The following is a 72,089-nucleotide window of genomic DNA, read 5'->3' on the forward strand; positions in this document are numbered from 1 at the left end:
AGGAGGGAGGCAGACAGGAGAGGGTAGGAGGAGAGGCAGGCAGACAGGAGAGGGCAGGCAGACAGGAGAGGGCAGGCAGACAGGAGGGCAGGTAGACAGGAGAGGGCAGGTAGACAGGAGAGGGTAGGCAGACAGGAGAGGGTAGGTAGACAGGAGAGGGTAGGTAGACAGGAGAGGGTAGGTAGACAGGAGAGGGCAGGCAGACAGGAGAGGGCAGGTAGACAGGAGAGGGCAGGCAGACAGGAGAGGGCAGGCAGACAGGAGAGGGCAGGCAGACAGGAGAGGGTAGGTAGACAGGAGAGGGTAGGCAGAGGAGAGGGCAGGCAGACAGAGGGCAGGCAGACAGGAGAGGCAGGTAGACAGGCAGAGAGGGCAGGCAGACAGGAGAGGGCAGGCAGACAGGAGAGGGCAGGCAGACAGGAGAGGGTAGGCAGACAGGAGAGGGTAGGCAGACAGGAGAGGGTAGGTAGACAGGAGAGGGTAGGTAGACAGGAGAGGGAGGTAGGGTAGGCAGACAGGAGAGGGTAGGAGACAGGAGAGGGTAGGTAGACAGGAGAGGGTAGGTAGACAGGAGAGGGTAGGCAGACAGGCAGACAGGAGGGCAGACAGGAGAGGGTAGGTAGACAGGAGAGGGAGGGTAGGTAGACAGGAGAGGGTAGGCAGACAGGAGAGGGTAGGTAGACAGGCAGGCAGACAGGAGAGGGTAGGCAGACAGGAGAGGGTAGGCAGACAGGAGAGGGCAGGCAGACAGGAGAGGGCAGGTAGACAGGAGAGGGCAGGCAGACAGGGAGGGTAGGTAGACAGGAGAGGGCAGGTAGACAGGAGAGGGCAGGCAGACAGGAGAGGGTAGGTAGACAGGAGAGGGAGGCAGACAGGAGAGGCAGGCAGACAGGAGAGGGCAGGCAGACAGGAGAGGGTAGGCAGACAGGAGAGGGTAGGTAGACAGGAGAGGGTAGGTAGACAGGAGAGGGTAGGCAGACAGGAGAGGGTAGGCAGACAGGAGACAGGAGACAGGAGAGGTAGGCAGACAGAGGGTAGGCAGGAGAGGGTAGGCAGACAGGAGAGAGGGCAGACAGGAGAGGGTAGGACAGGAGAGGGCAGGTAGACAGGAGAGGGTAGGTAGACAGGAGAGGGCAGGCAGACAGGAGACAGGCAGGCAGGAGGGTAGGCAGACAGGAGACAGGAGAGGGTAGGTAGACAGGAGAGGGTAGGCAGACAGGAGAGGGACAGACAGGAGAGGGTAGGTAGACAGGAGGGAGGTAGTAGGAGAGGCAGGCAGACAGGAGGGCAGGCAGACAGGAGAGGCAGGAGACAGGAGAGGGGTAGGCAGACAGGGTAGGCAGACAGGAGAGGGTAGGCAGACAGGAGAGGGTAGGCAGACAGGAGAGGCAGGCAGACAGGAGACAGGAGAGGGCAGGCAGACAGGAGAGGGCAGGTAGAGGGCAGGCAGAGGGAGGGCAGGCAGACAGGAGGGCAGGCAGACAGGAGAGGGCAGGCAGACAGGAGAGGGCAGGCAGACAGGAGAGGGCAGGCAGACAGGAGAGGCAGGCAGACAGGAGAGGGTAGGTAGACAGGAGAGGGCAGGCAGACAGGAGAGGGCAGGCAGACAGGAGAGGGTGGCAGACAGGAGAGGGCAGGCAGACAGGAGAGGGCAGGTAGACAGGAGAGGGTAGGTAGACAGGAGAGGGTAGGCAGACAGGAGAGGGCAGGCAGACAGGAGAGGCAGGCAGACAGGAGAGGCAGGTAGACAGGAGAGGGCAGGCAGACAGGAGAGGGTAGGCAGACAGGAGAGAGGCAGGTAGACAGGTAGGTAGACAGGCAGACAGGAGAGGGCAGGCAGAGGATAGGGCAGGCAGACGAGGAGAGGCAGGCAGACAGGAGGGTAGGCAGACAGGAGAGGGCAGGCAGATCAGGAGAGGGCAGGCAGACAGGAGAGGGCAGGCAGACAGGAGAGGGCAGGCAGACAGAGAGGGCAGGCAGGGAGACAGACAGGAGAGGGCAGGTAGACAGGAGAGGCAGCAGACAGAGAGGGCAGGCAGACAGGAGGGCAGGACAGGTGAGGCAGGCAGACAGGAGAGGGTAGGCAGACAGGAGAGGGTAGGCAGACAGGAGGTAGGCAGACAGGAGAGGCAGGCAGACAGGAGAGGGCAGGTAGACAGGAGAGGGCAGGCAGGTAGGTAGACAGGAGAGGGTAGGTAGACAGGAGAGGGCAGGCAGAAGGAGAGGGCAGGCAGGAGGGCAGGCAGACAGGAGAGGGCAGGCAGACAGGAGACAGGGAGACAGGGGGCAGGCAGATCAGGAGATGGCAGGCAGACAGGAGAGGCAGGCAGACAGGAGAGGGTAGGTAGAGGCAGGAGAGGGCAGGAGAGGAGTAGGGCAGGCAGACAGGAGAGGGTAGGTAGACAGGAGGGTAGGCAGTAGAGACAGGAGGGTAGGCAGACAGGAGAGGGCAGGTAGACAGGAGAGGGTAGGTAGACAGGAGAGGTAGGCAGACAGGAGAGGGTAGGCAGACAGGAGAGGGTAGGTAGACAGGAGAGGGTAGGGTGACAGGAGAGGGTAGGGGACAGGAGAGACAGACAGGAGAGGAGGCAGATCAGGAGCAGGGACAGGAGGGGCAGGCAGACAGGAGAGGCAGGTAGACAGGAGAGGGTAGGTAGACAGGAGAGGGTAGGAAAGACAGGAGAGGGCAGGCAGACAGGAGAGGGTAGGCAGACAGGAGAGGGTAGGAGACAGGAGACCCCTGTAGGTAGGTAGAGGCAGGCAGACAGGAGGGCAGGGCAGGCAGACAGGAGACAGGCAGACAGAGGGTAGGCAGACAGGAGAGGTAGGCAGACAGGACAGACAGAGAGGAGGGTAGGTAGACAGGAGAGGGTAGGTAGACAGGAGAGGGTAGGTAGACAGGAGAGGGTAGGTAGACAGGAGAGGGTAGGTAGACAGGAGAGGGTAGGTAGACAGGAGAGGGTAGGGTGACAGTGGTTTAGATCTCGCTCTCATACGTGTGCATGTGAGTCTTCAGTGAGAGGATTTCAGGGTAACTCCGGCTAGTCCGACGGTAGAAGTCCAGGCCCGTGAGGATCTCCACGTCTCGGACCCGGGCCGTGTGCAGCTTCATCAGATCCTCCACCCACTTAGACTCGTCCTCAGAGCTCTAGGGGGACGAAGACAACGTCAGATACCTGCACATTTCATGATGCTCTGAAATCTCTCTCAATTCAAGGGACTTTATTGTCCTGGGGAACATGTTTACACTGACAAAGCAAGTGAAACAGACAAACGCCAAATAATCAAAGGAACAGTAAACATTACTCACAAGTTTCAAAGGAATAGACACATTTCAAATGTCATATTATGTCTATATACAGTGTAACAATGTGCAAATAGTTAAAAGTACAAAAGGGGAAATAAATCAACATAAATATGGGTTGTATTTACAATGGTGTTTATTCGTCACTGGTTGCCTCTTGTCTCTTTCTGTCTCTCTCACAATTTCTCTCCCTGTTGAGGCAATAGCACCCTGTTCCCTACACAATACACTCCCTTTGATCAGAGGCCTATGTAGCAGTCCTATGTAGCAGTCCCTGTAGCAGTCCTATGTAGCAGTCCTATGAGCAGCCCTATGTAGCAGTCCTATGTAGCAGCCTATGTAGCAGTCCACGTAGCAGTCCCATGTAGCAGTCCTATGTAGCAGTCCCTATGTAGCAGTCCTATGTAGCAGCCCTATGTAGCAGTCCCATGTAGCAGCCCTATGTAGCAGTCCTACGTAGCAGTCCTATGTAGCAGTCCTATGTAGCAGTCCTATGTAGCAGCCCCTATGTAGCAGTCCCTATGTAGCAGTCCTATGTAGCAGTCCTATGTAGCAGTCCCTATGTAGCAGTCCCTATGTAGCAGCCCTATGTAGCAGCCCTATGTAGCAGTCCTATGTAGCAGCCCTATGTAGCAGTCCTATGTAGCAGTCCTATGTAGCAGCCCTATGTAGCAGCCCTATGTCATTTTGGACGTAGCCAGGACTCACACTGCAGCTCTCGTCGTTGTCTGAGCGGTGTGGTAGGATGAAGGCAGAGCTGCTAAGAGGTCCAGTACAGATGTCCTCAGCCTGGGTGAAGTCCAGACAACTGGTTATCACACAGTAGTAGTGGGTTGGAATGGGCCCTGAACCACTTCCATACCTGTAGACAAAATAGCCAGAGGACAGTCAGTAACTATGAGACAGGAAAGGGTCAGTCCCACAGACAGAGAACACACATGTAGCCAGAGGACAGTCTGTAACTATGAGACAGCACAGTCCCACAGACAGAGAACACACATGTAGCCAGAGGACAGTCTGTAACTATGAGACAGGAAAGGGTCAGTCCCACAGACAGAGAACACACATGTAGCCAGAGGACAGTCAGTAACTATGAGACAGGAGAGGGTCAGTCCCACAGACAGAGAACACACATGTAGCCAGAGGACAGTCAGTAACTATGAGACAGGAGAGGGTCTGTTCCACAGACAGAGAACACACATGTAGCCAGAGGACAGTCTGTAACTATGAGACAGCACAGTCCCACAGACAGAGAACACACATGTAGCCAGAGGACAGTCTGTAACTATGAGACAGCACAGTCCCACAGACCGAGAACACACATGTAGCCAGAGGACAGTCTGTAACTATGAGACAGCACAGTCCCACAGACCGAGGACAGTCTGTAACTATGAGACAGCACAGTCCCACAGACAGAGGACAGTCTGTAACTATGAGACAGCACAGTTCCACAGACAGAGAACACACATGTAGCCAGAGGACAGTCTGTAACTATGAGACAGGAGAGGGTCTGTCCCACAGACAGAGAACACACATGTAGCCAGAGGACAGTCTGTAACTATGAGACAGCACAGTTCCACAGACAGAGAACACACATGTAGCCAGAGGACAGTCTGTAACTATGAGACAGCACAGTCCCACAGACAGAGAACACACATTCAATCACATGAAGGCTCTATGTGAGGTTCAGTGACATTATGACCATGATGATTGAATGGAACCAGAAGTACAGATATTTGTAATGACACATTTTAGCCACTAGGTGGCCCTACAACTACATTTTGCTGGATCATTTTTACCTTTATTTAACTAGGCAAGTCAGTTAAGAACAAATTCTTATTTTCAATGACGGCCTAGGAACAGTGGGTTAACTGCCTGTTCAGGGGCAGAACGACAACATGTACCTTGTCAGCTCGGGGGTTTGAACTTGCAACCTTCCGGTCCAACGGTCTAACCACTAGGCTACCCTGCCGCCCTGCCTCTACTTTGGCGAATGAGTAAAATACGAAATAGAATATTGACCTTGTGCAGGAAAGGAAAGAGAAACATTGACTGTTCTAAATCATTAAGATGCAAAACGAGGTTTGGGTCTGACTTCCCATTGAGAAGTACAGTACTATGTGTCTGACTTCCCATTGAGAAGTACAGTACTATGTGTCTGACTTCCCATTGAGAAGTACAGTACTATGGGTCTGACTTCCCATTGAGAAGTACAGTACTATGGGTCTGACTTCCCATTGAGAAGTACAGTACTATGTTGTATTGTGGCTGCTTCCCAAATTAAACCCTGTTCCTTTTAAAACCTCTTACGGGTCGGACCCTTTCTTTCAGTTTTCATCTAAAATGACATACCCAAATCTAACTGCCTGTAGCTCAGGACCTGAAGCAAGGATATGCATATTGTTGATACCATTTGAAAGGAAACACTTTGAAGTTTGTGGAAATGTTAAATGAATGTAGGAGAATATAACACATTAGATCTGGTAAAACAGAATACAAAGAAAAAAACATGCGTTTTGTTGTTCCGTCATCTTTGAAATGCAAGAGAAAGGCCACACCGTATTACTGCAGATTAGGCGCAATTTCGATTTTGGCCACTAGATGGCAGCAGTGTATGTGCAAAGTTTTAGACTGATTCAATGAACCATTGCATTACTGTTCAAAATGTTGTATCAAATCTGCTCAAATGTGCCTAATTGGTTTGCTACATTTTCAAGTATAAAACTGTGCACTCTCCTCAAACAATAGCATGGTATTCTTTCACTGTAATAGCTACTGTAAATTGGACAGTGCAGTTAGATTAACAAGAATTTAAGCTTTCTGCCAATAAAAAACATGTCTATGTCCTGGGAAATGTTCTTGTTACTTACAATTTCATGCTAATCAAATTAGCGCACGTTAGCTCAACTGGACATCAATCCCGTAGAGGTTAAAGTGCACTTCCATTGACCAGCACTGGTCAACAGTAATGCACTATAAAGGGAATTAGGGGCTCTGATCAAAAATAGTGCACTCTAATAGGGGCCTTTTTGGGACGTAGCCTGTATGTCAGTGAAGACCGAAAACCCTTACTGTTTAATTTTCTCTGCCGAGTCTCTCAGGCCATCGTAGTCGTAGTCAAATATGGGCCCACAGATCAAGTTGAGCCCATTTCTCTCCATGGCATACTTCTTCACAAGAGTCTTCTGGAAGTAGCTCCATATTCCTGAAGGTGAGACAGAGAGAATGAGTGAGTGAGTAGAGAGAGAGAGAGAGAGAGAGAGAGAGAGTAGAGAGAGAGAGCGAGAGAGAGAGAGAGAGCGAGAGCGAGCGAGAGAGGCAAACTGTTACAAGAGCATCAGGAAAACTTTACAACTCGGCAGCATCTACACCCCTGTATGTTTAGGGATGTGAGGACAGACCGGATCAGATCTACACCCCTGTATGTTTAGGGATGTGAGGACAGACCGGATCAGCTCTACACCCCTGTATGTTTAGGGTTGTGAGGACAGACCGGATCAGATCTACACCCCTGTATGTTTAGGGTTGTGAGGACAGACCGGATCAGATCTACACCCCTGTATGTTTAGGGTTGAGGTAAGACTGGATCAGATCTACACCCCTGTATGTTTAGGGATGTGAGGACAGACCGGATCAGATCTACACCCCTGTATGTTTAGGGTTGTGAGGACAGACCGGATCAGATCTACACCCCTGTATGTTTAGGGTTGTGAGGACAGACTGGATCAGATCTACACCCCTGTATGTTTAGGGTTGTGAGGACAGACTGGATCAGCTCTACACCCCTGTATGTTTAGGGTTGTGAGGACAGACTGGATCAGATCTACACCCCTGTATGTTTAGGGTTGTGAGGACAGACTGGATCAGAGCTACACCCCTGTATGTTTAGGGTTGTGAGGACACACTGGATCAGATCTACACCCCTGTATGTTTAGGGTTGTGAGGACAGACTGGATCAGCTCTACACCCCTGTATGTTTAGGGTTGTGAAGACAGACTGGAACAGATCTACACCCCTGTATGTTTAGGGTTGTGAGGACAGACTGGATCAGCTCTACACCCCTGTATGTTTAGGGTTGTGAGGACAGACTGGATCAGATCTACACCCCTGTATGTTTAGGGTTGTGAGGACAGACTGGATCAGATCTACACCCCTGTATGTTTAGGGCTGAGGTAAGACTGGATCAGATCTACACCCCTGTATGTTTAGGGTTGTGAGGACAGACTGGATCAGCTCTACACCCCTGTATGTTTAGGGTTGTGAGGACAGACTGGATCAGATCTACACCCCTGTATGTTTAGGGTTGTGAGGACAGACTGGATCAGATCTACACCCCTGTATGTTTAGGGCTGAGGTAAGACTGGATCAGATCTACACCCTGTATGTTTAGGGTTGTGAGGACAGACTGGATCAGATCTACACCCCTGTATGTTTAGGGCTGAGGTAAGACTGGATCAGATCTACACCCCTGTATGTTTAGGGTTGTGAGGACAGACTGGATCAGATCTACACCCCTGTATGTTTAGGGTTGTGAGGACAGACTGGATCAGACCTTTACACCCCTGTATGTTTAGGGTTGTGAAGACAGACCGGATCAGATCTACACCCCTGTATGTTTAGGGTTGTGAGGACAGACCGGATCAGATCTACACCCCTGTATGTTTAGGGTTGTGAGGACAGACCGGATCAGATCTACACCCCTGTATGTTTAGGGTTGAGGTAAGACTGGATCAGATCTACACCCCTGTATGTTTAGGGATGTGAGGACAGACCGGATCAGATCTACACCCCTGTATGTTTAGGGTTGTGAGGACAGACCGGATCAGATCTACACCCCTGTATGTTTAGGGTTGTGAGGACAGACTGGATCAGATCTACACCCCTGTATGTTTAGGGTTGTGAGGACAGACTGGATCAGCTCTACACCCCTGTATGTTTAGGGTTGTGAGGACAGACTGGATCAGATCTACACCCCTGTATGTTTAGGGTTGTGAGGACAGACTGGATCAGAGCTACACCCCTGTATGTTTAGGGTTGTGAGGACACACTGGATCAGATCTACACCCCTGTATGTTTAGGGTTGTGAGGACAGACTGGATCAGCTCTACACCCCTGTATGTTTAGGGTTGTGAAGACAGACTGGAACAGATCTACACCCCTGTATGTTTAGGGTTGTGAGGACAGACTGGATCAGCTCTACACCCCTGTATGTTTAGGGTTGTGAGGACAGACTGGATCAGATCTACACCCCTGTATGTTTAGGGTTGTGAGGACAGACTGGATCAGATCTACACCCCTGTATGTTTAGGGCTGAGGTAAGACTGGATCAGATCTACACCCCTGTATGTTTAGGGTTGTGAGGACAGACTGGATCAGCTCTACACCCCTGTATGTTTAGGGTTGTGAGGACAGACTGGATCAGATCTACACCCCTGTATGTTTAGGGTTGTGAGGACAGACTGGATCAGATCTACACCCCTGTATGTTTAGGGCTGAGGTAAGACTGGATCAGATCTACACCCCTGTATGTTTAGGGTTGTGAGGACAGACTGGATCAGATCTACACCCCTGTATGTTTAGGGCTGAGGTAAGACTGGATCAGATCTACACCCCTGTATGTTTAGGGTTGTGAGGACAGACTGGATCAGATCTACACCCCTGTATGTTTAGGGTTGTGAGGACAGACTGGATCAGACCTTTACCCCTGTATGTTTAGGGTTGTGAAGACAGACTGGATCAGCTCTACACCCCTGTATGTTTAGGGCTGAGGTAAGACTGGATCAGATCTACACCCCTGTATGTTTAGGGTTGTGAGGACAGACTGGATCAGATCTACACCCCTGTATGTTTAGGGTTGTGAGGACAGACTGGATCAGACCTTTACCCCTGTATGTTTAGGGTTGTGAAGACAGACTGGATCAGCTCTACACCCCTGTATGTTTAGGGCTGAGGTAAGACTGGATCAGATCTACACCCCTGTATGTTTAGGGATGTGAGGACAGACCGGATCAGATCTACACCCCTGTATGTTTAGGGTTGTGAGGACAGACCGGATCAGATCTACACCCCTGTATGTTTAGGGTTGTGAGGACAGACTGGATCAGATCTACACCCCTGTATGTTTAGGGTTGTGAGGACAGACTGGATCAGATCTACACCCCTGTATGTTTAGGGTTGTGAGGACAGACTGGATCAGATCTACACCCCTGTATGTTTAGGGTTGTGAGGACAGACTGGATCAGAGCTACACCCCTGTATGTTTAGGGTTGTGAGGACACACTGGATCAGATCTACACCCCTGTATGTTTAGGGTTGTGAGGACAGACTGGATCAGCTCTACACCCCTGTATGTTTAGGGTTGTGAGGACAGACTGGAACAGATCTACACCCCTGTATGTTTAGGGTTGTGAGGACAGACTGGATCAGATCTACACCCCTGTATGTTTAGGGTTGTGAGGACAGACTGGATCAGCTCTACACCCCTGTATGTTTAGGGTTGTGAGGACAGACTGGATCAGCTCTACACCCCTGTATGTTTAGGGTTGTGAGGACAGACTGGATCAGATCTACACCCCTGTATGTTTAGGGCTGAGGTAAGACTGGATCAGATCTACACCCCTGTATGTTTAGGGTTGTGAGGACAGACTGGATCAGATCTACACCCCTGTATGTTTAGGGTTGAGGTAAGACTGGATCAGATCTACACCCCTGTATGTTTAGGGTTGAGGTAAGACTGGATCAGATCTACACCCCTGTATGTTTAGGGTTGTGAGGACAGACTGGATCAGCTCTACACCCCTGTATGTTTAGGGTTGTCAGGACAGACTGGATCAGATCTACACCCCTGTATGTTTAGGGTTGTGAGGACAGACTGGATCAGATCTACACCCCTGTATGTTTAGGGCTGTGAGGACAGACTGGATCAGATCTACACCCCTGTATGTTTAGGGCTGTGAGGACAGACAGGATCAGATCTACACCCCTGTATGTTTAGGGTTGTGAGGACAGACTGGATCAGAGCTACACCCCTGTATGTTTAGGGTTGTGAGGACAGACTGGATCAGAGCTACACCCCTGTATGTTTAGGGTTGTGAGGACACACTGGATCAGATCTACACCCCTGTATGTTTAGGGTTGTGAGGACAGACTGGATCAGCTCTACACCCCTGTATGTTTAGGGTTGTGAGGACAGACTGGATCAGATCTACACCCCTGTATGTTTAGGGTTGTGAGGACAGACTGGATCAGCTCTACACCCCTGTATGTTTAGGGTTGTGAGGACAGACTGGATCAGCTCTACACCCCTGTATGTTTAGGGTTGTGAGGACAGACTGGATCAGATCTACACCCCTGTATGTTTAGGGCTGAGGTAAGACTGGATCAGATCTACACCCCTGTATGTTTAGGGTTGTGAGGACAGACTGGATCAGATCTACACCCCTGTATGTTTAGGGTTGAGGTAAGACTGGATCAGATCTACACCCCTGTATGTTTAGGGTTGAGGTAAGACTGGATCAGATCTACACCCCTGTATGTTTAGGGTTGTGAGGACAGACTGGATCAGCTCTACACCCCTGTATGTTTAGGATTGTCAGGACAGACTGGATCAGATCTACACCCCTGTATGTTTAGGGTTGTGAGGACAGACTGGATCAGATCTACACCCCTGTATGTTTAGGGTTGAGGTAAGACAGGATCAGATCTACACCCCTGTATGTTTAGGGCTGAGGTAAGACAGGATCAGATCTACACCCCTGTATGTTTAGGGCTGAGGTAAGACAGGATCAGATCTACACCCCTGTATGTTTAGGGTTGTGAGGACAGACTGGATCAGACCTTTACCCCTGTATGTTTAGGGTTGTGAAGACAGACTGGATCAGCTCTACACCCCTGTATGTTTAGGGCTGAGGTAAGACAGGATCAGATCTACACCCCTGTATGTTTAGGGTTGTGAGGACAGACTGGATCAGATCTACACCCCTGTATGTTTAGGGTTGTGAGGACAGACTGGATCAGATCTACACCCCTGTATGTTTAGGGCTGAGGTAAGACTGGATCAGCTCTACACCCCTGTATGTTTAGGGTTGTGAGGACAGACTGGATCAGATCTACACCCCTGTATGTTTAGGGTTGAGGTAAGACTGGATCAGCTCTACACCCCTGTATGTTTAGGGTTGTCAGGACAGACTGGATCAGCTCTACACCCCTGTATGTTTAGGGTTGTGAGGACAGACTGGATCAGATCTACGCCCCTGTATGTTTAGGGTTGTGAGGACAGACTGGATCAGATCTACGCCCCTGTATGTTTAGGGTTGTCAGGACAGACTGGATCAGCTCTACACCCCTGTATGTTTAGGGTTGTGAAGACAGACTGGATCAGCTCTACACCCCTGTATGTTTAGGGTTGAGGTAAGACAGGATCAGATCTACACCCCTGTATGTTTAGGGCTGAGGTAAGACAGAATCAGATCTACACCCCTGAATGTTTAGGGCTGAGGTAAGACAGGATCAGATCTACACCCCTGTATGTTTAGGGTTGTGAGGACAGACTGGATCAGCTCTACACCCCTGTATGTTTAGGGCTGAGGTAAGACAGGATCAGATCTACACCCCTGTATGTTTAGGGTTGTGAGGACAGACTGGATCAGACCTTTACCCCTGTATGTTTAGAGTTGTGAAGACAGACTGGATCAGCTCTACACCCCTGTATGTTTAGGGCTGAGGTAAGACAGGATCAGATCTACACCCCTGTATGTTTAGGGCTGAGGTAAGACTGGATCAGACCCCCTGTTGTGTATTTCCTGGAATGGCCAGATCAATAGAAGATGGTGATGACTGGTTGAGACCCAACAAACCTTTAAAGCTTTCAGTAATTCCCAACCAACCTTTAAAGCTTTCAGTAATTCCCAATAAACCTTTCAGTAATACCCAACCAACCTTTAAAGCTTTCAGTAATTCCCAATAAACCTTTCAGTAATTCCCAACAAACCTTTAAAGCTTTCAGTAATTCCCAATAAACCTTTCAGTAATTCCCAACCAACCTTTAAAGCTGTCAGTAATTCCCAACCAACCTTTAAAGCTTTCAGTAATACCCAACACGCAATGCTTCAACAAACATTCTTGGTCAGTTTTTTTGTCCAGCTTCTATGCTAAATTGCATGTTATATTTTATTATATTTACGGTAGGTTCAGATTATAGTTGGTTACCCATTACCTTATATTTGGTTCTGAAACTAAAGTGTAGTGCTAGTTGTTTCTGCCCATGTGATCTACCTAGTAAGAAAAACATAGCCCTAACCATGAGGAAGCCATGACATCTACGCAGTCAGGAAAACATCCTCTAACCATGACATCTACCCAGTCAGGAAAACATCCCCAGCCCTAACCATGAGGAAGCCATGACATCTACGCAGTCAGGAAAACATCCTCTAACCATGACATCTACCCAGTCAGGAAAACATCCTCTAACCATGACATCTACCCAGTCAGGGAAACATCCTCTAACCATGACATCTACCCAGTCAGGAAAACATCCTCTAACCATGACATCTACCCAGTCAGGGAAACATCCTCTAACCATGACATCTACCCAGTCAGGGAAACATCCTCTAACCATGACAACTACCCAGTCAGGAAAACATCCTCTAACCATGAAGAAACCATGACAACTACCCAGTCAGGAAAACATCCCCTAACCATGAGGAAACCATGACAACTACCCAGTCAGGAAAACATCCTCTAACCATGAGGAAACCATGACAACTACCCAGTCAGGAAAACATCCTCTAACCATGAGGAAGCCATGACATCTACCCAGTCAGGAAAACATCCTCTAACCATGAGGAAGCCATGACATCTACCCAGTCAGGGAAACATCCTCTAACCATGACATCTACCCAGTCAGGGAAACATCCCCTAACCATGAGGAAACCATGACAACTACCCAGTCAGGAAAACATCCTCTAACCATGAGGAAACCATGACAACTACCCAGTCAGGAAAACATCCTCTAACCATGAGGAAGCCATGACATCTACCCAGTCAGGAAAACATCCTCTAACCATGAGGAAACATACATGAACATCCTCTCCAACCCAGGCCTCTACCTCAGAGGGAAAGCTACATATTTGAAGTGTGTACATTATGGAGAGGAGGTGGGGTTGTGTGTACCTATATACATTTCTGGAGGGGGTTTTAATGGTGTGGACATTCCTCAAGTACACAGTCAGCACTTACACACAGTGGCACAGTTTAATATTGGAGGGTCATAGAACTGACCGCCCCGAAACTGTCGACCCACACGCTATACACACACACACTCACACACACACGCTATACACACACACACACACACACATTCACTCACTCACTCACTCACACACACACACGCTATACACACACACACACACACACTCTCTCAGTCTTCCTTTTAAGACCCTCTCGTTGTTGGGTCTGCAGGTCGTTAGTCAACGTAATGACTTCCTCAAACATTTAATGTAGACTAAGTGAAAACAGGACTAAACCAGGACACAGTTCCATCAATCCATCTTGTCAGTGTGGTTTCTGTTCACTGGTGATGACATTGTGACTGTGGCCTATGAATTACATTTGACATGCCATGTAGTTTTAGAAAATGTTTGACTTACTTTTGAATGCTGGGTACATGGGTACGGTGTTAGTGATGAGGACTGCATCAAATTTGCCGTCTTGGGTCGGAGCCAGCTCTAAAGATAAAACAATAAATGGTGGAAAATCTGTGTTTTATTTTATTTATTTAACCTTTATTTAACTAGGCAAGTCAGTTAAGAACAAATTCTTATTTTCAATGACGGCCTAGGAACAGTTGGTTAACTGCCTGTTCAGGGTTGTACCTTGTCAGCTCGGGGGTTTGAACTTGCAACCTTCCGGTTACTAGTCCAACGCTCTAACCACTAGGCTTCCGTGCCGCCCCAAAATGTTAATGTACAGTACAATTTAGATTGCTTCATGTCTTGTTACTGCGTTGTAAACTATAGTACAGTCGTGGCCAAAAGTTTTGAGAATGACACAAATATTAATTTCCACAAAGTTTTCTGCTTCAGTGTCTTTAGATGTTTTTGTCAGATGTTACTATGGATACTGAAGTATAATTACAAGCATTTCATAAGTGTCAAAGGCATTTATTGACAATTACATGAAGTTGATGCAAAGAGTCAATATTTGCAGTGTTGACCCTTCTTTTTCAAGACCTCAGCAACCCGCCCTGGCATGTTGTCAATTAACTTCTGGGCCACATCCTGACTGATGGCAGCCCATTCTTGCATAATCAATGCTTGGAGTTTGTCAGAATGTGTGGGTTTTTGTTTGTTCACCCTCCTCTTGAGGATTGACCACAAGTTCTCAATGGGATTAATGTCTGGGGAGTTTCCTGGCTATGAACCCAAAATATCGATGTTTTGTTCCCCGAGCCGCTTAGTTATCACTTTTGCCTTATGGCAAGGTGCTCCATCATGCTGGAAAAGGCATTGTTCACCACCAAACTGTTCCTGGATTGTTGGGAGAAGTTGCTCTCAGAGGATGTATTGGTACCATTCTTTATTCATGGCTGTGCTCTTAGGCAAAATTGTGAGTGAGCCCACTCCCTTGGCTGAGAAGCAATCCCACACATGAATGGTCTCAGGATGCTTTACTGTTGGCATGACACAGGACTGATGGTAGCGCTCACCTTGTCTTCTCCGGACAAGCTTTTCTCCAGATGCCCCAAACAATCGGAAAGGGGATTCATCAGAGAAAATGACTTTACCCCAGTCCTCAGCAGTCCAATCAATGTACCTTTTGCAGAATATCAGTCTGTCCCTGATGTTTTTCCTGGAGAGAAGTGGCTTCTTTGCTGCCCTTCTTGACACCAGTCCATCCTCCAAAAGTCTTCGCCTCACTGTGTGTGCAGATGCACTCACACCTGCCTGCTGCCATTCCTGAGCAAGCTCTGTACTACTGGTGCCCCGATCCCGCAGCTGAATCAACTTTAGGAGACGGTCCTGGCGCTTGCTGGACTTTCTTGGGCACCCTGAAGCCTTCTTCACAACAATTCAACCGCTCTCCTTGATGTTCTTGATGATCCAACAAATGGTTGATTTAGGTACAATCTTACTGGCAGCAATATCCTTGCCTGTGAAGCCCTTTTTGTGCAAAGCAATGATGACGGCACATGTTTCCTTGCAGGTAACCACGGCTGACAGAGGAAGAGCAATGATTCCAAGCACCACCCTCCTTCCAGTCTGTTATTCAAACTCAATCAGTATGACAGAGTGATCTCCAGCCTTGTCCTCGTCAACACTCACACCTGTGTTAACGAGAGAATAACTGACATGATGTCAGCTGGTCCTTTTGTGGCAGGGCTGAAATGCAGTGGAAATGTTTTTGGGGGGATTCAGTTCATTTGCATGGCAAAGAGGGACTTTGCAATTCATTACAATCCATCTGATCACTCTTCATAACATTCTGGACTATATGCAAATTGCCATCATACAAACTGAGGCAGCAGACTTGGTGAAAATGTATATTTGTGTCAATCTCAAACCTTTTGGCCACGACTGTACATGAACCGGTTGCATCAGCTGGGAGTTCCAAAGGTGGTCTTGAATGCTCGAATGTGGTGTTAGAACCAGGCGCACGTCAAGCTGGTGCAACCAGCCGCTGGTCAACCATAGGAGATCTGACAGGAGAGAACATGGAGGACGTACGTGGAGGGTAGAGGAAGGCGAAGGAGATCTGTTTGTCCGCTTTGTAGTTGGAGCAGGATTGGCTGAAGCCCGGAGGGATACGGATGTCAGGTCTGACACAGTTAGTCAGATGCTCTGGTAGAGGGGTTACTTCTACCTGGAAAACACAATCACAACATTAGACCACTGTAGACTGTAGTCACTGACAATACGCTAGATCAGGTCTCTCTAACCCTGTTCCTGAAGAGAAAGCCTCCTGTAGGTTTTAACTCCAACCCTGTTCCTGAAGAGAAAGCCTCCTGTAGGTTTTAACTACAACCCTGTTCCTAGAGAGATCACCTCCTGCTCTCCAGGAACAGGGTTGGAGTTAAAACCTACAGGAGGGTCCTCTTCAGGAACAGGGTTGGAGTGAAAACCTACAGGAGGGTCCTCTTCAGGAACAGGTTTGGAGTTAAAACCTACAGGAGGGTGTATATATCCAGGAACAGGGTTGAAGAGCCCTGCTCTAGAGACTATAAATTAGACAACTGTTCAAATGAGTAGACAACAACTGTTCAAATGAGTAGTCAACGACTGTTCAAATTAGTAGTCAACGACTGTTCAAATGAGTAGTCAACATAAAGTATTGACGAGGTATGTGCCAGTCCATGTTGAAATGAGTAGTCAACATATAGTATTGACGAGGTATGTGCCAGTCCATGTTGAAATGAGTAGTCAACATATAGTATTGACGAGGTATGTGCCAGTCCATGTTGAAATGAGTAGTCAACATATAGTATTGACGAGGTATGTGCCAGTCCATGTTGAAATGAGTAGTCAACATATAGTATTGACGAGGTATGTGCCAGTCCATGTTGAAATGAGTAGTCAACATATAGTATTGACGAGGTATGTGCCAGTCCATGTTGAAATGAGTAGTCAACATATAGTATTGACGAGGTATGTACCAGTCCATGTTGAAATGAGTAGTCAACATATAGTATTGACGAGGTATGTACCAGTCCATGTTGAAATGAGTAGTCAACATATAGTATTGACGAGGTATGTGCCAGTCCATGTTGAAATGAGTAGTCAACATATAGTATTGACGAGGTATGTGCCAGTCCATGTTGAAATGAGTAGTCAACATATAGTATTGACGAGGTATGTGCCAGTCCATGTTGAAATGAGTAGTCAACATATAGTATTGACGAGGTATGTGCCAGTCCATGTTGAAATGAGTAGTCAACATATAGTATTGACGAGGTATGTGCCAGTCCATGTTGAAATGAGTAGTCAACATATAGTATTGACGAGGTATGTGCCAGTCCATGTTGAAATGAGTAGTCAACATATAGTATTGACGAGGTATGTGCCAGTCCATGTTGAAATGAGTAGTCAACATATAGTATTGACGAGGTATGTACCAGTCCATGTTGAAATGAGTAGTCAACATATAGTATTGACGAGGTATGTGCCAGTCCATGTTGAAATGAGTAGTCAACATATAGTATTGACGAGGTATGTACCAGTCCATGTTGAAATGAGTAGTCAACATATAGTATTGACGAGGTATGTGCCAGTCCATGTTGAAATGAGTAGTCAACATATAGTATTGACGAGGTATGTACCAGTCCATGTTGAAATGAGTAGTCAACATATAGTATTGACGAGGTATGTACCAGTCCATGTTGAAATGAGTAGTCAACATATAGTATTGACGAGGTATGTGCCAGTCCATGTTGAAATGAGTAGTCAACATATAGTATTGACGAGGTATGTGCCAGTCCATGTTGAAATGAGTAGTCAACATATAGTATTGACGAGGTATGTACCAGTCCATGTTGAAATGAGTAGTCAACATATAGTATTGATGAGGTATGTGCCAGTCCATGTTGAAATGAGTAGTCAACATATAGTATTGACGAGGTATGTACCAGTCCATGTTGAAATGAGTAGTCAACATATAGTATTGACGAGGTATGTACCAGTCCATAGGTTTATCTTGAGAGGATTATTGAATGAGCTGTTTTCCCTTGTCAAACATCCATTATAATCACAGTAAATAGCATATAGCTGATATCAAAATAAACCAGGTAGGAAACTCGTAGGCTGTGTCCTGTTTGACATACCTGTTTGGAGACTGTGTAGGACGTCCACAGGGACATAGACAGTGATTCACTGTACCCACTGATATAGTCACTGTGGTGTAGAATGCTGTGTCCTGTTTGACATACCTGTTTGGAGACTGTGTAGGACGTCCACAGGGACATAGAGAGTGAGTCACTGTACCCACTGATATAGTCACTGTGGTGTAGAATGCTGTGTCCTGTTTGACATACCTGTTTGGAGACTGTGTAGGACGTCCACAGGGACATAGACAGTGATTCACTGTACCCACTGATATAGTCACTGTGGTGTAGAATGCTGTGTCCTGTTTGACATACCTGTTTGGAGACCGTGTAGGACGTCCACAGGGACATAGACAGTGATTCACTGTACCCACTGATATAGTCACTGTGGTGTAGAATGCTGTGTCCTGTTTGACATACCTGTTTGGAGACTGTGTAGGACGTCCACAGGGACATAGAGAGTGAGTCACTGTACCCACTGATATAGTCACTGTGGTGTAGAATGCTGTGTCCTGTTTGACATACCTGTTTGGAGACCGTGTAGGACGTCCACAGGGACATAGACAGTGATTCACTGTACCCACTGATATAGTCACTGTGGTGTAGAATGCTGTGTCCTGTTTGACATACCTGTTTGGAGACTGTGTAGGAAGTCCACAGGGACATAGACAGTGATTCACTGTACCCACTGATATAGTCACTGTGGTGTAGAATGCTGTGTCCTGTTTGACATACCTGTTTGGAGACCGTGTAGGACGTCCACAGGGACATAGACAGTGAGTCACTGTACCCACTGATATAGTCACTGTGGTGTAGAATGCTGTGTCCTGTTTGACATACCTGTTTGGAGACCGTGTAGGACGTCCACAGGGACATAGACAGTGATTCACTGTACCCACTGATATAGTCACTGTGGTGTAGAATGCTGTGTCCTGTTTGACATACCTGTTTGGAGACCGTGTAGGACGTCCACAGGGGCATAGACAGTGATTCACTGTACCCACTGATATAGTCACTGTGGTGTAGAATGCTGTATTTAGTACGGAACAGAACTGCAGGCCGACCATGAGGGAGGTTCTTGCTGTCTGGAAGAGAAGACCATCATCCTAAAAGCTGGTAACAAGACTCTGGAGAGGATATTCAATAGTGATATGAGAAATAGGACATAATACAACCCTTTACTGACATGTCTATGTAATAACATGTTAATAACAACATTGTTGGCCGCTGTAATTAGTGTTATTACACAGGTATTAGCATTACTACTACTCAGGCATAAGACCAACGATGTGGACCAGAGAGAGAGAGACGTACCATCGACAGCTTGCCTCAGTCTCTGATTAAGCTCTTCCACTTTGTTCTGTAAGAGACAGAGCCACAGTGACTCCAGGTTATAGCCTCTTACAACGGGGACTTTCAAAGATCTCTGCCCTCTATTTTTTGAACGCAACTGCAAAAAGATTGAAGGTGAAAATCTCTTGCAAAGACATCTATCATCTCTGCAGAAGCAAGAGGTCTAGACATCTATCATCTCTGCAGAAGCAAGAGGTCTAGACATCTATCATCTCTGCAGAAGCAAGAGGTCTAGACATCTATCATCTCTGCAGAAGCAAGAGGTCTAGACATCTATCATCTCTGCAGAAGCAAGAGGTCTAGACATCTATCATCTCTGCAGAAGCAAGAGGTCTAGACATCTATCATCTCTGCAGAAGCAAGAGGTCTAGACATCTATCATCTCTGCAGAAGCAAGAGGTCTAGACATCTATCATCTCTGCAGAAGCAAGAGGTCTAGACATCTATCATCTCTGCAGAAGTAAGAGGTCTTCACAGACAGAAACAAGAAGAAGAGGGAGTCATACAAAACAAAGCATGAGAACGTGTAACAGCAGCGATGGATTACAGAGACAACAGTCAGTGGCAGACACAGAAACCAGTTTAGACACGTAAAATACACAACATGTAGTAATGCCCAGTGCTACAGATATCAGTCAGGTCATAGGTCAAACACACACGCTATACAGATCAATGTAACAACATGTAGTAATGCCCAGTGCTACAGATATCAGTCAGGTCATAGGTCAAACACACACGCTATACAGATCAATGTAACAACATGTAGTAATGCCCAGTGCTACAGATATCAGTCAGGTCATAGGTCAAACACACACGCTATACAGATCAATGTAACAACATGTAGTAATGCCCAGTGCTACAGATATCAGTCAGGTCATAGGTCAAACACACACGCTATACAGATCAATATAATAACATGTAGTAATGCCCAGTGCTACAGATATCAGTCAGGTCATAGGTCAAACACACACGCTATACAGATCAATGTAACAACATGTAGTAATGCCCAGTGCTACAGATATCAGTCAGGTCATAGGTCAAACACACACGCTATACAGATATAATAATATAATATCAATATAATAACATGTAGTCTATTTCTTGAGATGCAGAAATCATTTCCGATTTACTTTATTGAAGCAAATATCAAGTTGATATAAAAACCTAAAGCTTCAATATCAGTCTGTCTACGGCTGTGAAAGCCATAAAAATACAATCTCATTCTAGTTCTGTGGTGGGAGCCATAGAGATACACACAGTTTCTATCTCTACAGTTTCTACAGTATCTATCTCTACAGTTTCTACAGTATCTATCTCTACAGTTTCTACAGTATATATCTCTACAGTTTCTACAGTATCTGTCTCTATAGTAAAACAGTATCAATCTCTATAGTAAAACAGTATCAATCTCTATAGTAAAACAGTATCTATCTCTACAGTTTCTACAGTATCTATCTCTACTGTTTCTATAGTATCTATCTCTATAGTGGTACAGTATCTATCTCTACAGTGATACAGTATCTATCTCTACAGTATCTATCTCTATAGTGATACAGTATCTATCTCTATAGTGATACAGTATCAATCTCTATAGAGATACAGTATCTATCTCTACAGTGATACAGTATCTATCTCTACAGTGATACAGTATCTATCTCGACAGTATCTATCTCTATAGTGCTACAGTATCTATCTCTACAGTATATATCTCTATAGTGATACAGTATCTATCTCTACCGTGATACAGTATCTATCTCTACAGTATATATCTCTATAGTGATACAGTATCTATCTCTACAGTATATATCTCTATAGTGATACAGTATCTATCTCTACCGTGATACAGTATCTATCTCTACAGTGATACAGTATCTATCTCTATAGTGATACAGTATCTATCTCTATAATGCTACAGTATCTATCTCTACAGTATATATCTCTATAGTGATACAGTATCTATCTCTACAGTGACACAGTATCTATCTCTATAGTGGTACAGTATCTATATCTATAGTGATACAGTATCTATCTCTATAGTGATACAGTATCTACCTCTACAGTCTATCTCTATAATGCTACAGTATCTATCTCTACAGTATATATCTCTATAATGATACAGTATCTATCTCTACAGTGACACAGTATCTATCTCTATAGTGATACAGTATCTATCTCTACAGTGCTACAGTATCTATCTCTATAGTGATACAGTATCTATCTCTACAGTATCTATTTCTATAGTGCTACAGTATCTATATCTATAGTGATACAGTATCTATCTCTACAGTATCTATTTCTATAGTGCTACAGTATCTATCTCTACAGTGATACAGTATCTATCTCTATAGTGATACAATGTCTATCTCTATAGTATCTATCTCTATAGTGCTACAGTATCTATCTCTATCTCTATAAGAGCTATGCTGTTCTGTAGCTGACCTTGTCATCACAGCTGCAGCCTAAGTCATCGGTCAGAGTAATGATGGGACCTGAGATGGTGGGTTTAGACACCTCCTCTGGCACGGTGGGCTTGTGGACCGGGCTCTTCAACAGGTGGTTCAGACTGCCATGTGTCCCGTTGTTAGGGGCAGGGTTCAGGCCAAGCAGGTCTATCCCATGAAAATGGACAATAAGGTATTCTAGTGTTACGATTACAGTAAAAGATCAAGTCAATGCAACACAACTTCACTGTCCATAACGTATGAGTATGGGCTGATGAGTGCTACTGTATGCCTCTCTCAAGTTAAAAACAATAATGAAGATGCCTTACCACACATGACATTGTAAAGTTCAATGTTTTCAAAAACTGGCACTTTGGTCTTGAATTTAAACATAGGTCCATATCCAAAGAAAATAGTCTAAAGAACAGGAACAGGATAAAGGTAATGATTAATCATTTATGGCAACGAGAACACTTAAATCAAGATGAGGATAAAACTAACATACCTGCATGCTGTTTATCTTGTTGTCATAACCGTGATCTCCTGCAAAACCACATTTCCCAGGGTGCCTCTTTCCTCCTTCTGGAGACTTCCTGTAACAGACAGCATGATATAAAACTTTTTTTTTTTTGTTCCAACATCAGACAATTCATGGTTTTAATAATATTAACTATCTACAATTCCTCACCGGGACGAAGACTTTATGCAGCCTAAATAAACATTCAAGGACATTGTGTCTGATTTTCATAACATTTGATTTGATTCAAAGCAGACCACACAGATACAGCCCTACATACACAGTAACACACTGACATCCTTATAGACCCAAGTGTAAAGGATTCCGTTTCTCCAAGGCCGACCCGACACCACCACATTTCCCTGTAAAGCCATGTAAAAGGAAAACAGGCACGTTTTTATATGAAGTTTGCATTAAACACTACAGTCAGTGGTGTCTGTGTAGGGAACAACCCACAAGCACGTAGAACCTGAAAAATCACCAACGGCAGGGAAAACGGACTAACAAATATTTCATTTAATTTGGGTAATTAATTTAAGAGACAGTTTTACTCTGCTAGCTGCAAAGCTGCTGGAGGGGTAAGAATTTCTCACTCAGAAAGCATTAAGTTCACAACTCATGGTGCCAGTGATTCAAACTAGTCTATATCTTAGCAGGCAGGAGGAGGGATCTCAAAGATCTCTTTCATGGAGCTCTGTGGCATGCCAACTCAAACAGGGTGTTTGTCCCCATGGAGCTCTGTGGCATGCCAACTCAAACAGGGTGACGTCCCCATGGTGCATATTCTGAACCAGCCCTCTCCTCTCTGTCCTTCAAACATTGATTTGTTTTCAGTTGTCGCCCGCGACAGACAGGCATTACCTCATGTGTTTACACAGTGACTGACAACTTTCCACTGGGTCTGACCAACACTGGGACTGATGATGGCCAACATACAGAGTCTGTCCAGGTTCATGTTAACAGACACTGCCTGCTCCAGGAACAGGGTACAATAGGACACACCCCCAATAGGACACCACCACCAATAGGACACCACCACCAATAGGACACCACCACCAATAGGACACCACCACCAATAGGACACCACCACCAATAGGACACCGCCACCAATAGGACACCGCCACCAATAGGACACCACCACCAATAGGACACCACCACCAATAGGACACCACCACCAATAGGACACCACCCCCAATAGGACACCAACCCCAATAGGACACACCCCCAATAAGACACCCCCACCAATAGGAAACACCCCCAATAGAACACACCCCCAATAGGACACCCTGCCAATAGGACACACCCCCAATAGGACACCCCACCAGTAAGACACCCCCGCCAATAAGACACCCCCACCAATAGGACCCACCCCCAATAGGACACCACCACCAATAGGACACACCCCCAATAGGGCACCCTGCCAATAGAACACACCCCCAATAAGACACCACCACCAATAGGACACCACCACCAATAGGACACCACCACCAATAGGACACCACCCCCAATAGGACACACCTCCAATAGGACACCACCACCAATAGGACACCACCCGTAGGACACACCCCCAATAGGACACCCCGCCAATAGGACACCACCCCCAATAGGACACCACCACCAATAGTACACCACCCCCAATAGTACACCACCCCCAATAGTACACCACCCCCAATAGTACACCACCCCAATAGTACACCACCCCAATAGGACACACCCCCAATAGGACACACACCCAATAGTACACCACCCCCAATAGGACACCACCACCAATAGTACACCACCCCCAATAGTACACCACCCCCAATAGGACACCACCACCAATAGTACACCACCCCCAATAGGACACCACCCCCAATAGTACACCACCCCCAATTGTACACCACCCCCAATAGGACACCACCACCAATAGGACACCACCACCAATAGGACACCACATGTATCAAATAAAATAAAATGTAGAGCACCACATGTAGGACACCCCACCAATAGGACACACTGTAGCAAAAAATCTGTGGTCTATGTCTGTTTCGAAATGAGAAACAGAGAGACAGAGAGAGAGAGAGACAGAGAGAGAGAGAGAGAAAGAGAGAGACAGAGAGGCAGAGAGAGAGAGAGAGGCAGAGAGAGAGAGAGAGGCAGACAGAGAGAGAGAGACAGAGAGAGAGAGAGAGAGAGAGGCAGAGAGACAGAGAGAGAGAGAGAGGCAGAGAGAGACAGAGAGGCAGAGAGAGAGAGAGGCAGAGAGACAGAGAGATAGAGAGAGGCAGAGAGAGAGAGACAGAGAGACAGAGAGGGTATAACCTTGCGATATGCCACTTCCTCTCCACTAACAGGTGGATGTCCTCTATTCTCCTGTTGTTGGCGTAGTGAAGGCGCTTTGGGGAGATGCTGCTTCAGATAGGGCTTGAAGTGCTGCTCTGTCTCTTTTACACTGAGGGGCAGAACAACACGATTCCAGGTGCTCTGTAGTACAACTTTATCACCACTATTTCATAAACTATAATTCTGGATTTTTCACCTCAACCTCTGACACCACAACACGGGTATGAATATTGGTCAGAACAATGAGAAGACAATGTGTATGGAAATACAACATGTATAATACTCACTGTAAGATTTGCAATAACAGATTTGGCATCATCTGAAAAAAGACAAACAGTGTTCTGATTGACTGTCGACTGTTAGGAAATGTGCCTCGTTCTACCGTACTACCGAGGACGCAGTCCATAACTGGATCAGTAGGGACACATCAACGTAGTCTGGGGACGAGGAGGCGTGCTCTTCTGAGCAGAAAGATACATGCTAAAGTAATGTTATTGTTTTGGTCTCGACTGACCTGGCCATGTGACCCAGTCAAGGATCAGGGTCACTGAGATACAGTACTCTGTCTTTCTCTACACACTTTCCAGTAACTGGAGGAATGGGTCTGCCTGTCTAAATGCAGCCTATGAGGACCACAATGGGTCTGCCTGTCTAAACGCAGCCTATGAGGACCACAATGGGTCTGCCTGTCTAAATGCAGCCTATGAGGACCACAATGGGTCTGCCTGTCTAAATGCAGCCTATGAGGACCACAATGGGTCTGCCTGTCTAAACGCAGCCTATGAGGACCACAATGGGTCTGCCTGTCTAAACGCAGCCTATGAGGACCACAATGGGTCTGCCTGTCTTAAATGCAGACTATGAGGACCACAATTGGTCTGCCTGTCTTAACGCAGCCTATGAGGACCACAATGGGTCTAACTGTCTAACGCAGCCTATGAGGACCACAATGTGTCTGCCTGTCTAAACACAGCCTATGAGGACCACAATGTGTCTGCCTGTGTAAACACAGCCTATGAGGACCACAATGGGTCTGCCTGTCTAAACAAAGCCTATGAGGACCACAATGGGTCTGCCTGTCTAAACGAAGCCTATGAGGACCACATTAGAAATAGGTCTCTGATTTTGTAGTTGGGGATTTGTAGTTGGTTAATCCTCAATGATTTTATTAGGGCATGTTCTTCAATACAGTATTGTGTTTTTAAATGGTCAATCAATCAATACATCAATACACCAATCAGACAAACAAACCAAACGCTCACATTTGGGGTTGTTGGGGTACCTGGAGCGGATCCTGCCCAGGGAGCCGGGGATCAGGATGATGTCATCAACAGTGGACGGCATGTATGAGCTGAGGAACTCTGTCCTGTCACAGTGAGCCTCCTCCATACCTGAGGAACACATGTTCAGAACAGCCTTTAGATCACTGCAGAATGAAGAAGAAGAAGAAGAAGGTGACTTGATTGTCCATAGTCAGAGAAATGGACATCGTCTAGAGCACGTGTCAAACTCATTCCATGGAGGGCCGAGTGTCTGAGGGTTTTCGCTCCTGCCTTGAACTTGATTGATGAATTGAGGTCACGAATTAGTAAAGAACTCCCCTCACCTGGTTGTCTAGGGCTTAAATGAAAGGAGAAAACTAAAACCCACAGACACTAGGACCTCCATGGAATGAGTTTGACAGCCCTGGTCTAGAGGTCTGTGGAGGACCGATTTATTCATCCCGCCCACACCCACTGGCTTTCTGTTCGACTCCCATCCGCTAACGCAAGAACTGGTCCCGAACCCAACCGCAATACTGCTTATTTTAGACGTATGTGACGACTCAGCTCACTTGCCAACCATGGTTGCAAAAATAACCTAAGAAATAAGTTAAATTACCAGAGATTCTCACGTGGACCATTATATTAGGCTATCGGTATTACTGGGACATATCAGCCAATAGGCTAGGCGTACTTTGAAGAGACCTGAGTTGGAGAGACTTTCACTTTCTCTAGAGCTACGTTTTCTTACCTCCCTTTTATGAGTGGGACGATTTTCAGACGGAGACTAATATGAGTGATCAATGTTTATTTATATATAGGCAATGTAGTGAACTATAGCCTAATCATATTTAGGAAGTACATTTTCTTGGAAAGATAACTGATATGTGATCCCCCAGCGTGTGTATTGACTAGGTAGAGTTGGTGTGTATTGACCAGGGTTGGTATGTATTGATCAGGGTTGGTATGTATTGACTAGGGTTGGTGTATATTGACTAGGTTGGTATGTATTGACCAGGGTTAGGGTTGGTATGTATTGACCAGGGTTGTTATGTATTGACCAGGGTTGGTATGTACTGACCATGGTTGGTATGTATTGACCAGGGTTGATATGTACTGACCATGGTTGGTATGTATTGACCAGGGTTGGTATGTATTGGCCATGGTTGGTATGTATTGACCAGGGTTAGGGTTGGTGTGTATTGACCAGGGTTGGTATGTATTGACCAGGGTTGGTATAAATTGAGGGTTAGGGTTGGTATGATTGACCCGGGTTAGGGTTGGTATGTATTGACCAGGGATGGTATGTATTGACCAGGGTTAGGAGTTGGTATGATTGACCAGGGTTAGGGTTGGTATGATTGACCAGGGTTAGGGTTGGTATGTATTGACCAGGGTTAGGGTTGGTATGTATTGACCAGGGGGTTGGTATGGTATGTATTGACCAGGGTTAGGGTTGGTATGTATTGACCAGGGTTAGGGTTGGTATGATTGACCAGGGTTAGGGTTGGTATGTATTGACCCGGGTTAGGGTTGGTATGTATTGACCAGGGATGGTATGTATTGACCAGGGTTAGGGTTGGTATGATTGACCAGGGTTAGGGTTGGTATGTATTGACCAGGGTTAGGGTTGGTATGTATTGACCAGGGTTAGGGTTGGTATGTATTGACCAGGGTGGGGTTGGTATGTTGACCAGGGTTGGTATGTATTGACCAGGGTTAGGGTTGGTATGTATTGACCAGGGTTTATGATTGACCAGGGTTAGGGTTGTATGTATTGACCAGGGTTAGGGTTGGTATGATTGACCAGGGTTAGGTTGGTATGTATTGACCAGGGTTAGGGTTGGTATGTTGACCAGGGATGGTATGTATTGACCAGGGTTAGGGTTGGTATGATTGACCAGGGTTAGGGTTGGTATGTATTGACCAGGGTTAGGGTTGGTATGTATTGACCAGGGTTAGGGTTGGTATGTATTGACCCAGGGTTTATGTATTGACCAGGGTTGGTATGTATTGACCAGGGTTAGGGTGGTATGTATTGACCAGGGTTAGGGTTGGTATGATTGACCAGGGTTAGGGTTGGTATGTATTGACACCGGTTGGTAGTATTGACCGGGTTCAGTATGTATTGACCAGGGTTAGGGTTGGTATGTATTGACCAGGGTTAGGGTTTATGTATTGACCAGGGTTGGTATGTATTGACCAGGGTTGGTGTGTATTTACCAGGGTTAGGGTTGGTATGTATTGACCAGGGTTGTTGGTATGTATTGACCAGGGTTAGGGTTGGTATGTATGACCAGGGTTAGGGTTGGTATGTATTGACCAGGGTTAGGGTTGGTATGTATTGACCAGGGTTAGGGTTGGTATGTATTGACAGGTCAGGGGTCAAAATACCGTGATCTCCCACCATGATGATGTTGACACATCGGTGGAGTTTCATCTGTTTCAGGCCGTCCATCAGCTGACCAATTATCTTATCAACAGGGTGTTACGGTACTGAGTCAATGTGGAGGCTATATACAGGGTGTTACGGTACTGAGTCAATGTGGAGGCTATATACAGGGTGTTACGGTACAGAGTCAATGTGGAGGCTATATACAGGGTATTACGGCACAGAGTCAATGTGGAGGCTATATACAGGGGTTACGGTACAGAGTCAATGTGGAGGCTATATACAGGGGTTATGGTACAGAGTCAATGTGGAGGCTATATACAGGGTGTTATGGTACAGAGTCAATGTGGAGGCTATATACAGGGTGTTATGGTACAGAGTCAATGTGGAGGCTATATACAGGGTGTTATGGTACAGAGTCAATGTGGAGGCTATATACAGGGTGTTATGTTACAGAGTCAATGTGGAGGCTATATACAGGGTGTTATGGTACAGAGTCAATGTGGAGGCTATATACAGGGTGTTACGGTACAGAGTCAATGTGGAGGCTATATACAGGGTGTTACGGTACTGAGTCAATGTGGAGGCTATATACAGGGTGTTACGGTACAGAGTCAATGAGGAGGCTATATACAGGGTGTTACGGTACTGAGTCAATGTGGAGGCTATATACAGGGTGTTACGGTACTGAGTCAATGAGGAGGCTATATACAGGGTGTTACGGTACTGAGTCAATGTGGAGGCTATATACAGGGTGTTACGGTACAGAGTCAATGTGGAGGCTATATACAGGGTGTTACAGTACCGAGTCAATGTGGAGGCTATATACAGTGTGTTACGGTACAGAGTCCATTTGGAGGCTATATACAGGGTATTACGGTACAGAGTCAACGTGGAGGCTATATACAGGGTATTACGGTACAGAGTCAATGTGGAGGCTATATACAGGGTATTACGGTACAGAGTCAACGTGGAGGCTATATACAGGGTATTATGGTACAGAGTCAACGTGGAGGCTATATACAGGGTGTTACGGTACAGAGTCAATGTGGAGGCTATATACAGGGTATTACGGTACAGAGTCAAAGTGGAGGCTATATACAGGGTATTATGGTACAGAGTCAATGCGGTGCCCACTGCTACTGTTTAATTATTTGTTACTTTTATTTCTCTATTTTTTACTTATTAACACTTATTTTTCTTAAAACTTCTTAATTAAGCATTGTTGGTTAAAGCCTTGGCGCATGTGACAAATACAATTTGACTTGAAGTACAAAATCTCTAGAAAATGGTTAATCAATTCCACACTGTACAAGTCATGCATGTACATGCCTGGGTTTGTTTGGGGCCTTGCTATGGCTGGACAGTTGAAACAGAAAGCCAGTGTTTATGCTACAGTGATGTAGATTGTTCTGTATGTAACTAGCTCCATCTGGCATGAGTGCTGCTGTCGTGAGTGCTGCTTAACACATACTCAGGTCCCGGTAGTCTGAACCACAACCGTCTCTCCCCTCAGACTCTGCCCCAGCCCCAGCCCCAGCCCCAGCCCCAGCCCCAGCCCCAGCCCCAGCCTCCAGCCTCCAGCCTCCAGCCTCCAGCTCACCTCAGTGCTCATGGGCCCCAGCTTGTGGCCAAACGTGTCCGGCTGCTCGGAGTGCATGGCGTAAACATACGGCCTGAAACAACACAGGTGGAAGGGAATCTTAGGTTGGCCATGTGTATCCTCTACCACCCCAGGTCTCAAATACAGGGTTAGGATATGGGAGCAAAGTTACTTACTCAAAGTCAGATGGAGATTGCTGCTAAACATAGAGAGGCCATCTTGGATGCATGTAGAGGATGGGGTTTCACTGCTGGTATATCATTGCAGATAGTAACAGCCTAAAGAAGAGGATAAAAGAAGCTGACTTTACCTCTCTCCGTCTGGCAGATGAAGCCATTGTAGCATGGTCAGGACTCTCCTCTCCAACGGGATGGACCTGGAAAGACACATCAGATGAGTTCATCATATGGAGGACAAAATGGAGTTCACAAAAAAATGTATGGGGTTCTGTGTATCAATGGCTTTACTGTGTCTGGGGTACTGTGTCTGGGAGGCTGTGTCTGGGGTACTGTGTCTGGGAGGCTGTGTCTGGGGTGCTATGTCTGGGGGGCTGTGTATCAATGTTTTACTGTGTATGAAAACACCACATTTGATCCTTTCTGTTTGCATCCAGGAAAGCTGCCAAATTAGAACCACTAAAGACATTATAACAGACCTATATAGTCCTGGGGTACACCAGATTAGAACCACTAAAGACATTATAACAGACCTATATAGTCCTGGGGTACACCAGATTAGAACCACTTAAGACATTATAACAGACCTATATAGTCCTGGGTTACACCAGATTAGAACCACTAAAGACATAACAGACCTATAAAGTCATGCACCAGATTAGAACCACTAAAGACATTATAACAGGCCTATATAGTCCTGGGGTACACCAGATTAGAACCACTAAAGACATAACAGACCTATAAAGTCAGACCAAATTAGAACCATAAAGACATTATAACAGGCCTATATAGTCCTGCACCAGATTAGAACCACTAAAGACATAACAGGCCTATATAAGAGTCCTGGGGTACACCAGATTAGAACCACTAAAGACATTATAACAGGCCTATATAGTCCTGGGGTACACCAGATTAGAACCACTAAAGACATTATAACAGACCTATATAGTCCTGGGGTACACCAGATTAGAACCACTAAAGACATAACATACCTATATAACCAGATTAGAACCACTAAAGACATAACAGGACCTATATAGTCCACCAGATTAGAACCACTAAAGACATAACAGACCTATATAGTCCTAAAGACATAACAGGGATACACCAGATTAGAACCACTAAAGACATTATAACAGACCTATATAGTCCTAGAATACACCAGATTAGAACCACTAAAGACATAACAGGCCTATATAGTCCTGGGTTACACCATATTAGAACCACTAAATACATAACAGGCCTATATAGTCCTGGGGTACACCAGATTAGAACCACTAAAGACATAACAGGCCTATATAGTCCTGGGGTACACCATATTAGAACCACTAAAGACATAACAGGCCTATATAGTCCTAGAATACACCAGATTAGAACCACTACAGACATTATAACAGACCTATATAGTCCTAGATTACACCAGATTAGAACCACTAAAGACATTATACCAGACCTATATAGTCCTAGGTTACACCAGATTTTTACCACTAAAGACATAACAGGCCTATATAGTCCTGGGGTACACCAGATTTGAACCACTAAAGACATTATACCAGACCTATATTGTCCTGGGTTACACCAGATTAGAACCACTAAATACCTTATAACAGACCTATATAGTCCTAGGTTACACCAGATTAGATCCACTAAATACACTAACAGATCTATATAGTCCTGGGGTACACCAGTTAGAACCACTAAAGACATATACAGATTAGAACCACTAAAGACATTATAACAGGCCTATATAGTCCTACACCAGATTAGGACATTATAACAGACCTATATACACCAGATTAGAACCACTAAAGACATTATAACAGGCCTATATAGTCCTAGGATACACCAGATTAGAACCACTAAAGACATTATAACAGGCCTATATAGTCCTGGGGTTACACCAGATTAGAACCACTAAAGACATTATAACAGACCTATATAGTCCTAGGATTTACACCAGATTAGAACCACTAAAGACAGTTATAACAGATTAGAACCACCTATAACAGGCCTATATAGTCCTGGGGTACACCAGATTAGAACCACTAAAGACATTATAACAGGCCTATATAGTCCTGGGTTACACCAGATTAGAACCACTAAAGACATTATAACAGACCTATATAGTCCTAGGTTACACCAGATTAGAACCACTAAAGACATTATAACAGACCTATAGAGTCCACAGATTAGAACCACTAAAGACATTATAACAGGCCTATATAGTCCTAGGGTTACACCAGATTAGAACCACTAAAGACATTATAACAGACCTATATAGTCCTAGGGTACACCAGATTAGAACCACTAAAGACATTATAACAGCCTATATAGTCCTAGGATACACCAGATTAGAACCACTAAAGACATTATAACAGGCCTATATAGTCCTAGGTTACACCAGATTAGAACCACTAAAGACATTATAACAGACCTATATAGTCCTAGGTTACACCAGATTAGATCCACTAAATACACAACAGATCTATATAGTCCTGGGGTACACCAGATTAGAACCACTAAAGACATAACAGGCCTATATAGTCCTGGGGTACAGATTAGAACCACTAAAGACATTATAACAGGCCTATATAGTCCTGGGGTACACCAGATTAGAACCACTAAAGACATTATAACAGACCTATATAGTCCTGGGGTACACCAGATTAGAACCACTAAAGACATTATAACAGACCTATATAGTCCTAGGTTACACCAGATTAGAACCACTAAAGACATAACAGGCCTATATAGTCCTGGGGTACACCAGATTAGAACCACTAAAGGCATTATAACAGCCTATATAGTCCTGGGTTACACCAGATTAGAACCACTGAAGACATTATAACAGACCTATATAGTCAAGGGGTACACCAGATTAGAACCACTAAAGACATTATAACAGACCTATATAGTCCTAGGTTACACCAGATTAGATCCACTAAATACACAACAGATCTATATAGTCCTGGGGTACACCAGATTAGAACCACTAAATACATTATAACAGGCCTATATAGTCCTAGAATACACCAGATTAGAACCACTAAAGACATAGTCCTGGGGTACACCAGATTAGAACCACTAAATACATAACAGGCCTATATAGTCCTGGGGTACACCAGATTAGAACCACTAAAGACATAACAGACCTATATAGTCCTAGAATACACCAGATTAGAACCACTAAAGACATAACAGCCCTATATAGTCCTAGAATACACCAGATTAGAACCACTAAAGACATAACAGGCCTATATAGTCCTAGAATACACCAGATTAGAACCACTAAAGACATAACAGGCCTATATAGTCCTGGGGTACACCAGATTAGAACCACTAAAGACATTATAACAGACCTATATAGTCAAGGGTACACCAGATTAGAACCACTAAAGACATAACACCTATATAGTACACCAGATTAGAACCACTAAAGACATAACAGGCCTATATAGTCCTAGGGTACACCAGATTAGAACCACTAAAGACATAACAGACCTATATAGTCCTGGGGTACACCAGATTAGAACCACTAAAGACATAACAGCCTATATAGTCCAGAATACACCAGATTAGAACCACTAAAGACATAACAGACCTATATAGTCCTAGGGTACACCAGATTAGAACCACTAAAGACATAACAGACCTATATAGTCTGGGGGTACACCAGATTAGAACCACTAAAGATATTAACAGGCCTATATAGTCAAGGGGTACACCAGATTAGAACCACTAAAGACATAACAGGCCTACACCAGATTATAGTCCTAGGGGTACACCAGATTAGAACCACTAAAGACATAACAGGCCTATATAGTCCTGGGGCACCAGATTAGACCACTAAAGACATAACAGGCCTATATAGTCCTGGGGTACACCAGATTAGAACCACTAAAGACATAACAGCCCTATATAGTCCTAGAATACACCAGATTAGAACCACTAAAGACATAACAGGCCTATATAGTCCTGGGGTACACCAGATTAGAACCACTAAAGACATAAAAGGCCTATATAGTCCTGGGGTGCACCAGATTAGAACCACTAAAGACATAACAGGCCTATATAGTCCTGGGGTACATCCCTCTCCTTCCCCCCTGGATATCTTTGAACCTCAAAGCCTCCCCTCCTGTTCCTGTTTTGTAGAGCGGTGGGCCACGAACAGACCTCCATCCTCCAGCCCACTAGGCACAGCTGCCAACCATCAACCCCAGGGTTTGCCTCTCTAACTGGGGCTTGACATGTGGGGGAGCTGGGGGGGTATGGAAGGGGGTAGATCTTATCCCACTAAATCACTAAAGGGGGGAATTCTCTTCTTCTCAACCCCTCTGGTGTTGGTTAAGACCTCCCTGGAGTTGGTCTTAACAGAGACCTCCACAAAGCTACAACCACAACTCCCCGTCACCTCCAGACCTCATTGGTTAAATAATACAGTCTTATACTGTACTGTAAAGTGACCCCTCCTCCTCCTCAGTGCCCAGTGCCCTGGGCCCCCCCCCCCTCTCCTTCTCAGTGCCCTGGGCCCCCCTCCCCCTCCTCAGTGCCCTGGGCCCTCCTCCCCCTCATCAGTGCCCTGGGCTCCCCCTCCTCAGTGCCCTGGGCCCCCTCCTCCTCCGTGCCCTGCCCCCCCCCCCCTCCTCCTCCTCTCCAGTGCCCTGGGCCCCCCCCTCCTCCTCCTCAGTGCCCTGCCCCCCCCTCCCCTCCTCAGTGCCCTGCCCCCTCCTCCTCCTCAGTGCCCTGGCCCTCCTCCTCCTCAGTGCCCTGGGCCCCCCCCCTCCTCAGTGCCCTGCCCCCCCCTCCTCCTCCTCAGTGCCCTGGCCCTCCTCCTCCTCAGTGCCCTGGGCCCCCTCCCCCTCCTCAGTGCCCTGGGCCCCCCTCCCCCTCCTCAGTGCCCTGCCCCCTCCCCCTCAGTGCCCTGGGCCCCCCTCCTCAGTGCCCTGGCCCCCCCCCCCCTCCCCCCCTCCCCAGTGCCCTGCCCCCCACCTCGGGAAGTGCACCTTGAAATGCACTTTGTCACTGCTTTTGAAGGAGTGCCCCCCAGCTGGCCAAGTTCACATGCAGGCATCCCGTTTTACGTTAATAGGCCGATTTGAGTCAAATTGCTCTCAAAACAGTTAGGTCTGTACGCCTCTAAACTGAAGTCTGCCTCAAAGGCCTCTGTGTCTTATGAATGTGTGATGCATTGTGTTTTTTTAGCAGCCTGCATGCGTTATGTTAGCCAGAGTACAACTAAACGAGAACATGTCCATGTAGTTTCCAGACATCTCCAACTGAAAGCCACAACAGTGTTATGACAATATAATGGCAACACTTTCTGTTGTGTTTTGTCTTCAAGAGTAGTGTTTTGTCTTTGAGAGTAGTGTTTTGTCTTTGAGAGTAATGTTTTGTCTTTGAGAGTAGTGTTTTGTCTTTGAGAGTTGTGTTTTGTTGTGTTTTGTCTTTGAGAGTTGTGTTTTGTCTTTGAGAGTTGTGTTTTGTCTTTGAGAGTTGTGTTTTGTCTTTGAGAGTTGTGTTTTGTCTTTGAGAGTTGTGTTTTGTCTTTGAGAGTTGTGTTTTGTCTTTGAGAGTTAGTGTTTTGTCTTTGAGAGTAGTGCCGAGTAGTGCTTTTCTAGGTCCATTTACGTTCCATCATTTAAAAAAATATCACGCTTTTTAAATTTCAGTTTCGATTATCATTATTTTTTACATTAAATGCATTATAAAATAATTACAAAAACAATTTAGCTTTTTAATGGAAATTCCAAAGCCAAAAATAGTTAACATTACATTTCCAAAACACTGAAATATTCCATTGTCTCTGTCAAGTCCACATAGGGTAGACATCAATTAAAAATTAAAAATAAATGACAATGAAATAATACAATATTGGTATATTACTTAGTATTTGTCATTCCTTAAAGTCATCATCTCATCTCTGCTAATGCAGTAGCAACCAAACAGACAGACCATATAATGTTATCTCTATCTCTCTCTGTGTGTTGTGTCCATTCATCTCTCATGCGGTCTGTGTGTATCTAACCTAATGTAATTATCTTCTCTGCCTGACCCAGAAAAAACAGGTGCAATGGATCATGGTCAATATAGTTAATTACCACGTTTCTGCGCTTAACAAGGTTGAATATTTGCTTAATGAAAACTACATCTCCCTTCAACCCAGTATCCCACATATTTCTTGATTTCTCTCATGAATGATTTTGATTTCTCCCTAGAGAAACACAAAACAAATTTACTAAATTGAATTCAAGTAATTTAATCGATGTTGATCAAATGAGTTGTTAAATAACCAAAAAAATTCACGAAATGTCAGTTAATCGCTAAGCACTACTTGAGAATTCTGAGGAGTATATTGACAGGCTGTGAGGTGATAAAGTTTGTGGGACATAATATCTTTACATTGAGAAGAAGGGAATATGATACAAATGGCCTTGAACAGATTTTTTTTCAGATGTGGTGTAGAGAGAGAGGGGAGGTGGTGGTTAGGGGGAGAGTGAGAGAGAGAGGTAGTCAGAGACAGAGAGAGAGAGGTAGTCAGACAGAGAGAGAGAGGTAGACAGAGAGAGAGAGAGGAGAGGTGGTGGTTAGGGGGAGAGTGAGAGAGAGAGAGAGAGAGAGAGAGAGAGGTAGTCAGAGAGAGAGGTAGACAGAGAGAGAGGTAGACAGAGAGAGAGAGGTAGAGAGAGACAGAGAGAGAGAGAGAGAGAGAGAGAGAGAGAGAGAGAGATAGACACAGAGAGAGAGAGAGAGAGAGAGAGAGAGAGAGAGAGAGAGGTAGACAGACAGAGAGAGAGAGAGAGAGAGAGACAGAGAGGTAGACAGACAGAGAGAGAGAGAGACAGAGTGGTAGACAGACAGAGAGAGAGAGGGACAGAGAGGTAGACAGACAGAGAGAGAGAGACAGAGTGGTAGACAGACAGAGAGAGAGAGACAGAGAGGTAGACAGACAGAGAGAGAGAGAGAGACAGAGAGGTAGACAGACAGAGAGAGAGAGAGACAGAGAGGTAGACAGACAGAGAGAGAGAGACAGGGAGGTAGACAGACAGAGAGAGAGAGGTAGACAGACAGAGAGAGAGACAGAGAGGTAGACAGACAGAGAGAGAGAGACAGAGTGGTAGACAGACAGAGAGAGAGAGAGAGACAGAGAGGTAGACAGACAGAGAGAGAGAGAGACAGAGAGGTAGACAGACAGAGAGAGAGAGAGAGAGGTAGACAGACAGAGAGAGAGAGACAGGGAGGTAGACAGACAGAGAGGGTGTGGGGGAGAGAGGGAGAGACTTACACAGGCCAGAAGAAAGTGCCAGCTTTCACCCCCTGCTTCACTGCTGTAATCCAGATCTAGGACAAGAATAAAAGTGAATATAACCACAGTAAATGATCTGTAAAACTGTGATATAAGACAATATCATTTATCATGTAATGGCATATAACACCTTTAAGGACAATGGGAAAATCCATTTTCGTCAACAAAGGTTCTTCAAAAGCGTTTGTGACCTTAAACCACTACAGTACATTTGCAAGGCTGACGCCATTTCCAATTCAATGTCTCAACTTGAAATGGACGGTTATTACATTTAAACACTACTCACTAGTTTTACTACATTCACACTCAAAGCCAAGTTAAACAGTCTCATATGAAAAAAAGAGAGAGAGAGAGAGAGAGAGAGAGAGAGAGAGAGAGAGAGAGAGAGGCCTGGCCAGCAGTAAGTAAGGCCATTACTGTGCAAATAGAACACAGATGCAGGCCTTCTAGAATGGGAGGGAGGGCTTCTAGTTTGGGAGGGGGTGCTTCTAGAATCTGAAGGGGGCTTCTAGAATGGGAGGGGGTTCTAGAATGGGAGGGGGTTCTAGAATGGGAGGGGAGGCTTCTAGTTTGGGAGGAGGGTGCTTCTAGAATCTGAAGGGGGCTTCTAGAATGGGAGGGGGGTTCTAGAATGGGATGGGGGTTCTAGAATGGGAGGGGAGGCTTCTAGAATGGGAGGGAATAGAATGGGAGGGAGGGCTTCTAGAATGGGATGGAGGGCCTATAGAATGGGAGGGAGGGCTTCTAGAATGGGATGGGGGCTTCTAGAATGGGATGGGGGCTTCTAGAGTGACTTACAGTGCCTTTAGAAAATATTCATACCCCTTAACGTATTCCACATTCTGTTACAGCCTAAAAAGTGGTCATCAATCTACACACAATATCCCATAATGACAAAGTGAAAACAGGTTTCTAGACATGTCATAAAATTCATTGAAAATGAAATACAGAAATATCTCATTTATACAAGTATTCATACCCCTGAGTCTATACGTGTTAGAATCACCTTTGGCAGCGATTACAGCTGTGTGTCTTTCTGGGTAAGTTTCTAAAAGCTTTGCACACCTGGATTGTACAATATTTGCAGAATATTCAAGCTCTGTCAAATTGGTTGTTGATCATTTGCTAGACAGCCATTTTCTTGCCAAGTCTTGCCATAGATTTTCAAACCGATTTGAGTCAAAACTAGGCCACTCAGGAACATTCAATGTCATCTTGGTGAGCAACTCCAGTGTATATTTTGCCTTCTGTTTTAAGTTACTGTCCTGCTGAAAAGTGAATTTGTCTCCCAGTCTGTTGGAAAGGTTTTCCTCTAGGATTTTGCCTGTGCTCAGCTCTATTCCGTTTATTTTTATCCTAAAAAACTCCCTAATCCTTGCCAATGACAAGCATACCCATAACATGATGCAACCACCACCATGCTTGAAAATATGGAGATTGGTACTCAGTAATGTGTTGTATTGGATTTGCCCCAAACGTAACACTTTGTATTCAGGATACAAAGTTAATTTCTTTGCCACATTTTTTTTACTTTAGTATCTTATTGCAAACAGGATGCATGTTTTAGAATATTTTTATTCTGTACAGACTTCCTTCTTTTCACTCTGTCAATTAGGTTGTGGAGTAACTACAATGTTGTTGATCCATCCTCAGTTTTCTCCTATCACAGCCATTCAACTCTGTAACTGTTTTAAAGTCACCATTGGCCTCATGGTGAAATCCCTGAGCGGTTTCCTTCCTCTCTGGCAACTGAGTTAGGAAGGATGCCTGTATCTTTATAGTGACTCAGTGTGTTGATACCCCATCCAAAGTGTAATTAATAACTTCACCATTCTCAAAGGGATATTCAATGTCTGCTTCTTTATTTTTTTACCCATCTACCAATAGGAGCCCTTCTTTGTGAGGCATTGGAAAACCTCCTTGGTCTTTGTAGTTGAATCTGCTCGACTGAGGGACCTTACAGATAATTGTATGTGTGGGGTAAAGAGATGAGGCAGTCATTCAAAAAATCATTTTAAACACTATTATTGCACACAGAGTGAGTCCATGCAACTTATTATGTGACTTGTTAAGTAATTTATGTAATTAAGTAATTTATGCCATAACTAAGGAGTTCAATACTTCTTGACTCAAGACCTTTCAGCTTTTCATTTGTAGTTCATTTCTAAACACATAATTCCACTTTGACATGATGGGGTATTGTGTGGAAGGGCAGTGAAAGTCAATCTCAATTGAATCCATTTTAAATTCAGGCTGTAACACAAGGAAATGTGTAACAAGTCACGGGGTGTGAATCCTTTGTGAAGGTGCTGTATGACTGAACCACAGAACAGAGCAGAGAGAGTAGGGCCTCACCGGCTGACCTCCCCACCAACGGTGATTCAGCTTCTCTCGACCCCGCAGGTTAAAGTTGGCATCAAACACAGGGTCATGCATGGAGTTGCCAACGATGCCATGGGACTCAGGGTACAGGCCCTACAGGAGGTCAGGACGGAGGTGTTAACCCGTGGAGGCTGGATGTTACATTACGGCAGAACTGAAGATAAAATGTTCAGCTGAGTTCAGCAAAGAGGAAGAAAAAGGATGATTGACCAGTACGTACCGTTGCAAGAGTATAGAGATTGGGGAACGTTTTCGTGGGGTACACGGGTCTCATGTAAGGAGCATGGGTACCACAGGCTCCTAGAGGTAAAAAGGCACAAACAGATATGATGCAATGGTACGGGCTCCCGAGTGGCGCAGCGGTCTAAAGCACTGCATCTCAGTGCTAGAGGCGTCACTACAGACATCCTGGCTGTATCACAACCAGCCGTGATTAGGAGTCCCATAAGGTGGCACACAATTGGCCCAGCGTCGTCCGGGTTAGGGTTTGGCCGGGGTAGGCCTTCATTGTAAATAAGAATTTGTTCTTAACTGACTTGCCTAGTTTAATAAAGTTGAATAAAGTAGACCCAGTCAAATGAAACCTTGTTATGGATGATTCATAATATCTTACTGAGTTTCTCGATGTTGGGGATCACTGTGCTTCCTCTCTTCATGTAGGAGGCTCTGAACCCATCCACTGACACCATAATGAGAGGGGGACGGACAAACCTGGGGACAAAAGATCATGAGACTATCTCTGATGTTCTTATGGGTTTTTTTTGTGAATCGCTGTGAAATAGTTGTGAAAGGTTAAACAAAAAAATGTTTTTTTTTAAATAAAAAGGTCTGAAGTGTGTAAATGGGATCTCTTACCCAGCCGGACATTCATGGGTTCTAATGTCTTCACAGTCATCCTGCAACCAAGTAGTGTCCCCTTACAAAGAAAGAGTTAAGAGTTAATATGAGGGTTCAATACAACCTTCCACTACCACCATATAGGATACAGTCAGAGAGGTACATGACTGGTCAAAAGTTTTAGAACACCTACTCATTCAAGGGTTTTTCTTTATTTTTGCTATTTTCTACATTATAGAGTAATAGTAATAACAAATATGGAATCATGTAGTAACCAAAAAGTGTTAAACAAAACAAAATATATTTTATATTTGAGATTCTTCAAATAGCCACCCTTTGCCTTGATGACAGCTTTGCACACTCTTGGCATTCTCTCAACCAGCTTCACCTGGAATGCTTTTCCAACAGTCTTGAAGGAGTTCCCACATATGCTGAGCACTTGTTTGCTATTTCCTTCACTCTGCGGTCCGACTCATCTCAAACCATCTCAATTTGGTTGAGGTCACGTGATTGTGGAGGCCAGGTCATCTGATGCAGCACTCCATCATCCCCCTTCTTGCTCAAATAACCCTTACACAGCCTGGAGGTGTGTTGAGTCATTGTCCTGTTGAAAAACAAATTATAGTCCCACTAAGCCCAAACCAGATGGGATGGCGTATCGCTGCAGAATGCTGTGGTAGCCATGCTGGTTTAGTGTGCCTTGAATTCTAAATAAATCACAGACATTGTCACCAGCAAAGCTCCCCACACCATCACACCTCCTCCTCCATGCTTTACGGTGGGAAATACACATGTGGAGAACATCCGTTCACCTACTCTGTGTCTCAAAATGACACAGTGGTTGGAACCAAAAATCTCCAATTTGGACTCTAGGCCGAAGGTCACATTTCCACCGGTCTAACGGCCATTGCTCGTGTTTCTTGGCCCAAGCAAGTCTCTTCTTATTGGTGTCCTCTAGTAGTGGTTTCTTTGCAGCAATTCGACCATGAAGGCCTGATTCACACAGTCTCTGAACAGCTGATGTTGAGATGTGTCTGTTACTTGAACTCTGTGAAGCATTTATTTGGGCTGCAATTTCTGAGGTTTGTAACTCTAATGAACTTATCTTCTGCAGGAGAGGTAACTCTGGGTCTTCCATTCCTGTGTTGGTCCTCATGAGAAACAGTTTCATCATAGCGCTTGATGGTTTTTGCGACTGCACTTGAAGAAACTTTCAAAGTTCTTGAAATTGACTGACCTTCATGTCTTAAAGTAATGATGGTCTGTCATTTCTCCTTGCTTATTTGAGCTGTTCAAGTCATAATATGGACTTGGTTGTTTACCAAATAAGGCTATATTCTGTATACCACCCCTACTTTGTCACAACACAACTGATTGGTTGAAACGCATTAAGAATTAAATAAATTCCACAAATGAACTTTTAAGAGGGCACACCTGTTAATTGAAATGCATTCCAGGTGACTACCTCATGAAGCTGGTTGAGAGAATGCCAAGAGTGTGCAAAGTTGTCATCAAGGCAAAGGGTGGCTATTTGAATCTCAAATATAAAATATATTTTGATTTGTTTAACACTTTTTTGGTTACTACATGATTCCATATGTGTTATTTCATAGTTTTGATGTCTTCACTATTATTCAACAATGTAGAAAATAGTACAAATAAAGAAAAACCCTTGAATGAGTAGGTGTTCAAAAGCTTTGGACTGATAGTGTATGTCATGACAACAACAGTCAGAAGGGTTGGCTAAAGCACACGCAGCACTAGTATCAGGTTGAGAGACATCTAGTATCAGGTTGAGAGACATCTAGTATCAGGTTGAGAGACATCTAGTATCAGGTTGAGAGACATCTAGTATCAGGTTGAGAGACATCTAGTATCAGGTTGAGAGACATCTAGTATCAGGTTGAGAGACATCTAGTATCAGGTTGAGAGACATCTAGTATCAGTGTCTAACCTTTACAGAGTGTTTTGTAGTTGGTACAGCAGTCTCCTTTGGCCAGACAGTCCTCAGAACAGTGACAGGCATGCTGGTCCTTCCTGGTCTCTCCACAGCGCTCCTTACTGCACTCAAAACCTCCCTCTGGACACAATCAATCATTTATTCAATCAATTAATGAGAGAGGATGTTACATAGGTAACAACAACCCATTAGAACTGCATCAGGGTGTTCCATTCAACAATGAGTCAAGTCACCATAAGGTCATATACATGAGGTAGAAACTGACAGAGATGGTGATGGTCACTAAGTATGAAGTAAAGCGTGTGTTCATTTTGAACCCTGCATTGATGCAATACAACGTACTGAACATTCTGGAACATGTACAACTTGGACTGGGGAGAGGAGTTGAACTGAGATGTAAGACCACCATGTTGAGGGAACATGAAAGGGAGCAGGGGGGACCACCAACCCAGACAGACAGGCTGGCAGGCTTCAGGCTTACCTGTTCTCAAGCAGTGCTCATCAAAATCCTGGCAGCAGCTGTTATAGGTTTTACATAAGTTGTCACAGCGGCAGTTGGGAGGTTCAGCCTCGTCCAATTCAAAGCATCTGTTCTGGCAGGATCCTGACGTGCTGATCCACGGGGAGTCTGAAGGAGCTGGCAGAGAGAGAGAGAGACAACCATTAACAACTACTGAGGGAGATGAAGGAGAGAGAGAGAGAGAGAGAGAGAGAGAGAGAGAGAGAGAGAGAGAGAGAGAGAGAGAGAGACAACCATTAACAACTACTGAGGAGAGAGAGAGAGAGAGAGGGAGAGAGACAACCATTAACAACTACTGAGGGAGAGAAAGGGAGAGAGAGAGAGAGAGAGAGAGAGAGAGAGAACCGTTAACATCTACTGAGTGAGCTGAGAGGAAGAGGAGAGGGGAGAGGAAGACCCATTAACAACTACTGAGGGGGGAGGGAGAGATTCCCTGAGGTTGGGGAGAGACAACCATTAACAACTACTGGGGAGAGGAAAGGTTGGGGAGAGAGAAGTTTCCCTGAGGTTGGGGAGAGGAAATTTCCCCTGAGGTTGGGGAGAGGAAGTTTCCCCTGAGGAGGGAGAGAGAACCTGAGGTTGGGGAGAGGAACACCTCCCTGAGGTTGGGGAGAGGAAGTCTTCCCTGAGGTTGGGGAGAGGAAGTCTTCCCTGAGGTTGGGGAGAGGAAGTATTCCCCCGAGGTTGGGGAGAGGAAGTATTCCCTGAGGTTGGGGAGAGTAACTCTTCCCCGAGGTTGGGGAGAGGAAGTTTCCCCTGAGGTTGGGGAGAGGAAGTTTCCCCTGAGGTTGGGGAGAGGAAGTTTCCCCTGAGGTTGGGGAGAGGAAGTCTTCCCTGAGGTTGGGGAGAGGAACACCTCCCTGAGGTTGGGGAGAGGAAGTCTTCCCTGAGGTTGGGGAGAGGAAGTCTTCCCTGAGGTTGGGGAGAGGACATCTTCCCTGAGGTTGGGGAGAGGAACACTTCCCTGAGGTTGGGGAGAGGAAGTTTCCCTGAGGTTGGGGAGAGGAAGTATTCCCTGAGGTTGGGGAGAGGAAGTTTCCCTGAGGTTGAGGTTTCCCCTGAGGTTGGGGAGAGGAAGTCTTCCCTGAGGTTGGGGAGAGGAACACCTCCCTGAGGTTGGGGAGAGGAAGTCTTCCCTGAGGTTGGGGAGAGGAAGTCTTCCCTGAGGTTGGGGAGAGGACATCTTCCCTGAGGTTGGGGAGAGGAACACTTCCCTGAGGTTGGGGAGAGGCAGTCTTCCCTGAGGTTGGGGAGAGGAACACTTCCCTGAGGTTGGGGAGAGGAACACCTCCCTAAGGTTGGGGAGAGGAACACCTCCCTGAGGTTGGGGAGAGGAAGTATTCCCTGGGGTTGGGGAGAGGAAGTATTCCCTGAGGTTGGGGAGAGGACGTATTCCCTGAGGTTGGGGAGAGGAAGTATTCCCTGAGGTTGGGGAGAGTCACTCTTCCCCGAGGTTGGGGAGAGGAAGTTTCCCCTGAGGTTGGGGAGAGGAAGTATTCCCTGAGGTTGGGGAGAGGCAGTATTCCCTGAGGTTGGGGAGAGGAAGTCTTCCCTGAGGTTGGGGAGAGGAACACCTCCCTGAGGTTGGGGAGAGGAAGTCTTCCCTGAGGTTGGGGAGAGGAAGTCTTCCCTAAGGTTGGGGAGAGGACATCTTCCCTGAGGTTGGGGAGAGGAAGTATTCCCTGAGGTTGGGGAGAGGAAGTATTCCCCCGAGGTTGGGGAGAGGAAGTATTCCCTGAGGTTGGGGAGAGTAACTCTTCCCCGAGGTTGGGGAGAGGAAGTTTCCCCTGAGGTTGGGGAGAGGAAGTTTCCCCTGAGGTTGGGGAGAGGAAGTTTCCCTGAGGTTGGGGAGAGGAAGTCTTCCCTGAGGTTGGGGAGAGGAACACCTCCCTGAGGTTGGGGGGGAGGAAGTCTTCCCTGAGGTTGGGGAGAGGAAGTCTTCCCTGAGGTTGGGGAGAGGACATCTTCCCTGAGGTTGGGGAGAGGAACACTTCCCTGAGGTTGGGGAGAGGAAGTCTTCCCTGAGGTTGGGGAGAGGAACACTTCCCTGAGGTTGGGGGAGAGGTTGGGGAAGGTCTTCCCTGAGGTTGGGGAGAGGAAGTATTCCCTGGGGTTGGGGAGAGGAAGTATTCCCTGAGGTTGGGGAGAGGACGTATTCCCTGAGGTTGGGGAGAGGAAGTATTCCCTGAGGTTGGGGAGAGGCAGTATTCCCTGAGGTTGGGGAGAGGAAGTATTCCCTGAGGTTGGGGAGAGGAAGTCTTCCCTGAGGTTGGGGAGAGGAAGTCTTCCCTGAGGTTGGGGAGAGGAAGTATTCCCTGAGGTTGGGGAGAGGAAGTATTCCCTGAGGTTGGGGAGAGGAAGTCTTCCCTGAGGTTGGGGAGAGGAACACCTCTCTGAGGTTGGGGAGAGGAGATCTTCCCTGAGGTTGGGGAGAGGAGGTATTCCCTGAGGTTGGGGAGAGGAACACCTCCCTGAGGTTGGGGAGAGGAACACCTCCCTGAGGTTGGGGAGAGGAGGTCTTCCCTGAGGTTGGGGAGAGGAGGTCTTCCCTGAGGTTGGGGAGAGGAGGTATTCCCTGAGGTTGGGGAGAGGAGGTATTCCCTGAGGTTGGGGAGAGGAACACCTCCCTGAGGTTGGGGAGAGGCACACCTCCCTGAGGTTGGGGAGAGGAGGTCTTCCCTGAGGTTGGGGAGAGGAGGTATTCCCTGAGGTTGGGGAGAGGAAGTCTTCCCTGAGGTTGGGGAGAGGAAGTCTTCCCTGAGGTTGGGGAGAGGTATACCTCCCTGAGGTTGGGGAGAGGAACACCTCCCTGAGGTTGGGGAGAGGAACACTTCCCTGAGGTTGGGGAGAGGAACACTTCCCTGAGGTTGGGGAGAGGAACACTTCCCTGAGGTTGGGGAGAGGAAGTATTCCCCTGAGGTTGGGGAGAGAAGTATTCCCTGAAGTCTTCCCTGAGGTTGGGGAGAGGGTTTCCCCTGAGGTTGGGGAGAGGAAGTCTTCCCTGAGGTTGGGGAGAGGAAGTTTCCCCTGAGGTTGGGGAGAGGAAGTCTTCCCTGAGGTTGGGGAGAGGAACACCTCCCTGAGGTTGGGGAGAGGAAGTCTTCCCTGAGGTTGGGGAGAGGAAGTCTTCCCTGAGGTTGGGGAGGGACTCTTCCCTGAGGTTGGGGAGAGGAAGTCTTCCCTGAGGTTGGGGAGAGGAAGTCTTCCCCTGAGGTTGGGGAGAGGAAGGAGGTTGGGGAGAGGAAGTTTCCCCTGAGGTTGGGGAGAGGAAGTTTCCCCCCTGAGGTTGGGGAGAGGAAGTTTCCCTGAGGTTGGGGAGAGGAAGTCTTCCCTGAGGTTGGGGAGAGGAAGTCTTCCCTGAGGTTGGGGAGAGGAAGTTTCCCCTGAGGTTGGGGAGAGGAAGTTTCCCCTGAGGTTGGGGAGAGGAAGTCTTCCCTGAGGTTGGGGAGAGGAAGTCTTCCCTGAGGTTGGGGAGAGGAACAGAGGGGACCAAGCCAGTGTAACATACAGTACATAATAAGATGTTCCTTGTGGATTCCGGAACAAACCTGCAGCAGGAAAAACCTGGGCAACGCCAGGAGAAGCACGTGGACGAATTCTATGAAGATTCAAACTCAGTTTACTGCACAGGAATAGCTGTATGAGGCATATAACTAGTCATATACTCGATGTCAAACCCATCCCAGACACAGTGAATGAACTGAATGAAAGGAAACAAACTACCTGTGAAGGAAAGATTACAATGTCCGTTCACAGCTGTGCAGTGGGATCTTTGACAAGTATCCCGACAGTATAATTCAAACCACCTGAGTTTTTACATGCAGACCAGGTCAGAATATGTGGCGCAGAAACGGCTGAAAAGCTCACTTGATATTGACACAAGGTAGAGCCGAGCAAACAAACCCCAAATATACACGAACAGGCCAATCACTAGCGAAAAGGACAACAGTAATCGTTTGTTACACTTAAACGCTCTTTGCTTATTAGTTCTGTGTACACTGGCAGACAGATCTGATAGAAAACGATGTGCAAAAAACTGCATTTTGAATTCCATCGCTACGGTTACCTCAGGGAACGTAGTCAGTTCCGTATAATGTATGTTGCTCATGTTTAAAGATCATTTAGATGGTAAATGGATTCCATGTTAAGTCTACAGACTGTTGAGTGATTGATTACTTTGTCCCTAAGTCAGTTTAAGATTTAGTTAAATGCCTCTGGAATCAAAGACAGTTTTCTGTCTGACTTATTTAAAATGGCAAAAGGAAAGTTGGCTTTATATACCTTTATAGCCAGAATACATCAAGGCCTTTTCAAAATATACTGTAAAGCTTATTTTGGTAATTAAATTACAGAGAAAATGATTCTGATGTGCTTGTAGTATACCATGCACAATGTTAGTGCAGAACACCTTGTCCCAATATGTCATTATACAAAGATTTATTTTTAAATTAACAATTTCAATACTCTAATAGACAAAAATAATACCCATCAACAATTGTCAGAGAGAGAGAGAGAGAGAAAGGAAGGGATGGAAGTCCCCCCAAAATATCTATATTTTATGCAAAACAGTTGTCCAATCTTGCTTACTGTCTGTCCTTGAAGAAGCAGCCTCCTCTACAGACCTTTCAGGGCGGTCATAAACATACCCCGAGCAGATATCCGAACCACAGACGATGGAGAGGACACAGAACATCTTTGAAAATGAACGAAACAACAGATAAATGATACCATTCTACACAATATTGTGACATAAAATGAAACGTGAAACATATGAGGCGACAACGACAAGTCTCCCACAGTAAATATAGCGGGGAACATGCCAGAACAATCCATCATAACCCAGGTATTCTCTCTTGAACATCCTACATTGTAATATCACAGTTTTCTAAACCATCTTTGGTAATTTCCATCTTACCTGTTTAAATGATATCTTATATTTCCCCATTATGTCAGGTCCGTCCTACAGAATTCATGTGTTTATCGCAGTGGTCCCTGTTCGGTTCGTTACCGTGCGTCCTGACTGCACCCCGACTATCACTAAGACTGAGCGCAAGAACCGTGTGGTGGCCAAGTTTTGTGATTTCAGATGAACACCTGTTCACGGTGCCAAAGGGAGCTTCCTTCCAGCTCTCAATCCACTAAATCAAGGAAAAGTGCTTATGCTGCCGTTTAATTTTACTGCGCGCAGTGCGCGGTAGGATACTAAACAATGAATGCAAGGAGAGACCACCCCGGTGAATGCATAACAATACCCTTTGATACTTTTCAAATCGGTCGCCACTTTGAAATGATCATCATCATCCCCTTGTACTGCAAATGATTTAGAAAACAAAAGGAGAGTAAAACTTCCTTGCTGAAAGCCCTGAAAACATCTGAGAACCAGTAATAAACGCATAATAGTCATGGGCGCCTATACGCAAAACATAAGTTCTCATTGTTAACGGAAAGGGACACATGCGGACGCACACGATGCATTTGCATGGATCATAAAGCCTTACAGAACCAATTTCCAAAGAACCATGATTCTCTGCCGAGTGATGCCTGCTCCTAGTCTGCTCTAGACTGGAGTGATTTATACCCTAACTAACCCTGGAACAAGTTATACCCTAACTAACCCTGGAACAAGTTATACCCTAACTAACCCTGGTGTGAGTTATACCCTAACTAACCCTGGAACAAGTTATACCCTAACTAACCCTGGAGTGAGTTATACCCTAACTAACCCTGGAACAAGTTATACCCTAACTAACCCTGGTGAGTTATACCCTAACTAACCCTGGTGTGAGTTATACCCAAACTAACCCTGGTGTGAGTTATACCCTAACTAACCCTGGTGAGTTATACCCTAACTAACCCTGGTGTGAGTTATACCCAAACTAACCCTGGTGGGATTTATACCCTAACTAACCCTGGTGTGAGTTATACCCTAACTAACCCTGGGAGTGATTTATACCCTAACTAACCCTGGAACAAGTTATACCCAAACTAACCCTGGAGTGAGTTATACCCAAACTAACCCTGGAGTGAGTTATACCCATAACTAACCCTGGTTCTAACACTGGACTGAGTTTACCTAACTAACCCTGGGTTCTAACCCTGGTTCTAACACTGGGCTGAGTTATACCCATAACTAACCCTGGTTCTAACCCTGGACTGAGTTGTACCTAACTAACCCTGGTGAGTTAACCCTGGTTCTAACCCTGGACTGAGTTATACCATAACTAACCCTGGTTCTAACACTGGACTGAGTCTACCCATAACTAACCCTGGTTTCTAACCCTGGACTGAGTTATACCATAACTAACCCTGGTTCTAACCCTGGTTCTAACACTGGACTGAGTTGTACCATAACTAACCCTGGTTCTAACACTGGACTGAGTTATACCATAACTAACCCTGGTTCTAACACTGGACTGAGTTATACCATAACTAACCCTGAGTTATAACCCTGGTTCTAACCCTGGACTGAGTTATACCATAACTAACCCTGGTTCTAACCTGGACTGAGTTGTACCCATAACTAACCCTGGTTCTAACCCTGGACTGAGTTGAGTACCATAACTAACCCTGGTTCTAACTAACCCTGGTGTGAGTTATACCATAACTAACCCTGGTTGAGTTAACCCTGGTTCTAACCCTGGACTGAGTTGTACCATAACTAACCCTGGTTCTAACCCTGGTTCTAACACTGGAGTTATACCATAACTAACCCTGGTTCTAACACTGGACTGAGTTATACCATAACTAACCCTGGTTCTAACTAACCCTGGACTGAGTTGTACCATAACTAACCCTGGTTCTAACCCTAACTAACACTGGACTGAGTTGTACCATAACTAACCCTGGTTCTAACCCTGGACTGAGTTATACCATAACTAACCCTGGTTGAGTTATACCCTAACTAACCCTGGTGTGAGTTATACCATAACTAACCCTGGTTCTAACACTGGACTGAGTTATAACTAACCCTGGTTCTAACTAACCCTGGACTGAGTTGTACCATAACTAACCCTGGTTCTAACCCTGGACTGAGTTATACCTAACTAACCCTGGACTGAGTTATACCCTAACTAACCCTGGACTGAGTTATACCCTAACTAACCCTGGACTGAGTTGTACCATAACTAACCCTGGTTCTAACCCTGGACTGAGTTGTACCATAACTAACCCTGGTTCTAACACTGGACTGAGTTGTACCATAACTAACCCTGGTTCTAACACTGGACTGAGTTGTACCATAATAACGCCGGTTCTAACCCTGGTTCTAACACTGGACTGAGTTGTACCATAACTAACCCTGGTTCTAAACACTGGACTGAGTTGTACCATAACTAACCCTGGTTCTAACACTGGACTGAGTTGTACCATAACTAACCCCGGTGCTTTCTGCCTCCAGGACAGACCACACAGGATTTGGCAGAGTCGGTGGAGGACTGGAGCGCCATTGGTTTGTTGCCAATACATATGTTTGTTTTGTCATCCAGGGTTTGATGAGGGAAACAACAAATAAAATATAAAAATGTATATTGTTGCAGATATGGGAAATTCCAGAGTAGATTATTATGCTCAATCTGACAAGAATATGATTACTGAGTTCAAATGGAAACGGAGCAAACATGACAAGAAACTCACCAATAGGGACATGTGAGGAGATTAGGTCAAGAACCAGAGCACTGAAAGATGTTACTGGGCCGAGCAGTGAGGTAGTCATTAGTCATTACTGGGCCGGGCAGTGAGGTAGTCGTTGTACCATAACTGGGCCGGGCAGTGAGGTAGTCGTTAGTCGTTACTGGGCCGGCCGTGAGGTAGTTCGTTAGTCATTACTGGGCCGGCAGTGAGGTTCGTTACCATTACTGGACCGAGCAGTGAGGTAGTCTTACCCTGGTTACTGGGCCGGGCAGTGAGGTACCGTTAGTCGTTACTGGTTCCGGGCAGTGAGGTAGTCGTTAGTCGTTACTGGGCCGGGCAGTGAGGTAGTCGTTACCGTTACTGTGCCGGGCAGTGAGGTAGTCGTTAGTTGTTACTGGGCCGGCAGTGAGGTAGTCGTTACTGGGTCGGGCAGTGAGGTAGTCATTACTGGGCCGGCAGTGAGGTAACCCGTTAGTGGTTACTGGGCCTGGCAGTGAGGTAGTTGTTACCATTACTAACCCGGCAGTGAGATAGTTGTTACTGGGCCGGCAGTGAGATAGTGGTTACTGGGCCTGGCCACTGTGAGGTAGTCGTTAGTCATTACTGGGCCGGCAGTGAGGTTCGTTAGTCGTTACTGGACCGAGCAGTGAGGTAGTCATTAGTCGTTACTAACCCTGGCAGTGAGGTAGTCATTAGTGGTTACTGGACCGGGCAGTGAGGTAGTCGTTACCCTGGTTACTGGACCGGGCAGTGAGGTAGTGTTAGTCGTTACTGGGCCCAGTGGTAGTCGTTACTGGGCCTGGCAGTGAGGATTCGTTACTGGGCCGGCAGTGAGGTTCTTACTGGGCCGGCAGTGAGGATGTCGTTACTGGGCCGGCAGTGAGGTAGTCGTTACTAGGCGGCAGTGACTGGTTTACCATAACTAACCCTGGTTCTAACCCTGGACTAGTTTAGTCATTACTGGGCCGGCAGTGAGGTAGTCGTTACTGGGCCGGCAGTGAGGATGTCGTTACTGGGCCGGCAGTGAGGATGTCGTTACTGGGCCGGCAGTGAGGATGTTTACTGGGCCGGGCAGTGAGGTAGTCATTACTGGGCCGGCAGTGAACACTTACTGGGCCGGCAGTGAGGTAGTCGTTACTGGGCCGGCAGTGAGGTTCGTTACTGGGCCGGCAGTGAGGTACCGTTACTGGGCCGGCAGTGAGGTAGTCATTACTGGGCCGGCAGTGACAGACCACGTTACTAGGCCGGCAGTGAGGTAGCGTTACTGGGCGGGCAGTGACATGTTACTGGGCCGGCAGTTTTGTCATCGTTAGGGTTTACTGGGCCGGCAGTGAGGTAGTTGTTAGTCATTACTGGACCGGGCAGTGAGGTAGTCGTTAGTCGTTACTGGGCCGGCAGTGAGGTAGTCGTTACTGGGCCGGCAGTGAGGTAGTCGTTACTGGGCCGGCAGTGAGGATGTCGTTACTGGGCCGGCAGTGAGGTAGTCACCACTGGGCTGGGCAGTGAGGTAGTCGTTACTGGGCCGGCAGTGAGGTAGTGTTACTGGGCTGGGCAGTGAGGTAGTCGTTACTGGGCCGGGCAGTGAGGTAGTCGTTAGTCGTTACTGGGCCGGCAGTGAGGTAGTCGTTAGTCATTACTGGGCCGGCAGTGAGGTAGTCGTTAGTCGTTACTGGACCGAGCAGTGAGGTAGTCATTAGTCGTTACTGGGCCGGGCAGTGAGGTAGACGTTAGTCGTTACTGGGCCGGGCAGTGAGGTAGTCGTTAGTCGTTACTGGGCCGGGCAGTGAGGTAGTCGTTAGTCGTTACTGTGCCGGGCAGTGAGGTAGTCGTTAGTTGTTACTGGGCCGGCAGTGAGGTAGTCGTTACTGGGTCGGGCAGTGAGGTAGTCGTTACTGGGCCGGCAGTGAGGTAGTCGTTAGTCGTTACTGGGCCGGCAGTGAGGTAGTTGTTAGTCGTTACTGGGCCGGCAGTGAGATAGTCGTTACTGGGCCGGCAGTGAGATAGTCGTTACTGGGCCGGGCAGTGAGGTAGTCGTTAGTCATTACTGGGCCGGCAGTGAGGTAGTCGTTAGTCGTTACTGGACCGGCAGTGAGGTAGTCATTAGTCGTTACTGGACCGGGCAGTGAGGTAGTCATTAGTCGTTACTGGGCCGGGCAGTGAGGTAGTCGTTAGTCGTTACTGGGCCGGGCAGTGAGGAGTCGTTAGTCGTTACTGGGCCGGCAGTGAGGTAGTCGTTACTGGGCCGGCAGTGAGGATGTCGTTACTGGGCCGGCAGTGAGGATGTCGTTACTGGGCCGGCAGTGAGGATGTCGTTACTGGGCCGGCAGTGAGGTAGTCGTTACTGGGCCGGCAGTGAGGTAGTCGTTAGTCGTTACTGGGCCGGCAGTGAGGTAGTCGTTACTGGGCCGGCAGTGAGGAGTCGTTACTGGGCCGGTCGTTACTGGGCCGGCAGTGAGGATGTCGTTACTGGGCCGGCAGTGAGGAGTCGTTACTGGGCCGGGCAGTGAGGTAGTCGTTACTGGGCCGGGCAGGTAGTGGTAGTCGTTACTGGGCCGGCAGTGAGGGTGTTAGTCATTACTGGGCCGGGCAGTGAGGTAGTCGTTACTGGGCTGGGCAGTGAGGTAGTCGTTAGTCATTACTGGGCCGGCAGTGAGGTAGTCGTTACTGGGCCGGCAGTGAGGTAGTCGTTACTAGGCCGGCAGTGAGGTAGTCGTTACTGGGCGGGCAGTGAGGTAGTCGTTACTGGGCCGGCAGTGAGGTAGTCGTTAGTCGTTACTGGGCCGGCAGTGAGGTAGTTGTTAGTCATTACTGGACCGGGCAGTGAGGTAGTAGTTAGTCATTACTGGGCCGGCAGTGAGGTAGTCGTTACTGGGCCGGCAGTGAGGTAGTCGTTACTGGGCCGGCAGTGAGGATGTCGTTACTGGGCCGGCAGTGAGGTGTCGTTACTGGGCTGGGCAGTGAGGTAGTCGTTACTGGGCTGGGCAGTGAGGTAGTCGTTACTGGGCCGGCAGTGAGGTAGTCGTTACTGGGCTGGGCAGTGAGGTAGTCGTTACTGGGCTGGGCAGTGAGGTAGTCGTTACTGGGCTGGGCAGTGAGGTAGTCGTTACTGGGCCGGCAGTGAGGATGTCGTTACTGGGCCGGCAGTGAGGATGTCGTTACTGGGCCGGCAGTGAGGTAGTCGTTACTGGGCTGGGCAGTGAGGTAGTCGTTACTGGGCCGGCAGTGAGGTAGTCGTTACTGGGCTGGGCAGTGAGGTAGTCGTTACTGGGCTGGGCAGTGAGGTAGTCGTTACTGGGCTGGGCAGTGAGGTAGTCGTTACTGGGCTGGGCAGTGAGGTAGTCGTTACTGGGCCGGGCAGTGAGGTTAGTCGTTACTGGGCCGGCAGTGAGGATGTTCGTCATTACTGGGCCGGGCAGTGAGGTAGTCGTTACTGGGCTGGGCAGTGAGGTAGTCGTTACTGGGCCGGCAGTGAGGTAGTCGTTACTGGGCCGGGCAGTGAGGTAGGTTAGTCGTTACTGGGCTGGGCAGTGAGGAAGTCGTTACTGGGCGGGCAGTGAGGAAGTCGTTACTAGGCTGGCAGTGAGGTAGTCGTTACTGGGCCGGCAGTGAGGTAGTCGTTAGTCGTTACTGGGCCGGGCAGTGAGGTAGTCGTTACTGGGCCGGGCAGTGAGGTAGTCGTTACTGGGCCGGCAGTGAGGTAGTGGTTAGTCGTTACTGGGCCGGCAGTGAGGTAGTTGTTAGTCATTACTGGGCCGGGCAGTGAGGTAGTCGTTACTGGGCTGGGCAGTGAGGTAGTCGTTACTGGGTCGGCAGTGAGGTAGTCGTTACTGGGCCGGGCAGTGAGGTAGTCGTTAGTCGTTACTGGGCTGGGCAGTGAGGAAGTCGTTACTGGGTCGGGCAGTGAGGAAGTCGTTACTGGGTCGGGCAGTGAGGTAGTCGTTACTGGGCCGGCAGTGAGGTAGTCGTTACTGGGCCGGCAGTGAGGTAGTTGTTACTGGGCCGGGCAGTGAGGTAGTCGTTACTGGGCCGGGCAGTGAGGTAGTCGTTACTGGGTCCAGTGAGGTAGTCGTTACTGGGCCGGGCAGTGAGGTAGTCGTTACTGGGCCAGCAGTGAGGTAGTTGTTACTGGGCCGGGCAGTGAGGTAGTCGTTACTGGGCCGGGCAGTGAGGTAGTCGTTAGTTACTGGGCCGGGCAGTGAGGTAGTCGTTAGTCATTACTGGGCCGGGCAGTGAGGTAGTCATTAGTCGTTACTGGGCCGGGCAGTGAGGTAGTCATTAGTCCTTACTGGGCCGGGCAGTGAGGAAGTCGTTACTGGGCCGGGCAGTGAGGTAGTTGTTACTGGGCCGGCTGTGAGGCAGTGACTGGGTCGGCAGTGAGGTAGTTGTTACTGGGCTGGCAGTGAGGTAGTCATTAGTCATTACTGGGCCGGGCAGTGAGGTAGTCATTAGTCGTTACTGGGCCGGGCAGTGAGGTAGTTGTGAAGGTAGAACAAGGATACTAAAGACCACAGCTACACCGCCAGATCTCATCTACATTCTCCTCTGAAAAATGTCCATCTGCCTTTTGTGGTGGGTGCAATTATTCAAAGTTTATGCTCTTGGTTATTACATTCTTGGTCCACAACATTTCAAAGCGTAATTGTTATTATATATTGAGCGTTATTGAAAAAAAATTCCACAAATAAAAACACACATTCTTGAAGCTTTATTTTCCAACATCTTTATGATAATGTAGTCATGTCCAACCTAGAAGAAAAGATTTCAACACAACTGGAGTACATAATGAATAAAGAACAGAACAGTTACTGATTGGGTGAGGGACAAGGAGACCATCCACAATCTAGTTACTGATTGGGTGAGGGACAAGAAGACCATCCACAATCTAGTTACTGATTGGGTGAGGGACAAGGAGACCACCCACAATCTAGTTACTGATTGGGTGAGGGACAAGGAGACCATCCACAATCTAGTTACTGATTGGGTGAGGGACAAGGAGGACACAATCTAATGACTTTAACAGTAAAAACAACAGTTAAAACATGCATGGTTAGAAACAGTGCCATATGAATGCAATAGAAACAGGTATAGAACAACCCAATGACTCTTCAGTATGGTGATGTCATACAGGGCAGCAATTAGGCTATTAGTCACAGCTACATCCAAAATGGCACCCTATTCCCAATAAAATGCACTACTTTTGACCAGAGCCGTATGGGCCCTGGTCAAACATAGTGTACTATAATAACGAATAGGGTGAGGTTTAGAACGCAAAACAGTCATGGTCTACTGCAGGTCCGCCTAATTAGAGACAATTTATATTTTACTATAAATTCTACATCCTACACATTTAGAAACATCTCATTCTTGATTCTGCCACCTTTGAATTGATTGGGTCTCTGAATGAGAGTGGAATTTCTCCTCTTAGTTTAATTGCAGGGTTAAAGTAAACCTGTAAGTCCATGTCCAGGGCAACGTGGGGGAAAGTCTAGTGGCAGTCTGTGAGACCGGGTTCAACAGGCTGAAGAGGTTCCCTTGTGAGGACGCACAGCCACTAACTGAAAATGTTGTTGATGATGGTAGGAGACAGACAGGTTCGGGCACAGCCATAAGTGTGTGTGTGTGTGGTGGGTGTGTATGTGTGTGGTTAAGGTGATTGGAGACTGGGATGCTTTTAAAACCAAAGGGCTCCCTTTCTGGAGAGGCCCACAGGTCTCCCTTTCTGGAGAGGCCCACAGGTCTGCCTCTCTGTGTGGTTAATGAAGACGTCACAGAATGTCGGTTAAGCTACACACATTCCTACACTGACTGCAGGGCCAGCCCTGGATCCACACTGAATATTGCGCCATTTTCCAAATTCAAACTAAACTTAGCTCTGAAACAAGCAATATTTAGTGTGGATTCCAGGCTAGTTGACACGCAGCAAACCAGTAAGGTCTATTCAGAGGAGTTGGAGTCTAGTCTTGAGGATGATGTTTCACAGCTCAGTCAGACATGGATGGAGACCTCGCGGAGCGTCCACTAGCAGGGCTGTTACTGAAGGACCAACCAGGAGGCAGAGCTGTGTTCTAGTCAGACATGGATGGAGACCTCACGGAGCGGAGCGTCCACTAGCAGGGCTGTTACTGAAGGACCAACCAGGAGGCAGAGCTGTGTTCTAGTCAGACATGGATGGAGACCTCGCGGATCGTCCACTAGCAGGGCTGTTACTGAAGGACCAACCAGGAGGCAGAGCTGTGTTCTAGTCAGACATGGATGGAGACCTCGCGGATCGTCCACTAGCAGGGCTGTTACTGAAGGCATGGGAGTCCCTCTCCTTGTCTTTACTCTCATGTTTGTGTTTGTGTTTATGTTTGTGCTTCTTCTTCTTCTTCTTCTTGTGCTCGTGGTGGTGGTGGTGATGGTGGTGGTCACCGCTGTGTTTGGAGGAAGAGGTGGACTCTTTGCCGAAGGAAGAAGGTAAGGGGGTGACAGGCAGGGAGAGGACGGCCTGGTCCACGGCTGGAGGTTCCTTACCTGAGGAGGGGAGAGAGGAGACAGGAAGAGACGGATTTAACGTACTGAATGCCAATCAGATAGAAGTGCATCGTGTTCGTGAAAAAAAAAAGGACTAGATTGTCTGAAAGCAGAATGATAAGTGCAGGATGTTTGACGGGGTGCTGACCTGGTGTGGATGGCCTCTCCAGGATGTTGAGGTGGTGGTGGATGAACGCCTGGCTGTCATGGGGACTCTCCATGTCAATCTCATCTTCCTCCACAGTGTTGAACTGAAACAACAACATCATCATCAGTCATAACCATCTGATCTGATCTTCCTCCACGGTGTTGAACTGAAACATCATCATCATCATCAGTCATAACCATCTGATCTGATCTTCCTCCACGGTGTTGAACTGAAACATCATCATCATCATCAGTCATAACCATCTGATCTGATCTTCCTCCACGGAGTTGAACTGAAACATCATCATTCAACACCCTCACAAGATAGTGCAAACCACAGTGATTCGCAGCAAGTCAAATACGATCAGCAATGGGATTGCGCCAGTTGTATTGTATCAGTTTAAAAGGAAAGATCTAGATTAATCCAGACACACTGAGTCCACAGTGGCACTGCTTCAGTCCTCAGGGAAGCCTGAAATGGTTCACACACACACACACACACTAACACATGGACACACACACACACACACACACACTAACACACACACACACTAACACATGGACACACACACACTAACACATGGACACACACATGGACACACACATGGACACACACATGGACACACACACTAACACATGGACAAACACACACACACTAACACATGGACACACACACACACACTAACACATGGACACACACACACTAACACACACACACACACTAACACATGGACACACACACTAACACACGGACACACAACACACGGACACACTAACACACGGACACACTAACACACGGACACACTACACACACACACACACACTAACACACGGACACACGCACACACACTAACACATGGACACACTAACACATGGACACACTAACACATGGACACACTAACACATGGACACACTAACACACACATTATTGGGTAAAGCCTGTAGTGAAAGCCCAGAACAGTAAAAGCGCCTCCCCACGGCGCTCGAGATCCTTACTCTGATCTTGAATTTTTTACTGGTGTCCTCTTCCTGCAGGACCTGGCCTGGCTCCGGTGAGGACGAGCCCAGCGGGCCAACGACACTGTCCAACTTCCTCTTCAGACCCTGAGGGGGCGGGGCCACACCACTGGACATAGACACGCTGGACACTGTCTCCATGGTGATCAGGCCCTCATCCAGCTGGAGAGGGGAAGGGGAGAGAGAGAGAGGGAAATGAGTGTTATAACAAAACTCAGATGAGGTTGACAGAAAAGATTTTAGGTGAAGATTTAATAAGACACAATAAGGCCCAAGTCCCCACTAAAATATATTAATTATATTAAAAAGGTTAAATCGTTAGTATTTTTTGTTCTTGTTACACTGCTAGTGAAGCCCATGACAGGGATATGAACGCCCATGGTGATGCCAGTCATCTCTGTGGTGTCTGGTCCCTGTTCAGGCTTGATAGTGGGGTTGAGCACGGCCTTCTTCTCCTTGAGGTTGAGTACCAGGCCCAGCTCGGGCAGGGGCAGGCAGGAGGGACGCGTCAGACCAAACAGAGTGTAGTACAGATTGACCGCGTCACACCGCAACCGCCAGTCATGAGACGTACCTGGGGGAACAGTGGCATGACAGGGTCTGAACACATTCAACATTACAGCGTCATTCAACTTTACAGCGTCAACTTTACAGCGTCATTCAACATTACAGCGTCATTCAACATTACAGCGTCATTCAACATTACAGCGTCATTCAGCTTTACAGCGTCATTCAGCTTTACAGCGTCATTCAACTTTACAGCGTCATTCAGCTTTACAGCGTCATTCAGCTTTACAGCGTCATTCAGCTTTACAGCATTCATTCAGCTTTACAGCGTCATTCAGCTTTACAGCGTCATTCAGCTTTACAGCGTCATTCAACAGCGTCATTTTACAGCGTCATTCAACTTACAGCGTCATTCAACATTACAGCGTCATTCAACATTACAGCGTCATTCAACATTACAGCGTCATTCAACTTTACAGCGTCATTCAACATTACAGCGTCATTCAACTTTACAGCGTCATTCAACATTACAGCGTCATTCAACTTTACAGCGTCAACATTACAGCGTCATTCAACTTTACAGCGTCAACATTACAGCGTCATTCAACTTTACAGCGTCATTCAACTTTACAGCGTCATTCAGCTTTACAGCGTCATTCAGCTTTACAGCGTCATTCAGCTTTACAGCGTCATTCAGCTTTACAGCGTCATTCAACTTTACAGCGTCATTCAACTTTACAGCATCATTCAGCTTTACAGCGTCATTCAGCTTTACAGCGTCATTCAACATTACAGCGTCATTCAGCTTTACAGCGTCATTCAACATTACAGCGTCATTCAACTTTACAGCGCCATTCAACTTTACAGCTGGACAAAAGTAATGTCCAGAATATTGTAAAGTTTCACAATTGTTTTCTAAGCCAAGCCAGTGGTAGTAATACCATTGGTATGAATGGAATCACTGATACCGGGTCTAGTTAAATCCATTGGTATGAATGGAATCACTGATACCGGGTCAAGTTAAATCCATTGGTATGAATGGAATCACTGATACCGTGTCAAGCTAAATCCATTGGTATGAATGGAATCACTGATACCGGGTCAAGCTAAATCCATAAAAACACAGGAAGCGGTTTAGGAACAGGGTCTTTGTTTTAGAAAAGCTTTGAGAAAACTAGAAATGCACATTGTGCATAAAACTACAGTAGTTTATTCAGTTTCCAGTCATAGTTAGTGTTATCATGTACTTTAACATCTGATAAAATAGAGATTAACTGGTTTAAATTTAACATAACAGATCCTTGCAAGACCTCGTCAGTTGTTTTTCCAAGCCAGATGATAATAACAGTGGTGTGAATGTAATCACTGACGTTATGGTGCTGGGAATAATAACATAAACGGCAGATTATCAACAGTTTATTACGGCGAGTCATTAACTGGGTTGGCAACGAGAACGACGGTCCACTGCCAACAGTCACAACCAACCACAGAAGTACATTCAAAACATATGAAATAGTACGCTACAATAAACATAACAAGTGTCGCGCCGCCTCAGATCACATCTACAACCCCCCAGCAGTCCAGTAAAAATATCGACCTTGTTTGAAAAAAGGTGCTAATTCTTCCAAACGTTACGCAAGTCTTTCAAATAACAGATTTCTGTAGGGAGGAGGACCGTTTACAGCTCACACTGGTTTGATGCAACACATAATAAGTCCATTGTCCAAACTGTCTGTCTCCCTCTTTCTGTGTCTGTCTGTCTCCCTCTTTCTGTGTCTGTCTGTCTCCCTCTTTCTGTGTCTGTCTGTCTCCCTCTTTCTGTGTCTGTCTGTCTCCCTCTTTCTGTGTCTGTCTGTCTGTCTGTCTGTCTGTGACAGCACCCGTCAGCTCTGCGTTTCCAGGCCCCTCCTGACAGACCGTGTTTGAGCAGGTTAGTGTTCTCCGAGGCTCTCTCAGCTGTGTTTGACCTCATTGTAACTGGAGCCCGTGCCTGGAGCCCCCCCTCCAAACTCCCCAAAACACGGTCTACATCCCAAAACACACCCCATTCCCTATATAGTGCACTACACAAAGGCCTGGTCATAAGTAGCACACTGTATATTTGGAGATTGGATGCCATTTGGGACACAACCCTATTGAGGCCCGTCCCAGCAGGTCCCTGTATCCCTCAAGACATGGACAAACCTACAAACACGATAAAACATGATCCTTCTCTTCCCTGGGAGAGAAACAGATGTTTTACGACTGTTAAAGAGAAAACGTCTCTCTCTTTGAAAAGACATTTCACAACGTTTTGGCACCTTTTGAAACAAGGTTTATATGAGCCTGCTGGGGGGATGTCCGTGTAATGTGACGCTGAACATTTGCTTATAGTTTGATATTGTAGTGTAATAATGGGTCAGACAGACAGTTGAAGTTAGGACCTGGAACATAATGTAATACTGGGACGTCAAAGGAGTATTGGGACAGTGACACGTATTCTGGTTTTAGCTCTGTATTCCAGCACTTTGGATTTGAAACGATACAATGACTACGAGACTATGAGGTTAAAGTGCAAACATCGAATTCGACAGTTGTGCAACTCTTACCATCACAAACATTGATAAATGACTGTTGGGGTTAGCTAATTACACACATGGATTTGATTTGTGAGCAGTAACTCCGTCTCTGGCTGGAAATCACTCCAGGTTGGGGGTTTGACTAGCCAGGTCTGACTGGATATCACTCCAGGTTGGGGGTTTGACTAGCCAGGCCTGAGTGGATATCACACCAGCCCCAGGTGGGGGTTTGACTAGCCAGGTCTGAGTGGATATCACACCAGCCCCAGGTGGGGGTTTGACTAGCCAGGTCTGAGTGGATATCACACCAGCCCCAGGTGGGGGTTTGACTAGCCAGGCCTGAGTGGATATCACTCCAGGTTGGGGGTTTGACTAGCCAGGCCTGAGTGGATATCACTCCAGGTTGGGGGTTTGACTAGCCAGGTCTGAGTGGATATCACTCCAGGTTGGGGGTTTGACTAGCCAGGTCTGAGTGGATATCACTCCAGGTTGGGGGTTTGACTAGCCAGGTCTGAGTGGATATCACTCCAGGTTGGGGGTTTGACTAGCCAGGTCTGAGTGGATATCACTCCAGGTTGGGGGTTTGACTAGCCAGGCCTGAGTGGATATCACTCCAGGTTGGGGGTTTGTCTAGCCAGGCCTGAGTGGATATCACACCAGCCCCAGGTGGGGGTTTGACTAGCCAGGCCTGAAAGATATCACACCAGCCCCAGGTGGGGGTTTGACTAGCCAGGCCTGAGTGGATATCACACCAGCCCAGGTGGGGGTTTGACTAGCCAGGCCTGAGTGGATATCACACCAGGTTGGGGGTTTGTCTAGCCAGGCCTGAGTGGATATCACACCAGGTGGGGGTTTGTCTAGCCAGGCCTGAGTGGATATCACACCAGCCCAGGTGGGGGTTTGACTAGCCAGGCCTGAGTGGATATCACACCAGCCCAGGTGGGGGTTTGACTAGCCAGGCCTGAGTGGATATCACACCAGCCCAGGTGGGGGTTTGACTAGCCAGGCCTGAGTGGATATCACTCCAGCCCAGGTGGGGGTTTGACTAGCCAGGCCTGCGTGGATATCACACCAGCCCAGGTGGGGGTTTGACTAGCTAGGCATGAGTGGATATCACACCAGCCCAGGTGGGGGTTTGACTAGCCAGGCCTGAGTGGATATCACACCAGCCCAGGTGGGGGTTTGACTAGCCAGGCCTGAGTGGATATCACACCAGGTTGGGGGTTTGTCTAGCCAGGCCTGAGTGGATATCACACCAGGTTGGGGGTTTGTCTAGCCAGGCCTGAGTGGATATCACACCAGGTTGGGGGTTTGTCTAGCCAGGCCTGAGTGGATATCACACCAGCCCAGGTGGGGGTTTGACTAGCTAGGCCTGAGTGGATATCACACCAGCCCAGGTGGGGGTTTGACTAGCCAGGCCTGAGTGGATATCACACCAGCCCAGGTGGGGGTTTGACTAGCCAGGCCTGAGTGGATATCACACCAGCCCAGGTGGGGGTTTGACTAGCCAGGCCTGAGTGGATATCACACCAGCCCAGGTGGGGGTTTGACTAGCTAGGCATGAGTGGATATCACACCAGCCCAGGTGGGGTTTGACTAGCCAGGCCTGAGTGGATATCACACCAGCCCAGGTGGGGGTTTGACTAGCCAGGCCTGAGTGGATATCACCCAGGTGGGGGTTTGACTAGCCAGGCCTGAGTGGATATCACACCAGCCCCAGGTGGGGGTTTGACTAGCCAGGCCTGAGTGGATATCACTCCAGCCCAGGTGGGGGTTTGACTAGCCAGGTCTGAGTGGATATCACTCCAGGTTGGGGGTTTGACTAGCCAGGCCTGAGTGGATATCACACCAGCCCCAGGTGGGGGTTTGACTAGCCAGGCCTGAGAGGATATCACACCAGCCCCAGGTGGGGGTTTGACTAGCCAGGCCTGGTGGTCTCTGTCTGTACTGCGTCTCATCAGGTTTGATTAGTTATGTCTGATCTTAAATGGCACCCTATTTGCTACATAGTACACTACTTTTAGTCCAGAGCCCGACGTAGAAGATTTATGTGGGCTCTGGTCAAACATAGTGCACTACATAGGGAATAAGGTGCCATTTAAGATGCACTAAGGTCTCACCTGAGTTCATGAGTTTCCACAGCTGGTCGACCAGAGCCTCGTTGCAGAGTGGAGACTCGGCTGCTTTGGTGAAGGGAGGGTTTTTACCCAGCATGCTTAGGATCTTGTGTCTGAATGAACATAGAGAAAGTAGAGGTTAACATCCTGTTACTTCACAGCCGCAGACCATCAGATAACACCTTTCCTGGGACAAACCATCACATAACACCTTTCCTGGGACAAACCATCACATAACACCTTTCCCGGGACAAACCATCACATAACACCTTTCCCGGGACAAACCATCACATAACACCTTTCCCGAGACAAACCATCACATAACACCTTTCCCGTGACAGACCATCAGATAACATCTTTCCTGGGACAAACCATCACATAACACCTTTCTTGGGACAAACCATCACATAACACCTTTCCTGGGACAAACCATCACATAACACCTTTCCTGGGACAAACTATCACATAACACCTTTCCTGGGACAAACCGTCACATAACACCTTTCCTGGGACAAACCGTCACATAACACCTTTCCTGGGACAAACCATCACATAACATCCTCCCTAGGACAGACCATCAGATAACACCTTTCCTGGGACAAACCATCACATAACACCTTTCCTGGGACAAACCATCACATAACACCTTTCCTGGGACAAACCATCACATAACATCTTCCCTAGGACAGACCATCAGATAACACCTTTCCTGGGACAAACCATCACATAACACCTTTCCTGGGACAGACCGTCACATAACACCTTTCCATAGTACACTACTTTCCTAAGTAGAAGATTTATGCACTGGGACAAACCGTCACATAACACCTTTCCTGGGACAAACGTCACATAACATCCTCCCTAGGACAGACAATCAGATAACACCTTTCCTGGGACAAACCGTCACATAACACCTTTCCTGGGACAAACCGTCACATAACACCTTTCCTGGGACAAACCGTCACATAACACCTTTCCTGGGACAAACCGTCACATTGGTGAAGGGGGACAAACCATCACATAACACCTTTCCTGGGACAAACCATCACATAACACCTTTCCTGGGACAAACCATCACATAACACCTTTCCTGGGACAAACCATCACATAACACCTTTCCTGAGACAAACCATCACATAACACCTTTCCTGGGACAAACCATCACATAACATCCTCCCTAGGACAAACAATCAGATAACACCTTTCCTGGGACAAACCATCACATAACACCTTTCCTGGGACAAACCAACACAACACCTTTCCTGGGACAAACCAACACATAACACCTTTCCTGGGACAAACCATCACATAACACCTTTCCTGGGACAAACCGTCACATAACACCTTTCCTGGGACAAACCATCACATAACACCTTTCCTGGGACAAACGTCACATAACACCTTTCCCTAGGACAGACAATCAGATAACACCTTTCCTGGGACAAACCATCACATAACACCTTTCCTGGGACAAACCATCACATAACACCTTTCCTGGGACAAACCATCACATAACACCTTTCCTGGGACAAACCGTCACATAACACCTTTCCTGGGACAAACCATCACATAACACCTTTCCTGGGACAAACCGTCACATAACACCTTTCCTGGGACAAACCGTCACATAACACCTTTCCTGGGACAAACCGTCACATAACACCTTTCCTGGGACAAACCATCACATAACACCTTTCCTGGGACAAACCATCACATAACACCTTTCCTGGGACAAACCACACATAACACCTTTCCTGGGACAGACCATCACATAACACCTTTCCTGGGACAGACCATCACATAACACCTTTCCTGGGACAGACCATCACATAACACCTTTCCTGGGACAAACCATCACATAACACCTTTCCTGGGACAGACCATCACATAACACCTTTCCTGGGACAAACCATCACATAACACCTTTCCTGGGACAAACCATCACATAACACCTTTCCTGGGACAAACCATCACATAACACCTTTCCTGGGACAGACCATCAGATAACACCTTTCCTGGGACAAACCATCACATAACACCTTTCCTGGGACAAACCATCACATAACACCTTTCCTGGGACAAACCATCACATAACACCTTTCCTGGGACAAACCATCACATAACACCTTTCCTGGGACAAACCATCACATAACACCTTTCCTGGGACAAACCATCACATAACACCTTTCCTGGGACAAACCATCACATAACACCTTTCCTGGGACAAACCATCAGATAACACCTTTCCTGGGACAAACCATCACATAACACCTTTCCTGGGACAAACCATCACATAACACCTTTCCTGGGACAAACCATCACATAACACCTTTCCTGGGACAAACCATCACATAACACCTTTCCTGGGACAAACCATCACATAACACCTTTCCTGGGACAAACCATCACATAACACCTTTCCTGGGACAAACCATCACATAACACCTTTCCTGGGACAAACCATCACATAACACCTTTCCTGGGACAAACCATCACATAACACCTTTCCTGGGACAAACCATCACATAACACCTTTCCTGGGACAGACCATCACATAACACCTTTCCTGGGACAAACCATCACATAACACCTTTCCCTGACAAACCATCACATAACACCTTTCCTGGGACAGACCATCACATAACACCTTTCCTGGGACAAACCATCACAATACATCCTTCCCTGACAAACCATCACATAACACCTTTCCTGGGACAAACCGTCACATAACACCTTTCCTGGGACAAACCGTCACATAACACCTTTCCTGGGACAGACCGTCCCATAACACCTTTCCTGGGACAAACCATCCCATAACACCTTTCCTGGGACAAACCATCCCATAACACCTTTCCTGGGACAAACCATCCCATAACACCTTTCCTGGGACAAACCATCCCATAACACCTTTCCTGGGACAGACCCTCACATAACACCTTTCCTGGGACAGACCCTCACATAACACCTTTCCTGGGACAAACTATCACATAACACCTTTCCTGGGACAAACTATCACATAACACCTATCCTGGGACAAACTATCACATAACACATTTCCTGGGACAAACCATCACATAACACATTTCCTGGGACAAAACATCACATAACACCTTTCCTGGGACAAACCATCACATAACACCTTTCCTGGGACAAACCATCACACAACACCTTTCCTGGGACAGACCATCAGATAACACCTTTCCCGACAAACCATCACATAACACCTTTCCCTGACAAACCATTACATAACACTTTCCCTGACAAACCATCACATAACACCTTTCCTGGGACAAACCATCACATAACACCTTTCCTGGGACAAACCATCACATAACACCTTTCCTGGGACAGACCATCACACAACACCTTTCCTGGGACAGACCATCAGATAACACCTTTCCTGGGACAAACCATCAGATAACACCTTTTCTGGGACAAACCATCACATAACACCTTTCCTGGGACAAACCATCACATAACACCTTTCCTGGGACAAACCATCACATAACACCTTTCCTGAGACAAACCATCACATAACACCATTCCTGGGACAAACCACATAACACCTTTCCTGGGACAAACCATCACATAACACCTTTCCCTGACAAACCATCACATAACACCTTTCCTGGGACAGACCATCAGATAACACCTTTCCTGGGACAAACCATCACATAACACCTTTCCTGGGACAGACCATCACATAACACCTTTCCTGGGACAGACCATCACAATACATCTTTCCCTGACAAACCATCACATAACACCTTTCCTGGGACAAACCATCACATAACACCTTTCCTGGGACAAACCATCACATAACACCTTTCCCTGACAAACCATCACATAACACCTTTCCCTGACAAACCATCACATAACACCTTTCCTGGGACAAACCATCACATAACACCTTTCCTGGGACAGACCATCACATAACACCTTTCCTGGGACAGACCATCACATAACACCTTTCCTGGGACAAACCATCACATAACACCTTTCCTGGGACAGACCATCACATAACACCTTTCCTGGGACAGACCCTCACATAACACCTTTCCTGGGACAACCCTCACATAACACCTTTCCTGGGACAAACTATCACATAACACCTTTCCTGGGACAAACTATCACATAACACCTTTCCTGGGACAAACCATCACATAACACCTTTCCTGGGACAAACCATCACATAACACCTTTCCTGGGACAAACCATCACATAACACCTTTCCTGGGACAAACCATCACATAACACCTTTCCTGGGACAAACCATCACATAACACCTTTCCTGGGACAAACCATCACATAACACCTTTCCTGGGACAAACCATCACATAACACCTTTCTGGGACAAACCATCACATAACACCTTTCCTGACAAACCATCACATAACACCTTTCCTGGGACAAACCATCACATAACACCTTTCCTGGGACAAACCATCACATAACACCTTTCCTGGGACAAACCATCACATAACACCTTTCCTGGGACAAACCATCACATAACACCTTTCCTGGGACAAACCATCACATAACACCTTTCCTGGGACAAACCATCACATAACACCTTTCCTGGGACAAACCATCACATAACACCTTTCCTGGGACAAACCATCACATAACACCTTTCCTGGGACAAACCATCACATAACACCTTTCCTGGGACAAACCATCACATAACACCTTTCCTTCCTGGGACAAACCATCACATAACACCTTTCCTGGGACAAACCATCACATAACACCTTTCCTGACAAACCATCAGATAACACCTTTCCTGGGACAAACCATCACATAACACCTTTCCTGGGACAAACCATCACATAACACCTTTCCTGGGACAGACCATCACATAACACCTTTCCTGGGACAGACCATCACATAACACCTTTCCTGGGACAAACCATCACATAACACCTTTCCTGGGACAAACCATCACATAACACCTTTCCTGGGACAAACCATCACATAACACCTTTCCTGGGACAAACCATCACATAACACCTTTCCCTGACAAACCATCACATAACACCTTTCCTGGGACAAACCATCACATAACACCTTTCCTGGGACAGACCATCACATAACACCTTTCCTGGGACAAACCATCACATAACACCTTTCCTGGGACAAACCATCACATAACACCTTTCCTGGGACAAACCATCACATAACACCTTTCCTGGGACAAACCATCACATAACACCTTTCCTGGGACAAACCATCACATAACACCTTTCCCTGACAAACCATCACATAACACCTTTCCTGGGACAGACCATCACATAACACCTTTCCTGGGACAGACCATCACATAACACCTTTCCTGGGACAAACCATCACATAACACCTTTCCTGGGACAAACCATCACATACACCTTTCCTGGGACATGGCAAATAACCACTAATAAGGGAAACAGGATGTTTCAGGATGAATATATTTAGATTCAAACCTCTGAGCATGAAGTATCATCAATACATTTCGTCAGACTACGGGTCTAAATTAGTTAAATCAGTTGATAAATTCACTGTAACAGCACTAAACAAACTACCCCGTTGTCTTGCTGCCTTAAGACAAAATGTCCCCATATCCTGAAGCCAGATAAATACATCATGATGCATCTTTATGTATGAGGCAGCGAACACAACAGACAAACACACAGTACCTGATGTAGTGAGCCGGGTCATTCTGGACCATGTTGAGCAGCCACTGCAGTTCCACGGAGCTCCTGTCAACTAGCAATAGACAGCATGTTAAAAAACCCACACAGAGTCAGTGTGATGTTACTACTATAACAAGAAGAGATACTCTCTAGGTAGGAGTCAGTGTGATACTACTATAACAAGAAGGGATACTCTCTGGGTAGGAGTCAGTGTGTTGTTACTACTATAACAAGAAGGGATACTCTCTGGGTCGGAGTCAGTGTGTTGTTACTACTATAACAAGAAGGGATACTCTCTAGGTAGGAGTCAGTGTGTTGTTACTACTATAACAAGAAGGGATACTCTCTAGGTAGGAGTCAGTGTGTTGTTACTACTATAACAAGAAGGGATACTCTCTGGGTAGGAGTCAGTGTGATGTTACTACTATAACAAGAAGGGATACTCTCTAGGTAGGAGTCAGTGTGATGTTACTACTATAACAAGAAGGGATACTCTCTAGGTAGGAGTCAGTGTGATGTTACTACTATAACAAGAAGGGATACTCTCTAGGTAGGAGTCAGTGTGATGTTACTACTATAACAAGAAGGGATACTCTCTAGGTAGGAGTCAGTGTGATGTTACTACTATAACAAGAAGGGATACTCTCTAGGTAGGAGTCAGTGTGATGTTACTACTATAACAAGAAGGGATACTCTCTAGGTAGGAGTCAGTGTGATGTTACTACTATAACAAGAAGGGATACTCTCTAGGTAGGAGTCAGTGTGATGTTACTACTATAACAAGAAGGGATACTCTCTGGGTCGGAGTCAGTGTGATGTTACTACTATACGGTCTGATATACCACGGCTGTCAGCCAATCAGCATTCAGGGCTGGAACCACACAGTTTATAATGAGGTTTATAGCAAGGAGTGTGTGTGTGGGTGTGCATGTTGCTTCTACAGGTGAGGTGCTGTCTCTCTAGCTAGTAGCTACAGCCCACAGAGTGAAACAGACTGATGACTGAGAAAGGTGCCATTCAGTCTGGATGGATATTTAGGGTCAAGATGTTCAACCCCAGAGATTAAAACAGACTGACTGGTGACGTCTGGATGGATATTTAGGGTCAAGATGTTCAACCCCAGAGATTAAAACAGACTGACTGGTGAGTCTGGAGGGATATTTAGGGTCAATATGTTCAACCCCAGAGAACTAGGCCGTGTGTGAAATGGCACCTCGTCTCCTTGTATTCAGAAAGTATTCACTAACCCCATCCCTATATCCACATGTTGTTACGTTACAGCCTGATACTAAAATAGATTACATAGATGTTTATCTACACACAATACCGCATAATGACAAAGCGAAAACAGCCCCCACCCCCGCTAAAGGCACCTAAAGACTCTCAGATCATGAGAAACAAGATTCTCTGGTGTGATGAAACCAAGAATGAACTCTCTGGTCTGAATGCCAAGCGTCACGTCTGGAGGAAACCTGGTACCATCCCTACGGTGAAGCATGGTGGTGGCAGCATCATGCTCTGCGGATGTTTTTCAGTGGCTGGGAGACTAGTCAGCATCGAGGGAAAGATGAACGGAGCAAAGTACAGAGAGATCCTTGATGAAAACCTGTTCCAGAGCGCTCAGGACCTCAGACTGGGGCGAAGGTTCACCTTCCAACAGGACAAGGACCCTAAGCACACAGCCAAGACAACGCAGGAGTAGCTTCTGGACAAGTCTCTGAATGTCCTTGAGTGGCCCAGCCAGAGCCCGGACTTTAACCTGATCGAACATCTCTGGAGAGACCTGAGATTAGCTGTGCAGCGACACTCCTCATCCAACCTGACAGAGCTTGAGAGGATCTGCAGAGAAAAATGGGAGAAACTCCCCAAATACAGGTGTGCCAAGCTTGTAGAGTCATATCCAAGAAGACTCGAGGCTGTAATCGCTGTCAAAGGTGCTTCAACAAAGTACTGAGGAAAATATCTGAATACTTATGCAAATGTGTATAAGACAGTAGTTTTTTTTGGAATTGTTAGTTAGATTACTTGTTGGTTATTACTGCATTGTCGGAACTAGAAGCACAAGCATTTCGCTACACTCGCATTAACATCTGCTAACCATGTGTATGTGACAAATAAAATTTGATTTGATTTGATTTGAATGTGATAGTTATTTATTTTTTATTTACAATTTTCAAAAATGTCTAAAAAAAAACTGTTTTTGGTTCGTCATTATGTGTTATTGTGTGTAGATTGATGAGAAAACAAAACAATTGAATACATTTCAGAATAAGTCAAGGGGTCTGAATACTTTCTGAATGCTCTGTAGTCAAGTGCACTACTTCTGGTTAGAGCCCTTATGGGACTAATTCAAACCCTACGTTGATCTGGCTAAATGTAGTGCACTACATAGGGAATAGGGTGTGTCCTACTAACTTCACTAGGACTAGTTCGGTGCATACCTCTTGTGTAGTCCACCACAGCTTCCAGCGCTGCGACACGAACATCCACAAAGTGTCCGTATTCTGCATAGGATTTAAACAGAGAGGGATCACTGGGAATATGACCATTCTTCTGGAGCATCCGGATAGCTCTGAGACAACTGAGAGAGAGGGGGGGGGGAGGGGGGAAGAGGGAGGAGTGGGGGGGAGAGAGGGGGGATGGAGAGAGAGAGGGGGATGGGAGAGAGAGGGGGATGGGAGAGAGAGAGGGGGATGGAGAGAGAGAGGGGGATGAGAGAGAGAGAGGGGGGGGAGAGAGAGAGGGGGA

General features: G+C 46.7%; 2 protein-coding genes across 4 annotated transcripts in view; both read right to left on the bottom strand.

Annotated features, from left to right (window-relative positions):
• Nucleotides 1-2,845: 2,845 nt before the first annotated feature.
• On the bottom strand, nt 2,846-48,324 carry LOC112243811 (ectonucleotide pyrophosphatase/phosphodiesterase family member 2-like). Its single transcript, XM_042317375.1, is given in 26 exon segments — nt 2,846-3,148; nt 4,013-4,166; nt 6,377-6,509; nt 13,951-14,028; nt 16,027-16,162; nt 19,062-19,201; nt 19,431-19,476; nt 21,909-22,078; nt 22,240-22,327; nt 22,416-22,503; nt 24,729-24,808; nt 24,810-24,850; nt 25,033-25,068; nt 26,012-26,140; nt 28,406-28,500; nt 29,993-30,079; nt 30,317-30,382; nt 37,465-37,520; nt 39,841-39,960; nt 40,088-40,167; nt 40,481-40,578; nt 40,723-40,783; nt 42,659-42,784; nt 43,146-43,301; nt 47,772-47,877; nt 48,100-48,324. Coding segments are annotated over 26 exon segments (2,571 nt in total). The 5' UTR covers nt 48,130-48,324; the 3' UTR covers nt 2,846-2,977.
• A 7,179-nt stretch (nt 48,325-55,503) lies between these two features.
• The window catches only part of taf2 (TAF2 RNA polymerase II, TATA box binding protein (TBP)-associated factor), a 51,301-nt gene continuing 34,715 nt past the window's right edge, over nt 55,504-72,089 (bottom strand). The window contains exons 21-28 of one of the 3 annotated variants that reach the window (XM_042317379.1): nt 71,783-71,922; nt 69,345-69,414; nt 63,676-63,785; nt 58,832-59,064; nt 58,470-58,652; nt 57,475-57,577; nt 57,074-57,326; nt 55,504-56,900 (exon numbers count right to left, since the gene is read on the bottom strand). In XM_042317379.1, the coding sequence (XP_042173313.1) occupies nt 56,879-56,900; nt 57,074-57,326; nt 57,475-57,577; nt 58,470-58,652; nt 58,832-59,064; nt 63,676-63,785; nt 69,345-69,414; nt 71,783-71,922 (1,114 nt within the window). In that variant the 3' untranslated portion in view covers nt 55,504-56,878. Of the gene's footprint in view, nt 57,327-57,474; nt 57,578-58,469; nt 58,653-58,831; nt 59,065-63,675; nt 63,786-69,344; nt 69,415-71,782; nt 71,923-72,089 lie in introns of all 3 variants that reach the window. The other 2 variants (XM_042317378.1, XM_042317377.1) reach the window with 2 other exon arrangements.

This window comes from Oncorhynchus tshawytscha, unplaced genomic scaffold (assembly GCF_018296145.1).
Source record: "Oncorhynchus tshawytscha isolate Ot180627B unplaced genomic scaffold, Otsh_v2.0 Un_contig_1711_pilon_pilon, whole genome shotgun sequence".
Taxonomy (NCBI): domain Eukaryota; kingdom Metazoa; phylum Chordata; class Actinopteri; order Salmoniformes; family Salmonidae; genus Oncorhynchus; species Oncorhynchus tshawytscha.